Source organism: Triticum dicoccoides, chromosome 5A (genome assembly GCF_002162155.2).
Source record: "Triticum dicoccoides isolate Atlit2015 ecotype Zavitan chromosome 5A, WEW_v2.0, whole genome shotgun sequence".
Lineage (NCBI taxonomy): Eukaryota > Viridiplantae > Streptophyta > Magnoliopsida > Poales > Poaceae > Triticum > Triticum dicoccoides.
This window is the reverse complement of record NC_041388.1, coordinates 603,690,664-603,762,752: the sequence shown is the minus strand read 5'-3', so window position 1 is coordinate 603,762,752 and position 72,089 is coordinate 603,690,664.

Here is a 72,089-nt window from a genome sequence, read left to right as displayed (position 1 = left end):
CGCGCCCCCTATCTCGTGGACGACTCGGGGACCCCCCTGACTTGTTCCCGACGCCAAAAATTCCTATAAATACATAAACCTCCAGGAAATAACCTAGAGCGGTAGTTCCGCCGCCGCAAGCCTCCGTAGCCACCGAAAACCAAGCTAGACCCGTTCCGGCACCCTGCCGGAGGGGGATCCATCACGAGTGGCCATCTTAATCATCCCGGCGCTCTCCATGATGAGGAGGGAGTAGTTCACCCTTGGGGCTGAGGGTATGTACCAGTAGCTGTGTTTGATCTCTCTCTCTCGTGTTCTTGATTCGGCACGATCTTGATGTATCGCAAGCTTTGCTATTATAGTTGGATCTTATGATGTTTCTCCCCCTCTATCTCCTTGTGATGAATTGAGTTTTCCCTTCGAAGTTATCTTATCGGATTGAGTCTTTAAGGATTTGAGAACACTTTATGTATGTCTTGCATGTGCTTATCTGTGGTGACAATGGGATATTCACGTGATCCACTTGATGTATGTTTTGGTGATCAACTTGCGAGTTCCGTGACCTTGAGAACTTATGCATAGGGGTTGGCACACGTTTTCATCTTGACTCTCCGGTAGAAACTTTCGGGCACTCTTTGAAGTTCTTTGTGTTGGTTGAATAGATGAATTTGAGATTGTGTGATGCATATCGTATAATCATACCCACGGATACTTGAGGTGACATTGGAGTATCTAGGTGACATTAGGGTTTTGGTTGATTTGTGTCTTGAGGTGTTATTCTAGTACCAGCTCTAGGATAGATCGAATGGAAAGAATAGCTTCGTGTTATTTTACTATGGACTCTTGAATAGATCGATCAAAAAGGATAACTTTGAGGTGATCTCGTACCCTACAATAATCTCATCATTTGTTCTCTTCTATTAGTGACTTTGGAGTGACTCTTTGTTGCATGTTGAGGGATAGTTATATGATCCAATTATGTTATTATTTTTGAGAGAACTTGCACTAGTGAAAGTATGAACCCTAGGCCTTGTTTCAACGCATTGCAATACCATTTTCGCTCACTTTTATCATTAGTTACATTGCTGTTTTTATATTTTTTAGATTACAAAAACCTATATCTACCATCCATATTGCACTTGTATCACCATCTCTTCACTGAACTAGTGCACCTATACAATTTACCATTGTATTGGGTGTGTTGGGGACACAAGAGACTCTTTGTTATTTGGTTGCAGGGTTGTTTGAGACATGTCATCTTCATCCTACGCCTCCCACAGGTTGATAAACCTTAGGTCATCCACTTGAGGGAAATTTGATACTGTCCTACAAACCTCTGCACTTGGAGGCCCGACAACGTCTACAAGAAGAAGGTTGTGTAGTAGACATCAGTACGCCAGACCCCTCCCGATGAACAGGATCCCGTTTCCACCGTGGTCGGTCGAACACAAGGCTGTTTCCTCCGTTTTGCGGTACACCAGGCCTCGTTTCCATCGGTTGTTCCGTCCAAGCCGGTCGGCTCCCGATGAAAACGGCGATGCATTCTGTTCCGATCCATCCGGTTGCCTCCCCATGATCACGACGACGGCGCAACTTCTCCGTTCTGACCCAGCCATGTACACGAGCCCTGGCCATACGTGTGCACGAGTAGGCGTTCGAGACCCCGCCCGTATGTACATATGTGGCCATATTTTCTTTCTTGCACCCTGGCCGATGTACGTACGTGTACATGCTACATGCGCGCCTCAACTACGACATGGGTGTGCCTCTACTACAACACGTGAGTGCCTCTACATCGACCACTATGTGCGTACACGTTCGTGACCAAAATGACAATGCTGCGTATGCTTCGACCAGGTGGGTCCCAACCGTCAGGCACTTCCTTGCATGCGAAGATATAGCTGGTGGGTCCCAGCAGTCAGGGGGTGAATCATTTTTTTGCCCGTAATCTAGACGCACTTCCTTGCATGCGAAGATGTAGCTGGTGGGTCCCAGCAGTCAGGGGGAAACATTTTCGCAAAATATGATGGCCCGTTCGGTGTGTCCCTGCTGTCAGGTGGAGGAATAATTATTTTGTGCGTAATAAGGAGGCACTTCCTAGCTGCGGCCGTGGGCCCAGCTGTCAGCCTCTCCACGTACGGTACTCTTCCGATAGAAGTCGTTCCTTGACCATGTTGACCACACCGCGCCGAGAGCACCAGGGTGGTGGACGACGGCGAGGCCTAGGAAGGGGATGGCGCGGAGCCGGGGAAGACGCAGCAGTGGTTGCCCAGGCGGAGAGGAGTACGAGGGTTCACAGGTTCGACTGCGGTGTGAGGTTGCTGTCGCCACAGAGTAACAGGGGCTGTGGTGAGTAGAGGGATGGCCAGGCTAGCGGTGGGGGTAGTAGGGGCGGTGAGGCCTCCGCGGCATCACAGCCGGCCATGGGAGGCAGGAGCACGCCCGGCGCTGCTTTGGGCGGGTGGAGCAAGAAGACCAGAGGTTGAAGTAGCACTACAGCCATTTGATGGACATTGTACGGTCATATTGACTAAATTGACAAAGCCCTCCGTCCGCGTCAACTTACTAGGCCCACAAGTCAGCATCCCATTATGCTGGATCCCAGCTAGCAGGGGGTATTCATTTTTCTGTGCGTAATAAGGAGGCACTTCCTTGCGTGCGAAGATATAGCTGGTGGGTCCGAGCTGTCAGCGGCGGGAATGTTTTTTTCACGAAATACAGAGGTCCTTACGGTGGGTCCCAGATGTCAGGTGGAGGAATCATTTTTTTGCGCGTAATAAGGAGGCACTTCCTTATTGCGGATGTGGACCCAGCTGTCAGCCTCTTCACGTACAGTACTCTTTCGATGGAAGTCGTTCCTTGACCACATTGACCACGCCGCGCCGAGAGCACCAGGGCGGTGGACGACAGCGAGGCCTAGGAAGGGGACGACATGGAGCCGGGGAAGACGCTGCAGTGGTTGCCCAGGTGGAGAGGAGTACGAGGTTTCACTGGTTCAGTTGCGGTGTGAGGTTGTCATCGCCGCGGAATAACAGGGGGTGTGGGTGAGTAGAGGGATGACCGGGCCAGCGATGGGAGTAGTAGGGGCAGTGAGGCCTTCGTGGCATCATGGCCGGCCACGGGAGGCAGGAGCACGTGGCACGCCCGATGCTGCTTTGGGCGGCTGGAGCAAGAAGACCAGAGGTTGAAGTAGCACTACGGCCATTTGATGGACATCGTACGGTCACTGGAGCTAGAATCATTCATATTGACTAAGTTGACAAAGCCCTCCGTCCGCGTCAACTTAGTAGGCCCACAAATCAGCCTCCCATAATGCTGGGTCCCAGCTAGCAGGGGAGTATTCATTTTTCTGTGCGTAATAAGGAGGCACTTCCTTGCGTGCGAAGATATAGCTGGTGGGTCCGAGCTGTCAGCGGTGGGAACATTTTTTTTCTGCGAAATACAGAGATCCTTACGGTGGGTCCCAGATGTCAGGTGGAGGAATCATTATTTTGCACGTAATAAGGAGGCATTTCCTTGCGTGCGGCCATGGACCCAGCTGTCGGCTTCTCCACATATAGTCCACTTCAGATGCATGTCGGTCGTTGAACACGCCATGCCGAGAGAACCAGGGCGGTGGACGACGGCGAGGCCGAGGGAACGACATGGAGCCAGGGAAGACTCGGCAGTTGTTTCCCACGCGGAGGGGAGTACGAGGGTTTACTGGTTCGTCTGCCGTCGCTGGAGAATAACAGCAGGTGTGGGTGAGTAGAGGGATGGCTAGGCCAGCGATGGGAGTACGATGGGGCGGTGAGGCCTATGCGGCAGCACAGCCGACCGCGGGAGGAGGGAGCAGGTAGTTCCGCCGGCTCTTATTTGAGGGGCTAGAACAAGAAGAACAGAGATTGAAGAAGCACGACAGCCGTTGGATGGACATACAACAGTCACTGCTTGTGCGTCAACCTTTTTTTAGGAAAGCCTCAAATCTGTGGAAAACAGCATATAGCCCATCTGCCATTATTTCTAATAATTTACAGCCCATTTGCTAATTCTTAGGGGGTTTTTTGGAGCCCATATTCTTTTTCTTAGCATTACAGCCCATATTGTGGCCACAGTTAAAAAATTATATGAAATTTTGCATATTTTGGTGCGGTCCGAACTGTTTTTAATCCCGAAATTTCGAGTCACATTCAAACTGATTTTAGAAATAAATGTATATCAATATAAAATCCAACAAATTGTCCACGCATAAAAATCATTGCAATTTAAAATCTTTAAATGAAAAAAGATTGAAACTAATTGCTGGTTTGATGTGTTTTAAAAATGTACAAGCCATTTCTCATTGCTGATGGGCCATTTTCTCGGTCAGACGAATGAAGCTCTCCTCGTCTTGAATGATTTGCAGCCCAATAGGCCTGACAAAGCGACTTACTTGACAAATCACAAAAAAACTGGGCTAGCCATTTTCAGAAAGAAAGAAAAAAACTATTGGGTCGGTCTGTGGTAAACATAAAAGAAAAGGCTGTCTAGACAGGCCAGAGTGCCCCGCACAGCCCAGTTGACACCCTCTTCCGTCTCAAAAACAAATTAGATAAATGCCACTCCAATTATGGCGATTCATAAAAATGCCACTGTAATTTCCAAACTTTGAAAAATGCCACTGCAATTTTGGCAAACTTTGAAAAACGCCACTACAAACTTTGAAAAACGCCACTCCAGACTTCGAAAAATGCCAATGGAAATGGCATGAAATGGCATTTTTCAAAGTTTGGAAATTGCAGTGGAATTTCTCGGAATCACCAGATTTGGAGTGGCATTTATCAAATTAACCCAAGACAAAAATAACTGGGTGAGCTGTTGGGTCCCTGGTGTCAGCCGCTCGTTGTGAAATTCTCTCGTTTATTGACTACGTTGACAATGGCATGGGACCCAGATGTCAGAAATCCATTAGGGGGAGCCATTTTTATTGGCTTGAAATAAGGAGGCACTTGCTTGCGTACTGCCATAACCTTGGTGGGTCCATGCAGTCATCCTCTCTAGGTACAATCATCTCCTGATTATGTACGCATCAACCTGGTAGGCCCACAAGTCAGCCTCTAAACCCATGGCGGACAAATACAATCCATTTAAAAAAATAACAACGCATTCCATACGTTCAAACGGAAAGTTCAACATTCAGAGCAAAGTAACAGGTCTGGTCCAGATATAGAGTACTGAACTTCCATGTGGTCCCATTCCAACATGTCAGTGACACGACGGTGAGTCCTTTCGTACAATTTCCGAATGGACGTCTATGTAGGCCGGGGCGCCTCTTCGTGTACCGTGGCAACCGTCCATCGACTCTTCACCTTTCCTCTCGATTTGGAACTACTGTCGCACGCCCTTCCTCCCTCCTCCTTTTGCCATCACCCTTCCTTCTGCCATTGTTCGATCGTCTTCTCCATGGAGGGAACAGGCTGGAAACGACCCCGTTATTCTTGCGCCAATCTAAATGATGACGCGGTAGAGGAACTCATTGATCGGTGCGACATCATCACCTCGGCTAGCATGGCAGGTTCGTTCAAGACCATTCTTGACTCAACTAATAACATCATTACGGGGAACCCAAGGGTCCAGGAGCGATTTGATCTCCCCTATCTTCTTCACCGTGACCCTGCTCACTGGCGCGGGGACGACGGAAGCCTCACCTTGTGAAAGTTGATGCCGCTTGATAATGATACATGTGATGTTAAGATGCCATCGCTTGAGGGCAAGGCTTGGGCGGGCACAAATGAAGATTGGGTTGTTTATATTGGGTACAACTGCGGGTGGGAACTTGTGAATGTGTACACTCGTCACCGGGTTCCACTTCCAAAAATCTCAGACCGCCCAGAGGTTGAGCACACAGATGATCTACGTGAGTTCAAATACGATCATGGTAACTATCGTCTATGGAAGATAGCAATTTGTCAAGTTCCCAACCGCTCTTGGGATTACACGAACTATGAAGTTGTTGCTATCTTCGACAAGCTTGTTGCCTTCCTTACTTCCACGCCTCGATGGATATTGCTGAAAAATCAATTTCTGTACATGGGTGAGTACCGTGATGCAATTCAATACGAGGGTCTTGTGTTTGTTGTCACCACTCGTGGCCCTATTTTTGCATGGAATCATCATACTTTCGGTACGTTTGTCTTCCACCATAATTATAATTGTTTCATCCACATGCATGCGGGTTATATAGTTTCGCTTTACTAATTAATCAACCTTCTTGTGCTTCCAAGGTCCTATGAACATTCCACCACCTATACTTGAAAAATTTATAACCAAGGGGGAGATGACGATGCTGATGTTCACGAGCATGAGGACGAGTAGGACCCATATACTCAATGGCGCCTGGCAACTTATTCTGATGGATCACCTCTTCTTGTCTGTATACAGGGCACTATTGATGTTACTAAGGAAGCAGGTGTTGTCTCGCATGGTCGCACTCTCTAGACCTATTCCAACATCCGTTGCAGGGTATTTGGGATGGATACTAGTGTACTAGCGCCAACACCTGTCCCTGGTTCAGTATTAAAAGTCTTGGAGGAAACTTGTTCTTCCTTGGACAAAACTATCCAATCATGGTGAAAGGTGATCCAGTTGATGTTGACACAACGTTACTACCATTTATGAGAAGCAATTGTATCTATACCTTGGGCATTGCTATGCTTCCCTATCGTGGCTATCACAATATGGGTCATGAAATAGGCCGCTTCAGCCTGGATGATCAGTCCTGCGTTGGTCTCGAGATTGATAGTAGCTGCCCCTTCCTAGAGAAACTCTTCTGGTTCAAAGCAAGTGTTTCCAATGCCAAGGAGTGGTTGAGCTGAAGTTCATTTCATTGCTTGTTATTTGTTGTGCGATGAGAAGAACTTTAGTATTTACTAGAATGTATAGTCATTGTCGTTGTGGGTTCATGAGCTGTTGTATGTAATAAAATGATATGCCTAAGATAGACTTACTAAATTTATGAATGGCTTTCGAGTCGCTTCTCTGAGTGGGTGCTGCGACGAGGCAAAAATATATTTTCCGAAGACATAATTGTACGTGCATTGCAACAGGTTATCGGATGAGTCCAACCAACAATAGTACTACTACTATTTGTACTAGCTTCACATGCTTCACGCGTCGGGCGGGTGTTTTACTGTAGCAGTGAATCCCATCATCCTAGGTCCTCGGATGAGTCCAGTAGAAATTGCATTCTGATGTTTGGGTTCAAACTTTCAAAACTGTTGCACTATCTCTACGTCTACGTATACGTAATACAACAAGTTTTAAACTTGAGACCAGCCACCCACCCTCACAAAGAACACTGTTTAACCTAGCACAGACTCCAGGAAATTTGGCCACAGTGTGAGGTGGGCCATATGTAAATGTGAGGTGGAGTAGTGCACTAGGGTGGCATGGGCCAGAACAAGCATTCACGTCCAGGAGTACGGCACGCGCCACCAGCACGACTTCCATCTGACGCCATATTCCTTGGAGTCCGTGCTACAGCTATCTCTTCAACCTCGTCGTTTCTCTAACTGAGCCATCGCGTAGCGGGCGAGGTGGGGGTTTGCCGATAGTTGGTTTCCTCAACTGCGGTCCCACTTGTAAGGCCAACTCCAACTCACGACCCCAAACGGACCTTTGTGGCTTCGCTCGTGTGGAGGACAGAAGCGATCTCGCGCGGGCGTTAGGTCTGACAGGAGGGCATTGTCGTCAGTGTGTGACCTTTGTGGCAACCGTCCGCTCCCCACTAGCCTCTTTGTTGACATGTGGTCCCGTTCCCACATGTCAGTGAGATGACGGTGAGTCCTTTTGTACAATTTCCGAACGGACGTCTATGTAGGCCGGGGTGCCTCTTCGTGTACCGTGGCAACCGTCCACCGACTCTTCGCCTTTCCCTCTCAATTTGGAACTATTATCGCACGCTCTTCCTCCCTCCTCCATTTGCCTTAACCCTTCCTTCTGCCGTTGTTCGACCGTCTTCTCCATGGAGGGAACATACTGGAAACGACCACGTTATTCTTGCCCTGATCAGAATGATGACGTGGTGGAAGAACTCATTGATCGATGCGACGTCATCACCTCGGCTAGCATGGCAGGTTCGTTCAAGACCATTCTCGACTCAACTAATAACATCATTACAAGGAACCCAAGGGTCCAGGAGCGGTTTGATCTCCCCTATCTTCTTCACCGTGACCCTGCTCACTAGCGCGCGGACGATAGAGGCCTCGCCTTGTGCAAGTTGGTGCCGCTTGATAATGATACGTGTGATGTTAAGATGACATCGCTTGAGGGTAAGGCTTGGGCAGGCGCAAACGGAGATTGGGTTGTTTATATTGGGTACAACTGCGAGTGGGAACTTGTGAACGTGTACACTCGTCATCGGGTTCAACTTCCAAAAATCTCAGACTACCCAGAGGTTGAGCACACCGGTATTCTACGTACGTTCAACTACGATCATGGTGACTATCATCTACAGAAGATAGCAATTTGTCGAGTTCCCAACCGCTCTTGGGGTTACAGGAATGCTTGTGTTGTTGCTATCTTCAACAAGCTTGTTGCCGTCCTTCAAGGTCCAACTCGGTGGATATTTCTCAAAAATCAGTTTCTATACACGGATGAGTACTGTGATGCAATTCAATACGAGGGTCTTGTGTTTGCTGCCACCACTCGTGGCACTGTTTTTGCATGGAATCTTGATGCTTTCGGTACATTTGTCTTCCACCGTAATTATAATTGGTTCATCCACATGCATGTGGGTTAGCTAGTTTCCCTTTACTAATTAACCTTCTTGTGTTTCCAAGGTCCTGTGAACATTCCACCACTTATACTTGAAATTTTTTATAACCAAGGGGGAGATGACGATGCTGATATCACGAGCATGAGGACCCATATAGGAGTACTCAGTGGCGCCTGGCAACTTATTCCGATGGATCACCTCTTCTTGTCTGTATACACGGCACTGCTGATGTGACTAAGGAAGTAGGTGTTGTCTCACATGGTCGCACTCTCCGGACCTATTCCAACATCCGTTGCAGGGTATTCGGGATGGATACTAGTGTACTAGCGCCAACACCTTCTCCCTGGTTCCGTATTAAAAGTCTTGGAGGAAACTCGCTCTTCCTTGGACAAAACTATCCAATCATGGTGAAAGGCGATCCAGCTAATGTTGACACAACGTTACTACCATTTATGAGAAGCAATTGTATCTATAGCTCGGGCATTGCTATGCTTCCCTACCGTGGCTATCACAATATGGGTCATGAAATAGGCTGCTTCAGCCTAGATGATCAGTCATGCGTTGGTCTTGAGATTGACAGTAGCTGCCCCTTCCCAGAGAAACTCCTCTGGTTCAAAGCAAGTGTTTCCAACGCCAAGGAGTGGTTGAGCTGAAGTTCATTTCATTGCTTGTTATTTGTTGTGTGATGAAAACTTTAGTGTTTACTAGAATGTTTTCTTGGAACTAATCTATAATCCAACATGTATCCTCGTTGTCGTTGTGTGTTGATGACTTGTTGTATGTAATGAATGGTGCATTTGCATATGCATGTCACAATCTCAATTTATAAATGGTTTTCGACTCACTTCTTGGAGTGTTAGTGCCGTAGTAGTACAGCCAACATCCATAGTAGTATGAAGTTGCCATATCACATAGAGCCAACCAATAGTTAGTTCTAGTTAGATCAACTAGAGCTAGGTGTTGCACGGAGGCTGAGAAATATGGTGATAGCGTGACTACGTGATGTGGGCTTGTACGTAGTAGTATGATGTAGGAACAGGGCTTGCCGTGTTTCCTACTCCTCCGATCTAAATGTGGAGAAGATTTGGTCGAGTTCTTCCTCATTTTGCCGACACGTGGGACATCCAGCATCCAGGTCGTGTCATGTAAGAAAATGGAGTGGTAGTTGAAGCCACATGATGTGCATCTTTGGTTAAACTGTAAATAGAATCTTACTACTCTTGAGTAACTCCAAAAGCAGCCACCGAAGATCTTTATTGGATTTCTTTTTCATCACCAGCACATCAAGGTGAAAGATGTGCAAGTTCAGTGGTTCCTCCTGCGTTTTCACTAACATGTGGGACCGCATGTGAGCAAACAGACGATGGGCTCCGCGCGTCTGCTGGCTGGCTGAGAAGAGAGATAGAGGAGGGCTGAGCACGGACTCCAGGAAATTTGTTCTATGTAACCAGCACATTCATATAGGCTCGATATAGTGGGGTGGCATGGGCCATAACTAGCATTCACGTCTAGCAGTACGGCACACGCCAGCCACACGAGTCCCATCCGACACCAATTTTCTTGGAGTCCATGCTATAGCCATCTCTTCTCCCTCCTGTTTTCCTAGCCATCGCGCGGTGGGAGGGGTGGGGGTTTGCAGATAGTCGGTTTGCTCAACTGCAGTCCCACTTGTAAGTGAAAATGCAACACAGCAAGCATTACCCCTTGAGCAGCGTGCCAGTTCAACCATGTGGGGGTGCGACGTACATGAACACGGCAGGCTTTTCCTTTTGAACTTGTAACTTGTAAAATTTGGTTCTGCTCCATGGTGCGACTGATAGGTAGAAATAACGATTTTCCCTAGAGTAATGAGAAGTTTGGTTCTGGTGCGGTTCATGCATGGAGTATGTACGAAGATTATGAAGTTGATGCGGAAGGTAAGATAATTACTAGTGGTACCATATACTACTACATGGATTTGACGAAAAGATAAAGATACATATGGATCCATCAACGACATACTCACGCCCAAGTATGCCGGGTCACCAACCGACGTTTGAGGAGCAGCGGCGTTGGCGGCGAGCTCAACGTGCTTGAGGGAGTCCTGGATTAGGGGATCTCCGGACAGCCGGATTATATTCTTTGGCTGGACTGTTGGACTATGAAGATACAAGATTGAAGACTTCGTCTCGTGTCCGGGTGGGACTCTACTTGGCGTGGAAGGCAAGCTAGGCAATACGAATATGCATATCTCCTCCTTTGTAACCGACCTTGTGTAACCCTAGACCCTTCCGGTGTCTATATAAACCGAAGGGTTTTAGTCCGTAGGACAACAGACAATCATACCATAGGCTAGCTTCTAGGGTTTAACCTCTTCGATCTCGTGGTAGATCTACTCTTGTACTGCCCATATCATCAATATTAATCAAGCAGGACGTAGGGTTTTACCTCCATCAACAGGGCCCGAACCTGGGTAAAACATTGTGTCCCCTTCCTCCTGTTACCATCCGGCCTAGACGCACAGTTCAGGACCCCCTACCCGAGATCCGCCGGTTTTGACACCGACATTGGTGCTTTCATTGAGAGTTCCGTTGTGTCGTCGCCATCAGGAAGGATGCCTCATCCGTCTTTAAAGACGGCACTGTTGCTAAGGGAGCTTTGGTTGTCGGCCAAACTCTCCGGCTAGGTGGTTTTCTTATGACCGCCTATTCAGCCACTGCACTGACGATGACTTCTCGAGTCATCGAAAGCAATCTTCATGTCAACTCGGAACTCGCCGAGCAGTTAGATCCAATGGAGCTCTCTTCCCTAAACGAGCTCTTGGATCGCATCGCCGCCCTGGGAGTCGCTATAGACTATGATCAGATTGGGCCTAAACCCGATCTGAGAGAGATCAACTCTCCCCAGGTCACCCATCATGTTGCAGTGGTGGATGAACAATGCGGCAACCCTTCATCTATCTTAAGGACTAGCTATGTCTGGATTCCCGATCCCTCCAAGCCGGATACCCGCGGAGGGGAGGACGTCACTCAAGACCTGAACCTAGAGTCAGGCAGCGGGCTAGATTCATTGGAAAACATCCAAGAATCCAAACTTCCGAGTTCGGAAACTCCTTGGCCCCTGAGTCTCAGATTGGGTGAGGATTCGGATTCAATTCCACCCACCAACCCAAACATAAGCAATCTATCCCAAATTAGGCAAGAGCCCGAAGAAACAGTACACCATTACTGGGCCAGATTCCTCCTGGTCATGAACAGGATAAAGGACTGCCGCGAGGAAGACGCAATTTCATTCTTCTACAATAATTGCACGGACAAGGGAATCCTCAACGCCATAAGTCGCCATGAAATTACATGCTTTGCCAACTTGGCGTCCATAGTACGAAAGTACTGTGCGATGGAAAGCGCCTGGAAAACCGAAATAAAATTTTGGGATAATCCGGCCCTGAATACAAACCCAGTCCGAAATAAAAGGGTGCATTATCGCGAGACACCCGGGTTAAACACCAAAAAGTGAAAACCCTCTACAGGGCAGGGAACTGTACTGGAGGGATGGCTCAATGGACCCTGTAAAATTCACAGTGCAGAGGGCGCCACACCAACTCATAGCCTTAGAGCATGTTGGATACTCCGGCAGGTGGCCAAAAGTGGCGAAGATCTTCTAATCCCAGAAGCCACAGAGCACCAGCCCAGGGATACCAGTACGGTATTAACAGTCTTCGAGACTTTCGCATCAAATAATATGCGAAAATAAACACTCCGCAGCCTTGCCGAGGTCTACCACGCGACAACAATAAACCCATGGAGTGACACAACTATTACTTTTAATGCCAGTGAAGAACCTAAATTCCGAACAGCCTGAGCACCAGCCGCATTGGTCCTCAGTCCAATAGTGGACGGCTTTTGACTCACCAAGGTACTCATGGACAGTGGCAGCGGATTGAACCTCATTTATGAGGAAACCCTGCGAAAAATGGAAATAGAGTGGAACCGCATCGAGCGAAGCAGCACAACCTTTAGAGGAATAATCCCCAGCCAGGAAGCGCGCTGTACATGGAAAATCACACTAGATGTGGTGTTCGGCATGCCGGATAATTACAGGTCCGAAGAGGTCACATTCCAAGTGGCCCTGTTCAGTAGCGGATACCACGTCCTATTTGGGCGGGAGGCGTTTACAATCTTCCAAGCCATACCCCATTACGGGTACATGAAGCTCAAAATGCCCGGGCCCAACGGAATCATCACTCTTGCTAGTGATCCGGACATAGCACTCCGTGCCGAAAATAAGACAGCCGCACTGGCCCTCGAGGCACTATCCGAAGCCCTAGCGGCCGAGGAACTGACTGCGCTGCGCTCCATGGTGAACAGAGACGACGTGATACTCGATAAAAGATCCAAGTCCACCTCCTTTAAACCGGCGGACGAAATAGTCAAATTCCAAGTCCATCCAACGGACGGACCCTACAAAAATAGCTTCCATTGGGGCACAATTAAACCCTCATGTCGACGCCGCACTACGAGAGTTCCTACGCGAGAACTGGGACATTTTTGCCTGGCACCCTTCAGACATGCCAGGAATCCCACGCAGGCTGGCCGAGCACAGCCTAAATATCCTAAAAGGATTCAAGCCAGTCAAGCAGGCTCTTCGGCGTTTCTCCGAACCTAAGAGACAAGCCATGGGAGAGGAACTAGCCAAGCTATTGGAGGCCAGATTCATCAGTGACATAAAACATCCGGACTGGCTAGCAAACCTGGTGATGGTTCCAAAGAAGGACAAATCCTGGCGCTTGTGCGTCGATTTGAAGGACCTTAACAAGGCCTGCCCAAAGGATCCCTTCCCCCTCCCCCGCATCGATCAAATCATCAACACTACCGCAGGACACGATTCATTGTGTTTCCTCGATGCATACTCCGGCTACCATCAAATTAAAATGGCAGAGCCAGACCAAGCCGCAACGACATTCATCACACCGTACGGCCCATTCTGCTTCAACACAATGCCATTCGGGATCAAAAACGCCGGCACAACATATCAGCGCATGATTCAGACATGTCTGGCAAACCAGATCGGCAAAACAGTGGAGGCATACGTAGATGACGTGGTCATCAAAACCAAGCATGTAGAATCTCTAGTAGACGACTTGAGGCTCACATTCGATAACCTCCGAACATACGACATCAAGCTCAACCCGGAAAAATGCGTTTTCGGCGTACCAGCCGGAAAGCTCTTGGGCTTCATTGTATTCGGTAGAGGAATTGAAGCAAATCCAGCCAAGATCCGAGCTCTGTCACAACTGGACATCCCAAAGGACCTCAAACAAATAAAAAATGACCGGATGCGTGGCGGCTCTAAGGCGCTTTATCTCCCGCTTGGGAGAAAAGGCATTACCCCTTTATCGCCTCCTCCGGCGCACCGAACACTTCGAGTGGACGGATGCCGCCACGGCCGGACTCAACGAAATAAAAGCCATATTGGCAACAAACCCAGTCCTGGCCGCGCCAAACATTGGCAAACCAATGCTATTATACATTGTGGCAACTCATCAAGTTGTAAGCGCAGTGCTCGTCGTCGAACGAGAAACGGACGGACACAAATTCCCCCTTCAAAAGTAGGTTTACTATGTGTCCACTGTCCTTACTCCACGCAAGTCACGGTACCCGCATTATCAAAAGATAGCGTACGCGGTATTTATGGCATCCCGGAAGCTGCGACACTAATTTCAAGAGTGTTCAATAATGGTAGCCTCGGAAGTACCACTTAATAATATTATAAACAACCGTGACGCGACGGGCCGGATTGCCAAATGGGCCATTGAGCTCCTCCCGTTAGACATAACTTACAAGCCACGGCAAGCTATTAAGTCGCAAGTTTTGGCCGACTTCGTTGCCGAGTGGACGGAAGCCGAACTCCCTAAAGAGTACGGCACATATTCAAACTGGATTATGCACTTCGACGGCTCCAAAATGTTGGCTGGTCTGGGGCTGGCGTCGTTTTGACGTCCCCAACAGGAGATACAGTTCAATACGTACTACAGATAATGTATACGGACTCCAACAACGCAGTCGAATACGAGGCCCTTCTACATGGTCTCCGGATGGCAGTATCCATGGGCATTCAACGCCTAGAGGTGCGCGGGGATTCGAACCTCACGATATCCCAAATAAATGGAGACTTTGATGCGAAGGATCCGAAAATGGTAGCTTATCGCAATGCCGTCCTAAAAATGTCAGCTCGGTTCAAGGGGCTCGAATTTCACCATATAGCCTGGGAAAACAATCAGGCAGCAGACGTCCTGGCACGCATCGGCGCAAAACGCGATGCCGTCCCTCCCAACATCTGCTTGGAGAGGTTGTTCAAGCCGTCCGTAGTATGGGAAGGGGAACCAGGAAATAACAGCCCGGACCCAACCGCACTGCCCGACACCGAACATTCTGACATAATTGGAGGCTCTGCCAACGAAATAACATCTTCAGCCCACGTAATAATGGCAGTCACCGCCCCGTGGACAGAACCATTCCTAGCCTACCTAACTAAGCAGGAACTTCCTGCGGACCAAAATGAGGCACGCTGCATAGTGCGGCGATCCAAAGCCTATAAAGTGCATGAGGGAGAGCTTTATAAGAAAAGCACCACCGGAGTCCTTCAAAGGTGCATCTCCGAAGAGGAAGGGCGGAATCTTCTGGCTAAAATTCATGTCGGACTCGGCGGTCACCACGCGGCAGCCCGGGCCCTTGTAAGCAAGGCCTTCCGTACAGGCTTCTATTGGCCGACGGCCCGGGCAGACGCTCGAGACTTAGTCCAACGATGCGTTGGTTGCCAGCTTTTTGCTAACCAAAGCCATATGCCACCCACCGCCCTCAAAACTATCCCCATCACCTGGCCCTTTGCGGTCTGGGGGCTTGACATGGTTGGACCCCTTAAAGGAGGAACCCACAAGCAAAAATACTTAGTGGTCATGATGGATAAGTTCACCAAATTGATAGAAGCCAAGCCTGTTAAGACAGCCGAATTCGGACCGGTGATAGACTCCATATCCGGGGTCGTACACCATTACGGCGTCCCCCACAGCATCATCATTGATAATGGCACAAACTTTACGGCCGACGAGGTAAAACTCTGGTGCAAAAACATGGGCATCAAGCTTAATTATGCTTCAGTCTATCACCAACAAACTAATGGTCAGGTCGAGCGAGCAAATGGTCTTATCATGAGCGGCATCAAACCAAGATTAGTGCGGTCCCTCAAGGAATCTAACACGCATTGGGTAGAGGAGCTCGACTCCGTACTCTGGGGGCTGCGGACCACGCCGAATCGCACTACCGGATACACACCATTCTTTATGGTATACGGCGCAGAGGCGGTTCTGCCCTGCGACATTATTCATGACTCACCTTGAGTGAGCATGTACGAAGAAAGATAAGCCGAGCTCGACCGGCAGGACAGTTTGGACGCCTTGGAGGAGGAGCGTGACATGGCAAAAGCCCGTTCCGCATTCTATCAACAGCAGGCTCGACGATACCAAAGCAGAGAAGTACGGGCCAAAACTTACAATATTGGCGAGTTGGTTCTACGCCTGCCGGATAAGAAAAAGGACAAACTCAAGCCCAAATGGGAAGGTCCCTTCATCATTGACCAAGTCCTGACTGGTGGAGCGTACCGTCTGTGGGATGCATCGGATAATCGACTCGAGCCGAACCCATGGAACGCAGCCCGACTTCGAAGATTCTACGCCTAACGCCGGACTCTGTATTCGTCTCCTTCCTCTGTCCATTTTTTATACACTATCTGACTTATATTTTTCTCCTTATCCTTTTCTTTTCTCTCACAGCCTTTAGGCGCCCATTCATGCCTTGTTTGCACGCAACTGACGCGCTATCCGCGCTCATTACACCTGGGGGCTTCTTTAACAGAAGCTTATTCATACGGGCTTTATGCCCAACACATGTGTTATGCTTTCGCATGTACCCTTTATTCACCATTATATGCATTGATATGACTTAAGTTTTGGCCAAGCTGGGTTGCCTGGATCTTGTATTTATGCCCTAAGTTCCCGTTAATTCGGCTAGGGCATAAGGGGGGCACCTCTGCGATTGTTACTGCCGGGTCAGCCGGATGTGTACCTCAGACTGGGAAGCCGAAAGCTAGTGTTCTTAAGGGAATATTCGGTTGGTGAACTAAAGATGATTTTTCACTTATTTACTTATGCGCCCCCAGATGTTTTTTCTGCGTCTCTTCTCGCAGTCCGGACATGCACTTTAGGGCATGCCTCCCAGGGAAAGGAACCCCTAATGGAACTATTCTCCCTGGAAGATGTTTCTTACTAACCATGTAATATAACATAACTAGTTGGGCACTTGTCCGTTCAAGCACTAATGACCCCTATGCCTGGTCTCCACGCATGCCCCGGTTCTTACATAACCGAGAGGGTATTCGGATACACTCCGTACCGTCAGGTCCCGAGGTTCAAGCGAAAAGGTCCGCCACAACAAACGGTCTACAATCCGGCTAGAAGGCATTATACATGTCACTTTAAATTACATAGTCAATTTGACTGGTTGAATTCCTCTTCAATACCATCCAATAGGTTGTCTAGTCTACAGTCCTGTTGGGAATACTTTGCGGCCAATTCTACTTGGTCGTACACTAAGCTCACAGGGATCTCCTTCCCATCGGGCCCCACAGGTCCGACCTCGGCCATGTGGTTTGGGTCAGCCTTCGTGTACCGTGTCTTCACCATCGCCTAGGCTTCCCTGGCGCCCTGACGGCAGGCCGATATCTTCCATAATCGGAAGCGCCGCCGCGCTCCCTTCAGCTTCTATGCAAGCTCTCCAAGGTCTTCGGGCATGGAGACGGATGGCCACAAGGCCTGGGTGACGCCTTGCATCACCTGCCGAACTCGTTCGTGCAGTTGTGAGAGCTCGGGAAGAAGGTCACCCATAGAACCGGGCATTTCCTCTGTAGGAGGACCTGTTAGCATACCTACAGACATAACTCTGTCAGCCAACTTCCTTGCCGAACTCTTTTTCAAAGTTCGTTCAAGCACTTACTAAATATGCCGCGTCGAAGCCGCCGATTCTCCTTAACGGAGTCCGACAGTTGGGCACAAACATATTTTAGTTCCACGCCTAGCTTGGTGTTGGCATCTAGGAGATCGTTCTTCTCCTGCCTCACCCTCGTAAGCACGCTCTCACTGGCCTTCAGCTGGCGTAGGAGTTGTTGCTTATCCGGATTTACTCCAGCATCATCTGCAATTTTATCGTCAGATCTGCATATATGTTGCGCTCTATATGATACTTATCATTCGAAGGATATATTACCAGAGGGGGTCTCTTTGGGCTCCCCTGCTGCGGCCAGTGCGGCCTGAAGTCCGGCTTTGCACTCTTCCAGCTCCTGGGACAGTTGGGTATTCTTTTCTGTAAGAACCTGCATAACAAATGATCCCTAAATTAGTTATTCTAACTGTTTCAAGTCTCAGGGGCTACTGATATATATATATATATATATATATATATATATATATATATATATATATATATATATATATATATATAATCACCAAATTTTCTCACCCGTATGCCTTTTACATACTGCTCCGTGGCTCTGGCTAGACCATTTTGAGCGGCATGGAGGTACGCATCTCCCGAGTTGAAGGCATCCAATGCCTCTTGGGAGAAACAAGCATCACGAAGAACAGTCCGGCGACGCCTGTGGTTCATGGCACTTTCCACCTCGGAATTGGTGGCGGATAGTCTATCTGCATCCTCTATCGGAGGAGCGCCCGGCGCACGCCTCATATTCATTCCCGCCTCCGAATCCGGCCTTGGAGCCTGGCTGGTGGAGGCGCGATTAGTAGCCTCTCCGGGTATAGTCCGGCGAGAGCTCTTTTTCCTAAAAAGAAGCCATGGGCGTTAGTATGCCTCTGAGAATAATGTCTTGGAATAAAGACGGCGCGCCGTACCGCTGCGCCGGTGTCTCAATCCGGACTGCGTGTCTTTTCAGCCTACCTGGCCTCGCGGCCCCTTGTTGGCTAGTCGCCGCAAGCTCGGCCTTCCGCCTCGAGGACCTCCCCTGCAAAACACGGTTGTTATACGGTAATCAAAAACACGCAAGGACGGATCCCTTTTCAAAGTACTAGGACTTCGGTCTCAGTTACCTGTGAGGCTGGAACTAGCCCAGGGTAATCGGCCATAATGGCCACCAAGGCGTTGTCATTGCTCAATTGGTAAAATACCCCATCGATCAGCTCCACAGATATGTCCGGATCCTCTTGGGAGGCCGTGTCGAGAGACTGTTCCGGGTCCTCGGGTTGTGGAGGGGGTTGTTTATCTCCCTTACAGCCTGGCGCAGCTCCTGCGTTGAAATCGCTAGACTGAATACTTAACTATGGGAATATGAAACGGATGGGCGAGAAAAAGTCTCCGCTTACCCAGCTCAGAGGATTGTACATAGAAAATCCGCCCTGCGGGTTGACACAGAGGAATTCCTCCTCTTCTCCCTTGTACAAAGCGGATAAGATCTTTATTAGATCAGCAACCGATTCCTGCCCTTTACGGCCGTAGCGGGTGGCGTCATCCTCCCCATTGAAATCCCACATGGGGTGGCCTCTATACTGAAGCGGATGCACCCCTGCATAATACATGTGGCCATGACCTCGATCATGGTTAATCCGGATCGAGCTAACAAACTTATCCGGCTCATCAGGTAAAGAACGTCCCTGTCATCTTCATCCAGGGGGCTCCATGGACGCCAGCTCTGGGGCTTCTTCAAAGGAGCGTTGTCGAACTCAGGGAGGCTGATTCGAGTAGGGTCCGGGAGGGGGACGTCTTCTATATAAAACCATTCTGAAGGCCAGTCTTTGGACGTCTTCTTTGGGGTTCCAGACAGATACCCGGTCCCGGCAATACGCCACACTTCGGCTCCGCCCACTTGATATATTGACCCCTTCTGAGAACGGGGCACAAGGCAGAACAGCTTCTTCCACAGCGCGAAATGAGCCTCATAGCCCAAAAACAGCTTGCAAAGGGCTACGAATCCCGCGATATGCAATATGGAGGCAGGCGTAAGGTTGTGCAACTGGAGGCCATAGAACTCCAGGAGCCCCCCAGAGAAACGGATGAATTGGAAATCCGAGCCCTCTTACCAAATGAGGGACAAGGCATACCCGCTCTCCCTTGGAGGGATTGGGAAGGCTCTCCGCTTGCTCTCCGCCATTATAGGTGGCGAGCCTGGCTCGAACCGGGACCATGTATGCTGGGGGAAGAAATCCCTTGGTCTGAAGCATCACTAATTTGCTGTGCGGGACGGAACATCTCTCCCAATCTCCAGGCTTGGGGCTAGGGGAGCGAGAGGAGGAGCTGCGTCGACCGGCCATGATGGAATGGATCTCTGTCGGATGCGCTCCGATGAAGGCTCACCAAGGGAGGATGGTGTGATTTGGATCTGAATCCTCGTATTTTTTAATAGGCAGCTCATTCACACAGCTAGGGGGGTAAATGTAAAAACACCCTGGCTCTTCACATTCGCTCGACACGTGGAAAGTGGCCATTATTGGGCATGGAAGCCAAGGAGCGCAACATTCACAAGAGGCCGGACACTATTTCAACAGGTACACAGAATTTGGAGAAGAACCCGCCTTGCAATGTCGAAGACAATCTGCACGCCGGACTCATTGTCATTGAAGCCTGGTTCGGGGGCTACTGAGGGAGTCCTGGATTAGGGGGTCTCCGTACAGCCGGATTATATTCTTTGGCCAGACTGTTGGACTATGAAGATACAAGATTGAAGACTCCGTCTCGTGTCCGGGTGGGACTCTACTTGGCGTGGAAGGCAAGCTAGGCAATACGGATATGCATATCTCCTCCTTTGTAACCGACCTTGTGTAACCCTAGCCCCTTCCGGTGTCTATATAAACCGAAGGGTTTTAGTCCGTAGGGCAACAGACATTCATACCATAGGCTAGCTTCTAGGGTTTAGCCTCTCCAATCTCGTGGTAGATCTACTCTTGTACTGCCCATATCATCAATATTAATCAAGCAGGAAGTAGGGTTTTACCTCCATCAAGAGGGCCCGAACCTGGGTAAAACATTGTGTCCCTTGCCTCCTGTTACCATCCGGCCTAGACGCATAGTTCGGGACCCCCTACCCGAGATCCGCCGGTTTTGACACCGACAGTGCTCCTAAACAATGTCGTCCAAGGTTGCCCTGCGGGTCAAGAAGGCCAGCGACCTATCATCCTCCTCTAGGACGTAGTAGTCCTTGTGGACGATTTACGCATAGACGTGGGTGATTATGTCAATGGTGTCTTGCTGCGCCAGGCGCTGCACGGCGAGCGTGACCTCGAGGTGGATATTCTCCGGCGCGACGGCGGGCAGTCGGAGGGCCACCCGTGCGTCAAATAGGTTGTCACCATAGAGGCCGTTGAGGGTTGTGGGCATCGCAGAGCCTGGTCGCATGGGCTGGAGGCGTACGTCAAGGTCGTCTGCGAGCTTCTTGACGATGGTGAACTTGTCGAGGAAGCCGGCGAGGACCTTGTCGAACAAGAAGACGAAGTTATCGTCCAAGCGGCCTCAAGCACGACCTGGAGACGTTCCTCGGTCCCGGGCCACAGGCCGGCGTCGTGGACCATCTAGCACAGTCGGCTGATGCTCGCGCTCATCGCCTCCATGGGTCTAGCTTCTAGTTAACTGGTCTTGCGATTGGAGTGGTCACTCTTGCCCTTGGTTAGGGTGCGTAGGTGCGTAGTATTTTGTAGATTGGATTGGCGGGGAGAAGTGCAGACTGTGTTTCATTCACGTGTGTGTTGGCCATCTACTCATCTGCCCTCTACTGCACCTGCCTTTGGGTGTATGACAGGTGGGCCAGCCACCTATTGGGCTCACGAGTCATTCACCCAAACGCAGGTGCAGTAAGTCAATGAAGCTGCGTCCCCTCCATCCCAAAACACTTAGGCGTGGTACATTAACTCCCTCCTCCTTTCTTATTTCATGACATATCAACCAATGAGAGATGTGGGTCGTGCATGCTTTCAATGACTTGAGACTACTAAACATGACATGCAGTGGTTAGTTCATTGCATGTAATCCTATTAATTAACAAAAAGACATTAAGTTCTCTCGCTTTCCCCTTCGTCTTGGTCACGGTGCAAAACCTAGGAGCATGGTTAATACTTAATAGTATAGCCAGCTGCTGGCTATATGATGTTGCCATGTCATAGTAGAGCCATCACTTGTAGCCACTCATACAATAAGGTTAGCTATAAGGCTGGCTATAAGAGTACTACTTTTTCTTATCTTCTCTCTCTCTCTCTTTCTCAATATTTATTGTATATCGGCCTAGGAATCCGCATATAGCTAGGCTCTTGCATGAGAGCCCACTCCTCTTTTTCACTTGCTCTAAGATGACTTATACACCTAGACGGAGGGAGTAGTCTCAAGTCATTGGATGCATACGCACCCCACGTCTCGTATTGGGTGATTTCTTTTTTTGTGGAAAAAAACAGGGAACGAGGTGGGTAGTTAATGCACCGCGCCTAAATTTTTTGGGATTACTATTTGGTTTTCATAACGTGACCGATGCACTAGTACGGATGGAGTACAATAGTAGTCTTTGATAGCAATTTTTGTTGGTAGCTTACAAAGTTGAGCGCTCGGTGAGTACTATAGTAGTCTGATTGATGAGACTTCAGATTTGAGCCATCTACCGAAAGGAATAAAACAATACACCATGTATTTATTTATAGAGGGAGTAGTACATTTTTTGTGACATGCATTACTAGATATTGCTAGTCAAATACTAAATCCAAATGGACGTGGTAGTACTACTAAATCCAGACGGTGGTGCTAGTACTAGTAGTAGTAGTACTACCAATGTAGTAGCACTGTACTACCCGTTTGTCAAATTATTATGTGCTGCTCAGCACAGTGAAGTGACGAGACCCTGCGCCGGAGATGACACCTGAGTATAGGCGCCGTGTTCGGCATAACACATAAGTCAGCCTCAGCATCTGCAGTCACTATCATCATGGCTATAGAGCTAGCCTGCTTACAACTATCCGTGTTCGACATAATTTCTCATGCGTAGATGCCTGTGCATTGCACGGAACACCAAGATTGGGTGTGGACGGCGCCGGCAGCGGCCATCGCGCCAGATTTTTCCATGGCCTTCTAGATGTGGTGGGAGGAGATAAGGCTGATTGTGAGAGACAAGGAGTTGTTTGTAAATAGGGAACAAGTGCGGGTATCTTTTTGCAAAACTAGAGAAGTTTGGTTTGTATGCGTCAGATCTAGATCCGAAGGCTATTGGTGAAAGATGGCACGCACAACATCATTACCAACTCAGGACCTCTTTGATTCGCAGGATTTTGAAAACGCAAGAATAGGACACGGCAATATTACAAGTTTCAAACTGATATTACAAATGTTAGGAGTAATGCTGCACCTACGAAGAGGGAATCTAGGAAGTTTACGTAAGAAATTTCATTACTTTAGGTGGATGCAGCATTATCGTACAAACTAAAATCCACCGCCCTGACAAGTCACTAATGGGCAAATAAATTTTCGAGTCTCTGGCCATCTGATGTTCAAAAAAATCAGCTTCTGCAGAGACTTTGTCATTTAGGCTTAGACGCTTGTGGTGATCAGCACGCCATTCATTGTTGCGCCAGAGAACACCAAACCTCATTACCTTGAGCACACTTGCCTCCAGAACAAAGAACTTGGCCAATTTAATCTCATATGTGATGCCTCGGTAGTCGATCAAATCAATTTCTGTAAGATGGAGATCAAGGCATTCGATGAGATTGTTATAGTGCAGCACATTTTTCACTTTCGAGTCTTCTTATATGCAAAAGAAGAGAATATATTAGAGCAACTGGCTGTATAAGATTGTCGTGTGTCATCAAGAGGTACCAATATTATTCGCTCATATGATAGGGTTGGCTGGCTAGTGATATTTTTTCACTCTCTCTCTCTCTCCCTCTCTCTTTCTGTTTCCTCTCACTGGCCTAGGAGCATGTGAAGAGCTTGGGCATTTGCTGCCTTCCACTATGTGGCCAATGCCATATTTCTCAAAAGTATGCCACATAATACGCATCGATGTAACCGCTCTCGCAATGTGAGAGAGTTGGCACCGCTATGCCCAGAGACCCACATGTATAAACAAATCAATCAAACCAACTACACCGGCCTCTCACTCTCCCAAACAAGTGTTTTTATTGCCTCCGTCCTCTCTCTCTCTCCCACGCAAGTGTTTTTCATTGCGTGAGTTAATTTGGCACCGGAGCAAAGTAGGTGATCCAGATTGGGGCACCAGGTGAGCAATGGAGGGGCATCGATGCCAAATGCATCACAAGTGAATTTGGCACGTGTTTTGGCCTACATAGTGGAGGGCCGTTATAGCCCACTTTAGTACTACCTCGTATTTAATGTAAAATTTTGACCATAGATTTACCTAAGTAAATGTCGATGCATGTCACCGAAAATTATACCATTTGAAATTATGTTCAAATACGAATCCAACGATATAATTTTTAGTGACATGCATTAACACTTTGTCAGTTAAATCTATGGTCTAATTTTGATACTACAAATAGGAAGAGTAAACCAGGACGGAGGTAGTACATGCTCTTAGGGTAACCATAGAGTTACTAGTCTAAGTTACTTTCCACTATGACTAGCCTAGGCTACTATATTAGTACAACAAAAAACGATGCAGGTGATCACATGAGAAAAAATATTAAAAACATTTCTTTCGGTGCAGTGCGTAGATGCCGCTTTGAACACTACACTTGTCATCGTAATTTGGGAAAATTAAGAAAAAATTGAGCTACGTTGTGATTACTATTTACTAATAGGAAAGAAGTTTCAACTTGATGAGTAGCTTCTCCATGCACGGAAAGCATGTAAGGAATCCAGGAACTTGATCCAGATTGGGGCCGATAGATTTTATTGCCAAGATCTTCACTGTGCGCATAGACTAGGTCAAGCTTGTGGGAATCATTTTCTGGAAGACGATCGTAAATAAATCAAGAAGAAATTTTAAAATGTGAATTTCAAGAAGACAGAGAAGAAGATGAGTGTTGTACCTGAACGATTACGGATCCAATAAGGAGTTTGGAGAATTTGGCAGAGGAGTACACCAACGCTGTCAATTTCGACGCGTCAATGACCCTGATTTTTGTTGGACCTTCTAGATCAGATACAAGAATTCTCTCAAGGAAAGGCGCATTCTCAATGACCATAACATGGAACAACTGGAGTGATCTCTTCCTAATTGATGTCTTGTTGCGGGGCCAGCAAGACACATAAATCCATCGGAGATTCTTCGAGGCGATGTGGAGGCTAATGAACCCGTGGATCTGCTCAAGACGAAGGTACTCGAGCGCGGTACAACTGCGGAGCAGGTGCTCCATAGCCTGCTTCAAGATGCCAATGTCGAAGAGGTCGAGCTGCTTGAGTTGAGGGAGAAGAAGGGCGGGCGCGGCATTAATCCGGGGAAGATAGCAGGAGCTGAAGCTGGCGCGGCGCAGCGTTGGTGTGAGGCAGAGCGCGGACAACAGCAGAGAGCGACATCATCCAGCTTCAAAGGTGAGCTCCTCGAGCTCATCTAGGGAGGGGCATAAGAACCACTCGTCGGACTTGGCTTGGACCTTGCAGTTGGTACTGAACATGTGGATGTCAAGGCGTCTGGCTGGCCTAGGGTGCGATGAAAGGATCTTGGAGACTGCGGCCATGCGTTTGCAATCCCCGTCGCAGAGGCAGCTGTCGACGGTGAGGTTGAGGGGGACGCGGCGCCAGAGGGGGCGCCACCGTCGGGAGAGTAGGGCGGTCTGCACGGCAGATTTGATGGGGAGGAGGCCGATGATGACGAGCAGCATGTCGTTGGGGAGGCTGCTGATGAAGTCCAGGATTGCCGGATGCGGTTTTGGCTCGAGCCGCCTCCACTTGTTGGCTGCCTCGTCATCCATCTCAACCGGTGGTGACGCCGGTGTACACGTGTGCTGGTGTGTGTTGTGTTCAGGCCTGCTGGGTGTGCGCGAGTGCGTCCTTCTGCGCATGCCGCCGCGCAGTGGTGAATTGTGCCCGAGTGCGTCCTTCACGCGGAAGAAGTGTGTCCTCAATGCGCCCTCAATTTACTAGCGTGCGGGGTGCTACCCCGAGTGGTTTCAACTTTGTTTACTTCACCGCGTGTCAGATGGGCCTCTAGTTTACTTATTTTCACACACTACCACATGGGCTCGCACATGAAGATAGAGAACACAAGCTGACAAGGCAACATGTGGACTGGTTGACCGGTCAACTAAACAATATACGAAGCTATATGCTGACACAATGAGCGTATAATCCGTCGATATAGAGAGTTCGAGTGAGAGGGGAGGCCCATGAGAGATTGCAGAGAGAGAGCTACTCCCTCCGTTCGATGTAGTGCCAACATTTTTTTTAAAGTCAAACTTTTGAAACTTGGACCAAGTTTATAAAGAAATTACTTATATCTACAGTACCGAAGATAAATGATAGTATGAAGTAAGTACATGTTGTGATGAATCTAATGATCGTTCCAGATGTAAATGTTTTTCTCCACATATACCTGGTCAAACTTTTACGAGGTTTGACTTTTCAAAACATCCATATGCTTATGGACGTGAGAGACTCCCTAACTATAGAGAGAGAGAGAGAGTGAAATAGAAAGAGTGAGTGGAATAGAAAGAGGGAGTGGAAAAAGTGTGGTGTGCGTGTGTGAAAGAGACATGGACAACACACGATAAAAGTAGAGAAAAGGCATGTGTGTCTTATGTAAACATATCACACATGCATCTTCGACAAGGAAGTAAGGTGAGGAGATAGTGTGTGGTTGTGTGTGATACGTCTCCGTCGTATATGTAATTTTTGATTGTTCCATGCCAATATTCTACAACTTTCATATACTTTTGGCAACTTTTTATAGTATTTTTGGGACTAACATATTGATCCAGTGCCCAGTGCCAGTTCCTGTTTGTTGCATGTTTTTTGTTTCGCAGAATATCCATATTAAACAGAGTCCAAACGGGATAAAAACTGACGGAGATTTTTTTTAGAATGTATATGATTTTTGGGAAGAAAAATCCACGCGAGACAGTGCCCGAGGTGGCCACGAGGCAGGGGGCACGCCTGCCCCCCTGGGCGCTCCCTTGAGCCTCGTAGGACACCCGTAAGGTGGTTGATGCCCTTCTTTCACCGCAAGAAAGCTAATATCCGGATAGAGATCGTGTTAAAATTTCAGCCCAATCGAAGTTACGGATCTCCGGGAATATAAGAAGCGGTGAAAGGGAAGAATCTGAGAACGCAGAAACAGAGAGAGACAGAGAGACAGATCCAATCTCAGAGGGGCTCTCGCCCCTACCGTGCCATGGAGGCCACGGACCAGAGGGGAAACCCTTCTCCCATCTAGGGAGGAGGTCAAGGAAGAAGAAGAAGAAGGAGGGGGCTCTCTCCCCCTCGCTTCCGGTTGCACCGGAGTGCCACCGGGGGCCATCATCATCACCCGATCTACACCAACACCTCCGCCATCTTCACCAACATCTCCATCACCTTCCCCCCTCTATCTACAGTGGTCAATTGCTTAGGGGCAATTTCGCAACTCCTACCACCACTTTTCCACACTCGCTATATTTACTTTATTGTTTATTCATCTAAACAACACCTACTTTTGATTTACATACTCTTTATTATCTTGCAAACCTATCCAACAACACCTACACAGTACTTCTAGTTTCATACTTGTTCTAGGTAAAGCGAACGTCAAGTGTGCGTAGAGTTGTATCGGTGGTCGATAGAACTTGAGGGAATATTTGTTCTACATTTAGCTCCTCGTTGGATTCGACACTCTTACTTATCGAAAACTATTGCGATCCCTGTACTTGTGGGTTATCAGTGTGCAACCGGGAGAGAAAGACCCCTAGCACGTGGCCAAGAGGGGTCTGACAAACAAGGGAGAGAGGTCGACAGAGATGTACGGAAAAAATGCAGACATGGGGAGGAGAGAGTGTATGTTTGTCATAGAGAGATCCCCTGGAGATCGTGATGGGACTACATGGGTGGGAGATCGAGTGACAAGGTGTGTGCACGATAGAAGATACCCCGAGAGATATCGAGATAGACGTATGGATGGGAGGAGACAATACGTGTGTTCCAGATGGCTAGTGAGAGATAATCATACTTAGGGGGGAGGGGAGTGCGTGCGCCTTTGATGGAGTGAGGGATTATGGTACTTAAGGGGGTGTGTGTCACATAGAGATAGAACAAGGGCGGAGAGTGTTGGATGGGTCTATATGTAGCGCGAGCAAGACATGTGTATGTGTGAACCAGGGAGATATAAAGTTTGAGAGAGATAGAGGAGCCCCGATAATGCTGAGTGGTGTGTCAGATAGCTGAGAGGGGGAGAGAGATATTCCATCCGCTCAATAATGCAGTACATGTAAAAAATTTATAAATCGAATTTTGGAAACTTTGATTAAGTTTACGCAAATGTTATTTATATCTACAATACCAAAGATACATCATACGAAACTACATCTCATGATGAATCTAATGGTATATGTTTGCCATTCTAGATGTAAATGTTTTTCTCCACGTACATGGTCCAACTTTGTGATGTTTGACTTTTCAATAAATCTATATGCTATGGACCGAAGAGAGTGCCTAAGTTGAGAGAGATCAAGTGCATGTGAAGGAGAATGAGTGAGTGTGCAAAAAGAGTATGTGTGTGAAAGAGAAATGGACAACAAATGATAAATTAGAGAGAGAGAGAGAGTTTGTGTGTGTGTGTGTTTTCGTTTTTTATGCAAACATATCACGCATGCATCTCTGAGATAGAAAAGCGAGGTGAGGAGATACACGAAGATAGCTAGTGCGTGATTGTTTGCAAGGGAGAGAGACAGCCCTATAGCACATGTCCAATAGAGGTCTGGCCAACAAGGAACAAAGGTCGAGAGGGACACATGGAGAACATGGACGCATGGGAACGGAGAGAGGGTGTGTTTGTGACAGAGAGATCCCCTCGAGATCGTGAGGGGAGTATATGGGTGGGAGATCGAGGGAGGTGCGTGCATGATAGAAAGATGCCCCGAGAGAAATCGAGATAGACCATGCACATGTTTGTGATGGAGAGTAAGATTAGCTAGTCATACACATATAGGGGGGACCGCGTGTGCCTACATTTGAGTGAGAGACCATCATACTTGGCTAGGCGTGAGATTGTGTGTGTGTGTGCGTGTGCGATGGAGAGAGAACGAGGGAGAGAGATAGAGTTTTAGATGGGTCTATCGAGTGCGAGTGAGATATGCATGTGTATCTGTGACCCAGGTAGATGGAGAGCTTGAGAGAGAGAGAGAGAGAGAGAGAGAGAGGGAATAGCTCCGAGACGACAGAGTGGTGCATGAGGGAGTTGTGATCAACGAGCCAACGAATTTGTGTGTGTACGATGAGTGCACCCAGATATTTAGCTTGGACTAGAGAATCATACATAGTGTGCGAGAGAGACCTATAGATGGAGTATATATGCATGCGAACTTGAAAGACCCCCCCCCCACACACACACACACAAAGAGAGAGAGGGACGGAGAGAGAGGGATAGGGACCAAAAAGGTTTGTGTGTTGGATGTGTGTGACAGAATTGAAGATTGTCGGCGAGAGAGGGAGGGAGAGAGAGAGAGCAGGAGTCCGGAAGAGGGGGAGGTCGCGTTTTATGCATCAAAGACTAATATAAACCATGTTTCGATATATACTTGCATTCAAATATTTAAATTGGAGAACATGTTGTCTGCAATCCACACATGAACTGAGATATGCGTATATAAAACAAGTTCATTAATTTGACTTTCAACATGTTCATGGAGTATTATAATATTGTACAACATGCTACTCAATTGAGGTGTTCAATTTTGGATTTAGTTCACTATTTTGACCTGGTGAACGAGCTATTTCATTGAATCGAGATATTTCATTTTGGGTTTGATTCCCGTTTTCGAGTGGGTCAACTCTTTGTCATATAGTAAATCGCTAGCAACAAGCATGTAAAAACACATTACTCCCGAGCATCATCTCTCCATCAAAAAAAGAAGTGGCAAGCTAATATTTCAAAATTTGATTCGAATCGACTTGGTAAGGTAGACGTGGATGCTCGTTCTCCCAAAATTTGAACGAACCGTTAACCACCCTCTGCTCGGTGGAATTCGCCCGAGCAAATAAATGGGAGACGCGAAATTACCAGCCTATGTGGGACACACATCAATTGGCCCGTTGTACATCGAGGGTAGGTTCGTAACTTCATCCAAGCGCCTTCTCCTCGGCCGAAATGAAATGTGCCGAATAATTCATAAACCATGGTCGGCAAAACACCCTCTCATCGCCCGAAATAGCTCGCGCCCACTATTTCAAAACACGCTCTCTTCGCCCGAAATCGCTCGCGCCCACTATATTTGAAAGCGCGCCCTCCTCGCCCGAAATCGCTCGCGCCCACTATGTTTCAAAACACGCCCTCCTCACCCGAAATCGCTCGCGCCCACTATTTCGGAGAAGCAAAGTTACTCTACTATCCACGACCCTCAGTACACAGACCCAAGCTGAGAAGCCTAAAGGCAGGGGTAGAACTGTAACTCCCCCCACATTTCAGACATATGCGTCCGTAAGACATGGTTCCCCCTCCCAATTCCCCATTCATACCTCGTGGGCGCCAAATCACCTTCTCGCCGGAAGCTCCCTTCTCCTAAGCCGCGAAACCTCAGCCCCTCCTCCATGGCGCCCCCACCACACCAAATTCACAGCTGCCCTCCTCTCTAATCCCGGAGATGTTGCCCATTTGCCGTCATGCACTGGGCCGTGTGCCTCTTACTTCGTGCTGCCGGAGCTGCCTCGACGACGGCCGCGTGAACTGTACCGGAGCCGATTCACCCCCGTCGTTGTTCACGGCGCCAGAGCGGCTCCAACTTTGGACCTGTCCAGAGCCCCGGCACTGCTTCCCCGTAGTTGTCGACCATCTCGACATCTCTGCTTCCCTGCCACCGGTAGCCACCGCAACCACGCCGGCCTCACCGACTAGGCAGCTGGAGCTGCCTACTTCACTGGGCCACAAGATAGGTCGCACCCTCATCTCAAATCACTTTATTTAGGCGTCAGTTGTCTGAATTTTTATTCTGGGCCAATCGATTCCCAATGGTAAGTAGCACCCCTCGATCCGGCGGAGCTCCTAGGCTGTCGGTTGGCTCGTGTCTAACGTAAGGGTGTGGGGGCGCAAGTTCGCCGCGGAAGCAGCGCTTAGATGGCTATCTTAGAGTTGCGTGGGTTGAAGGTACTGCCGCCGCCGGATCTGGATGGCGGCGAGTCTTTGTGGATTGTCCCGGGGGCGGCGCAACCACGGCAGTGCGGTGGGGCAGGGAGCGGGGTTTTGGTCGGGACCACGGATGGTGGAGGCAGGCTGCACTGCCGATGGTCGCTGGCTCTTTGGGGAAGATTCCGAACAGTGTCAGTCGGGAGGCACAAGACGGCCATCAAGCCATCCGGCGTAGATCGGACAGTACCAAAATAAAATAGAATCGTGTGACCCCAATTTAGTCTTCAGTCAACAGACGTGTGACCACTCTCATACCTTGCTGTTGATCTCTTAGGGTATTGCTTCAGATCAGAGATATGTGTCATTCTTAACATTATGTGTTTCCTGCATCTTCAGCCACACCGTCTTTCGACTCACCGCAGCTGCTCCAGCAAGGGAAGCATACACCAGAAGGGACCTATAGTCCCCACTAATAACCCACAAGTATAGGGGATTGCAATAGTTTTCGAGGGTAGAGTATTCAACCCAAATTTATTGTCCGACACAAGGGGAGCCAAAGAATATTCTCAAGTATTAACAGTTGAGTTGTCAATTCAAACCGCACCTGAAAGACTTAATATCTGCAGCAAAGTATTTAGTAGCAAAGTAATATGGAAGTAATGGTAACGGTGGCAAAAGTAACAGTATTGGTTTTGTAGTGATTGTAATAGTGGCAACAGAAAAGTAACTAAGCAAAGATCAATACGTGAAAAGCTCATAGGCAATGGATCAGTGATGGATAATTATGTCGGATGTGATTCCTCATGCAACAGTTATAACATAGGGTGACACAGAACTAGCTCCAGTTCATCAATGTAATGTAGGCATTTATTCCGAATATAGTCATACGTGCTTATGGAAAAGAACTCGCATGACATCTTTGTCCTACCCTCCCGTGGCAGCGGGGTCCTAATGGAAACTAAGGGATATTAAGACCTCCTTTTAATAGAGTACCAGACCAAAGCATTTACACTTAGTGAATACATGAACTCCTCAAACTACGGTCATCACCGGTAAGTATCTCGATTATTGTCACTTCGGGGTTAACGGATCATAACACATAATAGGTGACTATACACTTGCAAGATAGGATCAAGAACTCACATATATTCATGAAAACATAATAGGTTCAGACTTGAAATCATGGCACTCGGGCCCTAGTGACAAGCATTAAGCATAGCAAAGTCATAGCAACATCAATCTCAAAACATAATGGATACTAGGGATCAAACCCTAACAAAACTAACTTGATTACATGATAAATCTCATCCAACCCATCACCGTCCAGCAAGCCTACGATGGAATTACTCATGCACGGCGGTGAGCATCATGAAATTGGTGATGGAGGAAGGTTGATGATGACGGTGGCGACGGATTCCCCTCTCCGGAGCCCCGAACGGACTCCAAATCAGCCCGCGTGAGAGAGATTAGGGCTTGGCGGCGGCTCCGTATCGTAAAACGTGATGAATCCTTCTCCCTGATTTTTTTTTCTCCCCGAACGTGAATATATAGAGTTGGAGTTGAGGTAGGTGGAGCTCCAGGGGGCCCACGAGGCAGGGGGCGCGCCCAGGAGGTAGGCGCGCACCCCACCCTCGTGGACAGGGTGTGGGCCCCCTAGCCTTGATTCTTTCACTAGTATTTTTTATATATTCCAATAATATTCTTCGTTGATTTTTAGGTCATTCCGAGAAATTTTATTTCTGCACAAAAATAACACCCTGGCTATTCTGCTGAAAACAGCATCAGTCCGGGTTAGTTCCATTCAAATCATGCAAGTTAGAGTCCAAAACAAGGGCAAACGTGTTTGGAAAAGTAGATACATTGGAGACGTATCAACTCCCCCAAGCTTAAACCTTTGCTTGTCCTCAAGCAATTCAGTTGATAAACCGAAAGTGATAAAGAAAAACTTTTACAAACTCTATTTGCTCTTGTTGTTGTTGTAAATATGTAAAGCCAGCATTCAAGTTTTCAGCAAAGATTATGAACTAACCATATTCACAATAACATTTAGGTCTCATGTTTACTCATATCAATGACATAATCAACTAGCGAGCAATAATAGTAAATCTTGGATGACAACACTTTCTCAAAACAATCACAATATGATATAACAAGATGGTATCTCGCTAGCCCTTTCTGAGACCGCAAAACATAAATGCAGAGCAGCTCTGAAGATCAAGGACTGACTGGAAATTGTAATTCATGGTAAAAGAGATCCAGTCACAGTCATACTCAATGTAAACTAACAGTAATACATGAAAATGACAGTGGTGCTCTCCAACTGGTGCTTTTTAATAAGAGGATGATGACTCAACATAAAAGTAAAGAGATAGGCCCTTCTCAGAGGGAAGTAGGGATTTGTAGAGGTGCCAGAGCTCGATTTTTGAAATAGAGATAAATAATATTTCGAGCGGTATACTTTCATTGTCAACATAACAACCGAGAGATCTCGATATCTTCCATGCTACACACATTATAGGCGGTTCCCAAGTAGAATGGTAAAGTTTATACTCCCCCTACCACCAACAAACATCAATCCATGGCTTGTCCGAAACAACGGGTGCCTCCAACTAACAACAATCCTGGAGGAGTTTTGTTTGCAATTATTTTCATTTTAATTGAGCATGGGACTGGGCATCCCGGTTACCAGCCATTTTCTCGTGAGTAAGGAGCAGAGTCCACTCCTCTTGAGAATAACCCGCCTAACATGGAAGATATAGGCAGCCCTAGTTGATACATGAGCTATTCGAGCATACAAAACAGAATTTCATTTGAAGGTTTAGAGTTTGGCACATACAAATTTACTTGGAACGGCAGGTAGATACCGCATATAGGAAGGTATGGTGGACTCATATGGAATAACTTTTGGGGTTTATGGAATTGGATGCACAAGCAGTATTCCTGCTCAGTACAAGTGAAGGCTAGAAAGAGACTAGGAAGCGGCCAGCTAGAGAGCGACAACAGTCATGAACATGCATTAAAATTAATCAACACTGAATGCAAGCATGAGTAGGATATAATTCGCCATGAACATAAATATCGTGCAAGCTATGTTGATTTTGTTTCAACTACATACGTGAACATGTGCCAAGTCAAGCCACTCGAATCGTTCAAAGGAGGATACCACCCTATCATACCACATCACAACCATTTTAATAGCATGTTGACATGCAAGGTAAACCATTATAAACTCCTAGCTACTTAAGCATGGTATGAGCAACTATAATCCCTAATTGTCATTGCAAACATGTTTCATTCATAATAGACTGAATCAGGAACAATGAACTCATCATATTTAGAAAAACAAGAGAGGTCGAGTTCATACCAGCTTCTCTCATCTCAATCAGTCCATCATATATCGTCATTATTGCCTTTCACTTGCACAACCGAATAGTGTGGATAAAAATAATAGTGCACATGCATTGGACTAAGCTGGAATCTGCACTAATTCAATTCAAGAGAGAAGACAAGGTAATATGGGCTCCTTGTTAGCCCAACAATAATGCATATGAGAGCCACTCAACATTTTCATCAAGGTCTTCTCCTGTCGACCCCCAAAGAAAAGAAAAGAAACAAAACTATTTACACGGGAAAGCTCCCAACAAGCAAATGAAGAACGAGAAATCTTTTGGGGTTTTCTTTTAATTATTACTACTACAAGCATGGAAAGTAAACTAGCTAAAAGCTACAACTAATTTTTTGGTTTTCATTAAGGGTTTTCAAACTCACAAGAAGAAAGCTTAAAAAGAAAATAAACTAGCATGGATAATACAATTGAAAAGTATGAGCACCGACAACTGGCATGAGTGTGTGAACATGAATGTAATGTCGGTGAGAGATACGTACTCCCCCAAGCTTAGGATTTTGGCCTAAGTTGGTCTATGCCCACAGATCGAAGCTGCCCTCTCCGGTGTACTGAGGAGTATCCTCTGGGTGCCACTGGTTGGCGATCTCCTCTGGATTCCGGTAATAAACAGACTGTCGATAAGGGTCAAGGGGTGGCTCTGGCTCACGCTCTCGAGCTGGTGTCATGCTCCAGTATGCATAAACGACCTCCGGCAAAATGAGGTACATGCCTGAAAATATGTTAAACAAAGAGGGAGTAGGCAAGGTAATAATCTCAAAGTAATTTTTACCAAATATCAATCTATATTTAAGCATCTTCTTCTTATCCTTAACTATAAAATCATGTGCTACCATACTCTTATAATCTAGAAAAATAGGAGGCAACAACTTTTCTTCTTTCTCATAATGCCTAATAGGTATGTTAAAGTGTGCAGCAAGGCGCAAAGCAAAGATGCCTCCAAAGATGGGACCCTTTGTACAGTTCAGATTTAACCGTTTAGCAACAATAGCGCCTAAACTGAAAGTAGCATCACGAAACAAGGCATGGCGCAAAATAACAATATCAGGGGCACTAAGGTTTCCACTGTTCCAATGACCAATCAAGCATCTACTAGCAAATATTGCAAAGTAACGTAGAACAGGAAAATGTATGCTAGTAATTCTTGCATCGTAAACTTTCCTCGTTTCCCCTACATCAATCATATCAATATACCCTTCCACATCATTACAATGTGGTTCCTCTATGCTGACCTCAAAGGGCAACTTGCAAACCGCACAAAAATCATAAAGTGACATCTCCTTAAACTCATCGTATAAATAAAAATCCATAGAAGGTGGCGACCTCCTAGCATGGAAATGAAAATTTTGCACAAAAATATTAGTGAGTAGGAGATATTGTTCGAGCTGGTCGTGGAGGAAGTCGGTGAGGCCTGCATTCTCAGCCAGATAATAAAAGTCTTCATAAATCCCGGCTGCTCTCAAGAACTCATCACAAGGCCATTCACACGGCCGAATCTCCGCAGTGCGAGGGAGATTATATTTGGGCTTCTTATTCTCTTCACTTTGCTTATCCTTCGAGCTTCGGCTCGAAGAGCCCCTCAAAAATCTCTTCATCATTTTCTAAAAATTTCTGAAAATTTTAGTAACTTAAAATAAAAGTGAACCAAACTCAACAAGATTGACAGCAACTACTCCCACAAGTGCCTAGAGGCCATATCATGCAATAGAACTACTTGGGACCAAATAAATTTGACATGCAAGCTCAAGAACAGGGTCACCTAATTGGACCATTGGAGGAGTCACATACCGAAGAACAATCCCCCAAAGCAGTTTTGTGAATGGAGCTTTGAGCTAGGAGATCGAAAGTGGTAGCAAGATGAGCTAGAACTCGGGTTTGAACTGGTGGATGGTTTTTTCTGGAGGAAGACGAAGTGTGTGGGTGCAAGAATAAGTGGAGGGGCCCACGTGGGGTCCATGAGGCAGGGGCACCTAGGGGGTAGGGCACGCCCTCCACCTTCGTGGGCACATGGTGAGGCCCCCTGGTGTGTTCTCAGTGCCAATAATTCTTAAATATTCCAGAAAAAATATATTAAATTTTCAGGGCATTTGGAGAACTTATTTTTTAGGGGTATTTTTTATTGCAAGGATAATTCAGAAAACAAAAAGAAAATACTAATTTTACTTTATTTAATCTAAATAACAGAAAGTAAAAAGAGGGTACAGAGAGTTATGCTTTCTAACTTCATCCATCTCATGCTCATCGAAAGGAATCCACTAACAAGGTTGATCAAGTCTTGTTAACAAACTCATTCCGAATCGCATGAAACCAGAGAAATTTCGAATAAAAATAGGTTACCTCAACGGGGATATGCATGTCCCCAACAATAAGAATGTCATATTTCTTCTTGACAGTAGGAAAAGGAAATTCAAAACCTCCAATAGTAATTGTTGGAATTTTTCCAATAGAATTGATAATGTGTACTTGAGGTTGTTTCCTCAGAAAGTGTACCATATGCTCATTACCATTAACATGAGAAGTGACATTGCCTTTGTTGCAATCAACAACAGCCCCTGAAGTATTCAAGAAGGGCCTACCAAGAATAATAGACATACTATCGTCCTCAGGAATATCAAGAATAACAAAGTCCGTTAAAATAGTAACGTTTGCAACCACAATGGGCACATCCTCAAAATACTGACAGGTATAGCGGTTGATTTATCAGCCATTTGCAAAGATATTTCAGTAGGTGTCAACTTATTCAAATCAAGTCTACGATATGAAGAGAGAGGCATAACACTAACACCGACTCCAAGATCAAATAAAGCAGTTTTAACATAGTTTCTTTTAATGGAGCATGGTATAGTTGGTACTCCTGGATCTCCAAATTTCTTTGGTATTCCACCTTTAAAAGTATAATTAGCAAGCATGGTGGAAATTTCAGCTTCCAGTATCTTTATTTTATTAGTAACAATATCCTTCATGTACTTAGCATAAGGTTCATTTTAAGCATATCAGTCAAACGCATACGCAAAAAGATTGGTCTAATCATTTCAGCAAAGCGCTCAAAATCCTCATCATCCTTTTTCTTGGATGGTTTAGGAGGAAAAGGCATGGGTTTTTGAACCCATGGTTCTCTTTCTTTACTGTGCTTCCTAGCAACAAAGTCTCTCTTATCATAACATTGATTTTTTGATTGTGGGTTATCAAGATCAACAGCAATTCAATCTCTACATCATTGTTATTACTAGGTTGAGCATCAACATGAACATGATTATTAACATTATCACTAGGTTCATGTTCATTACCAGATTGTGTTTCAGCATCGGAAATAGAAATATCATTGGGATTCTTAGGTGTGTCTACAACAGGTTCACTAGGAGCATGCAAAGTCCTATCATTTTTCTTTTTCTTCTTCTTAGAAGAACTAGGTGCATCAACATTAATTCTCTGAGAATCTTGCTCAATTCTCTTAGGTTGGCCCTCAGGATACAAAGGTTCATGAGTCATTTTACCCCCTCTAGTCACAACTCTAACAGCATTATCATTTTTCTTATTATTTAATTCACTGAGCAAATCATTATGAGCTTTAAGCACTTGTTCTACTTGAGTGGTAACCATAGAAGCATGTTTACTAATAAGTTTAAGTTCACCTTTAACTCTAGACATATAATCACTCAAGTGCTCAATCATATAAGAATTACGTTTCAATTGTCTACCAACATAAGCATTGAAGTTTTCTTGTTTAACAATAAAATTATCAAACTCATCTAAGCATTGGCTAGCAGACTTATAACAAGGAATATCACCTTCATCAAATCTATAGAGAGAATTTACCTTCACTACCTGTGTCGGCTTATCAAGACCATGTATTTCTTCAATAGGTGGTAAATTCTTAACATCTTCAGCTTTAATACCCTTTTCTTTCATAGATTTCTTTGCCTCTTGCATATCTTCAGGACTGAGAAATAGAATACCCCTTTTCTTCAGAGTTGGCTTAGGAGTTGGTTCAGGAAGTGTCCAATCATTTTCATTAGTCAACATATTGTTCAATAGCAATTCAGCTTGATCAACTGTTATTTCCCTGAAAACACAACCAGCACAACTATCCAGGTAGTCTCTGGAAGCATCGATTAGTCCATTATGAAAGATATCAATTATTTCATTTTTCTTGAGAGGATGATCAGGCAAAGCATTAAGTAATTGGAGAAGCCTCCCCCAAGCTTGTGGGAGACTCTCTTCTTCAATTTGCACAAAATTATATATTTCCCTTAAAACAGCTTGTTTCTTATGAGCGGGGAAATATTTAGCAGAGAAGTAATAAATCATATCCTGGGGACTATGCACACAACCAGGATCAAGAGAATCAAACCGTGTTTTAGCATCACCCTATAATGAGAACGGAAATAACTTAAGGATAAAGTAATAGCGAGTTTTCTCATCATTAGTGAACAGGGTGGCTATATCATTTAATTTAGTAAGATGTGGCACAACAGTTTTAGATTCATAGCCATAAAAAGGATCAGATTCAACCAAAGTAATTAACTCAGGATCGACAGAGAAATCATAATCCTTATCGGAAATACAGATAGGTGAAGTAGCAAAAGCAGGGTCATATTTCATTCTAGCATTCAAAGATTTTTCTTTAAGCTTAGCTAATAATTTCTTAAGATCATATCTATCATTGCAAGCTAAAAAGTCTCTAGCAGTTTCTTCATCCATAACATAACCCTCAGGCACAACAGGCAATTCATATCTAGGGGGAGAATCTTCATCATCACTTTCATCAATGTTATCAGTTTCAATAATTTCATTCTCTCTAACCCTAGCAAGTTGTTCATCAAGAAATTCACCTAATGGCACAGTAGTATCAAGCATGAAAGTAGTTTTATCATAAGTATCATGCAAAGCAGAAGTGGCATCATCAATAACTTGCGACATATCAGAATGAATAGCAGGAGTAGGTGTCGCAAGTTTACTCAAAATAGAAGGTGAATCAAGTGCAAAGCTAGATGGAAGTTCCTTACCTCCCCTCGTAGTTGAGGGAATTTTTAGGTTATTTTATATTTCAAGTTCTTCATTGTGATCAGCAGATATAAATCCCAAGTGACTCAAAGAATAGAGCTATGCTCCCCGGCAACGGCGCCAGAAAATAGTATTGATAACCCACAAGTATAGGGGAGAAAACAGTTTTCGAGGGTCGAGTATTCAACCCAAATTTATTGATTCGACACAATGGGAGCCAAAGAATATTCTCAATTATTAACAGTTGAGTTATCAATTCAGCGGCACCTAAAAGTATTAATATCTGCAGCAATGTATTTAGTAGCAAAGAAATATGGAAGTAACGGTAACGGTGGGAAAAGTAATAGTATTGGTTTTGTAGTGATTGAAACAGTGGCAACGGAAAAGTAACTAAGCAAAGATCAATATGTGAAAAGCTCGTAGGCAATGGATCAGTGATGGATAATTATGTCGGATGCGATTCCTCATGCAACAGTTATAACATAGGGTGACACAGAACTAGCTCCAGTTCATCAATGTAATGTAGGCATGTATTCCGAATATAGTCATACGTGCTTATGGAAAAGAACTTGCATGACATCTTTTGTCCTACCCTCCCCTGGCAGCGGGGTCCTATTGGAAACTAAGGGATATTAAGGCCTCCTTTTAATAGAGTACCAGACCAAAGCATTAACACTTAGTGAATACATGAACTCCTCAAACTACGGTCATCACCGGTAAGTATCCTGATTATTGTCACTTTGGGGTTAACGGATCATAACACATAATAGGTGACTATACACTTGTAAGATAGGATCAAGAACTCACATATATTCATGAAAACATAATAGGTTCAGATCTGAAATGATGGCACTCAGGCCCTAGTGACAAGCATTAAGCATAGCAAAGTCATAGCAACATCTATCTCAGAACATAATGGATACTAGGGATCAAACCCTAACAAAACTAACTCGATTACATGATAAATCTCATCCATCCCATCATCGTCCAGCAAGCCTATGATGGAATTACTCACGCATGGCGATGAGCATCATGAAATTGGTGATGGAGGAAGGTTGATGATGACAATGGCGACAGATTCCCCTCTCCGGAGCCCCGAACGGACTCCAGATCAACCCTCCCGAGAGAGGTTAGGGCTTGGCAGCAGCTCCGTATCGTAAAACGCGATGAATCCTTCTGCCTGATTTTTTCACCCCGAACGTGAATATATAGAGTTGGAGTTGAGGTCGGTGGAGCCCCAGGGGGCCCACGAGGCAGGGGGCGTGCCCAGGGGTAGGCGCGCCCCCACCCTCGTGGACAGGGTGTGGGCCCCCTAGCCTTGATTCTTTCACCAGTATTTTTTATATATTCCAAAAATATTCTCTGTTGATTTTTAGGTCATTTCGAGAACTTTTATTTCTACACAAAAATAACACAATGGCAATTCTGCTGAAAACAGCGTTAGTCCGGGTTAGTTCCACTCAAATCATGCAGGTTAGAGTCCAAAACAAGGGCAAAAGTGTTTGGAAAAGTAGATACGTTGGAGACGTATCACCCACTAAACAGTTCCCTGCATTGAATGCACGTGCCCGACATGGACAGCCACAACAACTGCAGGGCCATCGACAAGTCAGCACTTGATGCTCACTCCTATGGATGGCGGCCAGATAGGTTGTACCATCGTCTTACTTGTGTGCAATATTTATGGCTTTGTTATTCATCTAAGCATGTAAAATAGATTATCACATTTCACTGTATATTCATGCTGATCTCTTACGGGTCTTGTTCAGGAGTTAACGTTGTTCCATAGCTCAGCTAGGAGACTTGTTCTTTAGGTAACGTTGTTCCATAGTTATCATCCATCAGCCAATGCTATCCCACAGGCTGGTGATTATAGTATTATACCACTTCTAGTATAACCTATGTTGGTCCTTAATACATTTGTGTGCCATCTAGTTAATCTCGAGTACAAACGATACATATTATGTATCTTTCATCTGTGTTCTCCCTTTAGTTTTTGAGACATGTTACTGCTAGTTGATCCCAGTCCTACTATTTATGTTGTCTCCTACAGGCACTCATTACATAAATCTAACTACTAGTTGTCTTCCATGCATGTCAGATATAATTGCACACACTGATTTATCCACAAGAACCTCACGGAGTAATGTAACGGCCAACAAACTTGACATCAATGATACCCAATATGATGGAACATGTAAAGGAAGTTCTTCACAAGATTTGCAGAAAGATGATGAATCCTATTCACCCCATAAGGTCCTTTGTCGGTGTCAAAACCGGCGGATCTCGGATAGGGGGTCCCGAACTGTGCGTCTAGGCCGGATGGTAACAGGAGGCAAGGAACACGATGTTTTACCCAGGTTCGGGCCCTCTTGATGGAGGTAAAACCCTACGTCCTGCTTGATTAATATTGATGATATGGGTAGTACAAGAGTAGATCTACCACGAGATCAAGGAGGCTAAACCCTAGAAGCTAGCCTATGGTATGATTGTTGTATGATGAAGTTGGCCTACGGACTAAAACCCTCCGGTTTATATAGACACCGGAGAGGGTTAGGGTTACACAAACTCGGTTACAATGGTAGGAGATCTAAATATCCGCATCGCCAAGCTTGCCTTCCACGCCAAGGAAAGTCCCATCCGGACACGGGACGAAGTCTTCAATCTTGTATCTTCATAGTCCTGGAGTCCGGCTGAAGGTATAGTCCGGCTACCCGGACACCCCCTAATCTAGGACTCCCTTAGTAGCCCCCTAACCAGGCTTCAATGACGATGAGTCCGGCGCGCAGATTGTCTTCGGCATTGCAAGGTGGGTTCTTCTCCAAATTCTGTGTACTTGCTGAATAATGTCTGATTTTCGTAATGTAGCGCACCTTGGCTTCCACGCCCAATAATGGCCGTCTTCCACGTGTTAAACGAATGCGAAAAGTCGGGGTGTTTTTACATTCACACCCCTATCCGCATAAACGAGCCGCCTATTTAATGGGATGGGGATTCAGATCCAAACCACACCTTCTCTTCTCCGCGAGTAATCATCAGAGCGCCTCCAGCAAAGGTCCATTCCAACATGGCCAGCCGTCACAGCTCCTCCTCTCGCCCTTCCAGTCCTAAACCTGGAGACTGGGAGAGGTGCTCCATCCCGCACAGCGAGGTAGTATCGCTTCAGGCCAAAGGATTTCTACCTTAGGCCTATATGGTCCCGGTCCGAGCCGGACTCGCCACCTATAATGGCGGAGAGCAAGCGGAGAGCACCCCCAATCCCTCCAAAGGAGAGCGGGTGTGCCTCATCGCTTATCTAGTAAGAGGACTTGGATTTCCAATTCATCCATTTCTCCGTGGGCTTCTGGAGTTCTACGGCCTCTAGCTGCACAATCTCACGCCCGCCTCTATACATATCGCGGGCTTCGTCGCCCTTTGCGAGCTATTCTTGGGTGTTGAGGCTCATTTCGCGTTGTGGAAGAGGTTATTCTGCCTGGTGCCCCGCTCTCAAGAGGGGTCTATATATCAAGTGGGCGGAGCCGAAGTGTGGCGTATCGCCGGGACCGGATATCTATCCGGAACCCCAAAGAAGGCGTCCGAGGACTGGCCTTCGGAATGGTTTTATATAGATGATGTCCCGCTGCCGGATCCTATCTGGGCCGGTCTCCCCGAATTCAACAGTGCTCCCTTAAAGAAATGCCTAAGCTGGCGTCCGCGGAGCTCTCAGAGAGAAGGCGACAGGGACGTCCTTCACCTGATGGGTCGGATAAGACTATTGGCTCATTCCGGACTAACCATGATTGAGGTCATGGCCGCATGCATTATGCGGGGGGTGCAGCCGCTTCAATATAGACGCCACCCCATGTGGGATTTTAACGGGGAGGATGACGCCACCCGTTACGGTCGTAAGGGGCCAGCCTCAGCTGCCGCTCTAGTAAAGATCTTATCCTCTTTGTACAAGGGGGAAGAGGAGGAATTCCTCCGTGTCAACCCGTAGGGCGGATTTTCTATGTACAACCCTCCGAGTTGGGTAAGTGGACAATTGTGCTTGCGCATCCGTTTTATATTCCCATGATTAAATACGTGGTCTTCCGATTTCAACGCAGGAACTGCGTCAGGAAGTAAAGGATATAAACAGCCGTCCCCCATAGCCCGAGGATCCAGAACGGTCCCTCGATCCGGACTCCGAAGAGGATCCGGGCATATCGGTGGAGCTGATTGACGGGTTGTTTTATCAGCTAAGCAAGGACAATGCCTTGGCGGCCATTGCGACTGATTACCCAGGGTTAATCCTGGCCTCCCAGGTAACAGAGAGCGGAGTCTCATCCCATTGAGAAGGAATCCATTCCCACGCATTTTAGTTTTTCTGACAACGACCGTGTTTTGCAGGGGAGGTTTCCGAGGCGGGAGGCCGAACCTGCGGCGGCTAGCCAACGAGGGGCCGCAGGGCCCCGTGGGGTAAAAAGGAATGTAGTCCGGACTGAGACACCGGCGCAAAGGTATAGCGCACCCCCTTTTTCCCTGGTGTTATTCATTCAGGGCATATTAATGTTCATGTTGTCTTCAGGATGAAGAGACCTCGCCGGACTACATCCGGAGAGGTTGCCAATCGCGCCTCCACCAGCCAGGCTCCAACGCCTGGCCCGGAAGCGAAAGCGAACACAAGGCGCGCACCGGACGCTCCTCCGACAGAGGATGCGGACAGGCTGTCTGCCACCAATTCCGAGGTGGAAAGTGCCATGAACCACAGGCGTCGCCGGACAGTTCTTCACGACGCTTGTTTCTCCCAAGAGGCATTAGATGTCTTTAATTCGGGAGATGCATATCTCTGTGCCGCTCAAAATGGTTTAGCCAGAGCCACGGAGCAATATGTAAAAGACATACGGGGAAGAAAATTTTGGTAAATATATATATACCAGTAGCCCCCGAGACTTGAAACAGTTAGGGTAACTATTTAAGGATCATTTGTTATGCAGGTTCTTACAGAGAAGAATACTGTACTGTCCCAGGAGCTGGAAGAGTGCAAAACCCAACTGGAGGCCGCACTAGCCACGGCAGGGGAGCCCAAAGAGACCCCTCTGGTAAGATACACTTCGAAAGATTAGTATCTTGCGAAGTGCGGCGTGGGTGTAAATCTGACAAATCATATTATAGATGGCGCCGGACTTGATCCGGAGAGGCAACAACTCTTGCGCCGGCTAAAGGCTGGTGAGAGTATGTTGACAAGGGTGAGGCGGGAGAAGAATGATCTTCAGGATGCCAACACCAAGCTGGACGTTGAACTTAAAGATGTTCGTGGCCAGCTGTCGGACTCTACTAAGGAGAATCAGCGGCTTCGACGCGGCATATTTAGTAAGTGCTTAAGCGAATCTTTGAAAGAGAAGAGTTCGGCGAGGAAGTCGACTAATAGAATAATGTCTGTAGGTATGCTAACGGGTCGTCCCGCAGAGGAGATGCCCGGTTCTACAGGTGACCTTCTTCCCGAGCTCTCGCAACTGCACGAGTGAGTTCGGCAGGCGATGTGAGGCGTTGCCCAAGCCTTATGGCCTTCCCACTCCATGCCCAAGGGCCTTGGAGAGCTTTCGGAGAAGCTTAAGGAGCTCGGCGGCGCTTCCGGTTGTGGAAGATATCGGCCTGCCGACAAGGCGCTAGGGAGGCCTGGGCCATGGTGAAGACGCGGTACATGAAGTCTGACCCAAACCACATGGCCGAGGTCGGACCTATGGGGCCTGACGGGAAGGAGATCCCTGTAAGCTCAGTGTATGGCCAAGTAGAATTGGCCGCCAAGTATTCCCAGCAGGACTGTAAGTTAGACAGCCTGTTAGATGGTATTGAAGAGGAATACAATCAGTCAGAGTGACTATGTAATTTTTAGTTGACATGTGTAATGCCTTCTAGCCGGATTGTAGATAGTTTGTCGTTGCCGACCTTTTTGCTTCAACCTCAGGACCTGACGGTCCGCAGTGTGTCTGAATACCCTACCGGTTATGTAAGAACCGGGGTATGCATGGAGACCAGGCGTAGGGGTCATTAGTGCTTTATCAGACAAGTGCCCAACTAGTTATGTTATATTACATGGTTAGTAAGAAACATCTTCCAAAGAGAATAGTTCCGTTAGGGGTTCCTTTCTCTGAGAGGCATGCCCTAAAGTGCATGTCCGGACTGCAAACGCAGGAAAATCATCTGGGGGCATATATATAAATAAGTAAAAAGGTCATCTTTTAGTTCACCGACCGAATATTCCCTTAAGAATGCTAGCTTTCGGCTTCACCCAGTCTGAGGTACACATGCTGATCCGGCAGTAACAATCGCAGAGGTGCTCCCTTTACCACCTAGCCAAACAATCAGGAATGTAGGGGTAAGCACAGGAGCCAGGCAACCCATCTTGGCCAAAACTTAAGTCATATCGATGCATATAATGGTGAAGAAAAGGTACATGCGGAAGTTTGACACATGTGGTGGGCATGAAGCCCGTATAAGTAAGCTTCTATTAAAGAAGCCCCCGGGTTTAAGGAGCACGAGTAGCACGTCACTTGAGGAGCCTTTAAGGGCTATAAAAGAAAAAGGGGGGAGGAGAGAAATGTAAGACAGAAAATGTAAAAAATGAACAGAGGAAGGAGACAAACACAGAGTCCGGCACTAGGCATAGAATCTTCAGAGACGGGCTGCGTTCCATGGGTTCGGCTCGAGTCGGTTATCCGACGCATCTCGTAGGCGGTATGCTCCACCAGTCAGGACTTGGTCGATTATGAAGGGACCTTCCCACTTGGGCTTCAGCTTGTCCTTTTTCTTGTCTGGCAGGCGTAGAACTAATTCGCCAACGTTGTAGTTTTTGGCCCGCACTTCTCTGCTCTGATATCTTCGAGCCTGCTGTTGATAGAATGCGGAACGGGCTTTTGCCACGTCGCGCTCCTCCTCTGAGGCATCCAGAATGTCCTGCCGATCGAGCTCGGCTTCCCTTTCTTCGTACATACGCACTCGAGGTGAGTCATGAATTATGTCGTAGGGCAAGACTGCCTCTGCACCGTACACCATAAAAAATGGTGTGTATCCGGTGGCGCGATTCGGCGTGGTCCGCAGCCCCCAGAGTACGGAGTCGAGCTCCTCTACCCAGTGCGTGTTAGATTCCTTGAGGGACCGCACTAATCTGGGTTTGATGCCGCTCATGATGAGACCATTTGCACGTTCGACCTGACCGTTAGTTTGTGGGTGACAGACGGAAGCATAATCGAGCTTGATGCCCATGTTTTTGCACCAGAGTTTTACCTCATCGGCCGTAAAGTTCATGTCGTTATCGGTGATGATGCTGTGGGGGATGCCATAATGGTGTACGACCCCGGATATAAAGTCTATCACAGGTCCGGATTCGGCCGTCTTAACAGGCTTGGCTTCTATTCATTTGGTGAACTTATCCACCATGACCAGTAAGTATTTTTTCTTGTGGGTTCCGCCTTTAAGGGGTCCCACCATGTCAAGCCCCCAAACCGCAAAAGGCCAAGTGATGGGGATAGTTTGGAGGGCGGTGGGTGGCATATGGCTTTGGTTTGCAAAAAGCTGGCAACTGGCGCATCATTGGACCAAGTCCTGAGCGTCCGCCCGGGCCGTCGGCCAATAAAAGCATGTACAGAAAGCCTTGCTTACAAGGGACCGGGCTGCGGCGTGATGGCCACCGAGTCCGGCATGAATTTCAGCCAGCAGGTTCCGCCCTTCCTCTTCGGAGATGCACCTTTGAAGGACTCCGGTAGTGCTTTTCTTATAAAGTTCTCCCTCATGGACTTTATAGGCTTTAGATCGCCGCACTATACAACGTGCCTTGTTTTGGTCCTCTGGGAGTTCCTGCCTAGTAAGGTAGGCTAGGAATGGCTCTGTCCACGGGGCGATAACAGCCATTAGTACATGGGCTGAGGTTGTGATTTCATTGGCAGAGCCTCCGATCATGTCAGATTGTTTGGCATCGGACAGTGCGGTTGGGTCCGGACTAATATTGCCATGTTCCCCTTCCCATACTACGGATGGCTTGAACAGCCTTTCCAGGAAGATGTTGGGGGGATCGCATCGCGTTTTGCGCCGATGCATGACAGGACGTCTGCCGCCTGATTGTTTTCTCGGGCTATATGGTGAAATTCGAGCCCCTCAAACCAAGCTGACATTTTGAGGACGGCGTTGCGGTAAGCTGCCATTTTTGGATCCTTGGCATCGAAGTCTCCATTTATTTGGGATATCGCGAGGTTCGAATCCCCGCGCACCTCTAGGCGTTGAATGCCCATGGATACTGCCATCCGGAGACCATGTAAAAGGGCATCGTATTCGGCTGCATTGTTGGAATCCATGTACATAATCTGGAGTACATATTGAACTGTGTCTCCTGTGGGGGACGTCAAAGTGACGCCGGCCCCAAGTCCGGCCAACATTTTGGAACCGTCTAAGTGCATGATCCAATTTGAATATGTGTCGTACTCTTTAGGGAGTTCGGCCTCCGTCCATTCTGCGACGAAGTCGGCCAAAACTTGCGACTTGATAGCTCACCGTGGCCTATAAGTTATGTCAAACGGGAGGAGCTCGATGGCCCATTTTGCAATCCGGCCCGTTGCGTCACGGTTCTTTATAATATCGTTGAGTGGTACTTCCGATGCTACTATGATTGAACACTCTTGAAAGTAGTGTCGTAGCTTCCGGGATGCCATGAATACCACATATGCGATCTTTTGATAATGTGGGTACCGTGATTTGCATGGGGTGAGGACAGTGGACACATAGTAAACCGGCTTTTGAAGGGGGAATTTGTGTCCATCCGTTTCCCGTTCGACGACGAGTACTGCGCTGACAACTTGATGGGTTGCTGCAATGTACAATAGCATTGGTTCGCCGATGTTTGGCGTGGCCAGGACGGGGTTTGTTGCCAATATGGCTTTTATTTCCTCGAGTCCGGCCGTGGCGGCATCCGTCCACTCGAAGTGTTCGGTGCGCCGAAGGAGGCGATAGAGGGGTAGCGCCTTTTCTCCCAACCGGGAGATAAAGCGGCTTAGAGCCGCCATGCATCTGGTTAATTTTTGTATTTGTTTGAGGTCCTTTGGGATATCCAATTGTGACAAAGCTCGGATCTTGGCTGGATTTGCTTCGATTCCTCTACCGGATACAATGAAGCCCAAGAGCTTTCCGGGTGGAACGCCGAAAACGCATTTTTCCGGATTTAGCTTGATGTCTTATGCTCGGAGGTTGTCAAATGTAAGCCTCAAGTCGTCTACTAGAGATTCTACATGTTTTGTTTTTACGACCACATCATCCACGTATGCCTCTACTATTTTGCCGACCTGGTTTGCCAGACATGTCTGAATCATGCGCTGATATGTTGCGCCGGCGTTTTTGAGCCCGAAAGGCATTGTGTTGAAGCAGAATGGGTCGTATGGGATGATGAATGCTGTTGCGACTTGGTCTGACTCGGCCATCTTGATTTGATGGTAACCGGAGTATGCGTCGAGGAAGCACAACGAATCGTGTCCTGCAGTGGCGTCGATAATTTGATCAATGCGGGGGAGGGGGAAGGGATCCTTTGGGCAAGCCTTGTTAAGGTCTTTGAAGTCGACGCACAGGCGCCTGGATTTGTCCTTCTTTGGTACCATCACCATGTTTGCTAGCTAGTCCGGATGTTTTATATATCTGATGAATCCGGCCTCCAATAGTTTGGCTAGCTCCTCTCCCATTGCCTGTCTCTTGGGCTCAGAGAAACGCCGAAGGGCTTGTTTGACAGGTTTGAATCCTTTTAGGATATTTAAGCTGTGTTCGGCCAGCCTGCGTGGGATTCCTGGCATGTCTGAAGGGTGCCAGGCAAAAATGTCCCAGTTCTCCCATAGGAATTCTCGCAGTGCGGCATCTACATCGGGGTTTAATCGTTGCCCGATGGAAGCTGTTTTATTGGGGTCCGTTGGATGGACCTGGAATTTGACTATTTCATCCGCTGGTTTAAAAGAGGTGGACTTGGATCTTCTGTCGAGTATCACATCATCCTTGTTTACCGTGGAGCGCAGCATAGTCAGTTCCTCAGCCGCTAGGGCTTCGGACAGTGCCTCAAGGGCCAATGCGGCTGTCTTGTTTTCGGCGCGGAGTGCTATGTCCGGATCACTAGCGAGAGTGATGATTCCGTTCGGCCCGGGCATCTTGAGCTTCATGTACCCGTAATGGGGTATTGCTTGGAAGATTGTAAATGCTTCCCACCCCAGCAGAGCGTGGTATCCGCTACTGAACGGGGCCACTTGGAATGTGACCTCTTCGGACCTATAATTATCCGGTGTGCCGAACACCACATCTAGTGTGATTTTTCCTGCAAAGCGTGCTTCCCGACTGGGGATTATTCCTCTAAAGGTTGTGCTGCTTCGCTCAATGCGGTTCCAGTCTATTTCCATTTTTTGAAGGGTTTCCTCATAAATGAGGTTCAATCCGCTGCCTCCGTCCATGAGTACCTTGGTGAGGCGAAAGTCGTCCACTATAGGACTGAGTACCAATGCAGCTGGTGCTCGAGCTGTTCGGAATTTAGGTTCATCACTGGCATTAAAAGTAATAGCCGTGTCACTCCATGGGTTTATTGTTGCTACTTGATAGACTTCGGCGAGGCTGCGGAGTGTTCTTTTTCGCATATTATTTCATGAGAAAGTCTCGAAGACTGTTAAGACTGTAGAGGAGTCCCTGAGGTGGCTTTCTGCGGCCTCCGGAATTAAGAGATCTTCGCCCCTTTTGGCCACCTGCCGGAGTATCCAACATGCTTTGAGGCTATGAGTTGGTGTGGCGTCCTCTGTACTATGAATTTTACAGGGTCCATTAAGCCATCCCTCTAGTACGGTTCCATACCCTGTAGAGGGTTTTGGTTTTTTGGTTTTTAACCCGGGTGTCTGATGATGATGCACCCTTTTATTTCGGACGAGGTTTCTATTCAGGGCTGGATTGTCCCAAAATTTAGTTTCGGTTTTCCGGGCGCTTTCCATCGCACAGTACTTTTGTACTATGGACGCCAAGTCAGCGAAGCGTGTAAGATCACGACGACCTGTGGCGTTGAGGATTCCCTTGTCCGTGCAATTATTGCAGAAGATTGAGATTGCATCTTCCTCGCGGCAGTCCTTTATCCTGTTCATAACCAGGAGGAACCTTGCCCAGTAATAATGTACTGTTTCTTCGGGCTTTTGCCTGATTTGGGATAGATCGCTTATGTTCGGGTGGGTGGGTGGAATTAAGTCCGGAACTTCACCCAATCTAAGACTCAGAGGCCAAGGAGTTTCCGAACTCTGAAGTTTGGATTCTTGGATGTTGTCCAGTGAATCTAGCATGTTGCCTGATTCTAAGTTCAGGTCTTGAGTTACATCCTCCCCTCCGCGGGTATCCGGCTTGGAGGGATCGGGAATCCGGACGTAGCTAGTCCTTAAGATAGATGAAGAGTCGCCGCACTGTGCCTCTACCACGGCAACGTGATGGGTGACTTGGGGAGAATTAATTTCTCTTAGATCGGGTTTAAGCCCAATCTGGTCATAATCCGTAGTGACCCCCAAGGCAGCAATGCGATCCAAGAGCTCGTTTACGGAAGAGAGCTCCATTGGATCTAACTGCTCGACGAGTTCCGAGCTGACGTGAAGATTGCTTTTGATGACCCGAGAGGTCACCGTCGGTGCAACGGCCGAACAGGCGGTCATGAGAAAACCGCCTAGTCGGAGAGTTTGGCCGACAGCCAAGGCTCCCTTAGTAACGGTGCCATCTTTAAAGACGGGAAGAGGCATCCTTCTTGATTGCGACAGCACAGAGGAACTCTCAATGAAAGCACCAATGTCGATGTCAAAACCGGCGGATCCCGGGTAGGGGGTCCCGAACTGTGCGTCTAGGCCGGATGGTAACAGGAGGCAAGGAACACGATGTTTTACCCAGGTTCGGGCCCTCTTGATGGAGGTAAAACCCTACGTCCTGCTTGATTAATATTGATGATATGGGTAGTACAAGAGTAGATCTACCATGAGATCAAGGAGGCTAAACCCTAGAAGCTAGCCTATGGTATGATTGTTGTATGATGAAGTTGGCCTACGGACTAAAACCCTCCGGTTTATATAGACACCGGAGAGGGTTAGGGTTACACAAAGTCGGTTACAATGGTAGGAGATCTAAATATCCGCATCGCCAAGCTTGCCTTCCACGCCAAGGAAAGTCCCATCCGGACACGGGACGAAGTCTTCAATCCTGTATCTTCATAGTCCTGGAGTCCGGCTGAAGGTATAGTCCGGCTACCCGGACACCTCCTAATTCAAGACTCCCTCATCCTTGCTCTAACTTGGCCCTTGATATGGGTACAGCATGCATATAATGTCCTCGATTGCATCTACTCTATTGCAATGCCTTGTGCTTAGCCTGCTGATCATGCATGTAAATATGGCATGCCTTCTGTTTTTCAGTACCTATTCCATTCATAATAACATGTTTTCAAATTCAAGTACTATCATTCTACTCTATCGCAATGCCATCTGCTTAGTTTGGACATCATGCTTCTCAATATCTTATGCATTGTTATTCATCAGTATGTACTTCATCTGTCTACCATACCATTTTTTACATTGAAGTGACGTTCTAGTGGTCTCTTGCAATGCCATCTTAGTTTCCCAATCATACACACATATGTTTCCTTAGTGTTTTTCTGTATGTATTCCGCTAGGATATAGTTTTATATTCAAGTAGTGTTTTTTTACACTGTTGTTCTGTCGTATCCCTAGCTCTTACATCATACTCCCTCCATCCGGATTACATGTCGCAGAAATGGATAAAACTGGATGTATCTATAACTAAAATACGCCTAGACCCATCCATTTATTTCCGGTTGGAGGGAATACAAGTCAATATGGCGTGCCTTTCTATTCTTCAGTACCTATTCCGTCTCTGTTGTAGCATGTTTTATAATTGAAGCACCGTTCTTCTATATAAGGCATGCAAGGGGAAGACGTCTATGTTAGAATCTGAAGGGTTACAAACTAGGTCTTTGCAAAAGATCCAAACGCCAGGAGATAATAAACCAACTCTAGTTTTCATAGATACTGCTCCGGCATAGAGAAACCCAACTACCACTGATAATAAGCAGATTCCAGTGGCCAAAGAACTAGTCCGCTCCAGTCCAGCAAAAATATGTCAACTTCATTATAAAAAGTGTGTGCGTATCCTTGCATCATGAAATTTTATAGCATTCTGATCCTATTTTGTACATGTTTCTTACACATCTCTCTTTTAGAAAATAAGGTTAAACGATAGAAGACTTCCTCCATTGGGATCGTATTCGAGGAAAATATCTTGCGGGAATTCTCTGTGCTCCAATGCTGATGTAAGTACCTGTTGTATATCACTATATTTTTACATCAGCATGTATTTTGTTAATCTGCGTGAATCCAACCTTTATCTGATCTAAAATTAGTCGTAGCAAAATGTTAAAGGCGCCAATGTTGATTTTTGTAAGGAAAACTGCCTGGTAGTTTTGCATACTGAGCTGCATGAGTGTACTATCTCATATCATGCACAATATTGAATTGTAGTGCTGCTCTGGTTGCCCATTCATTCATTTTGTCAATGTTGCTTTCGTATTACCTTACTTGGCTGATGATAGCTGTGCCATATTGTGTTAATTTGGTGTAGACTAGTTGCCCAAACGTTCGTTGTGTCAATGTTGCTTTCCTATTATCTGACCTGGCCAATGATAGCAATGCTAGTGTGTTAATTTCGTGCAGGTTGCTGAAGATAAGAAGACAAACTCTGAAAACAGCAAGGCAACCCCATTGTTTCTTTCCAATAAATCTAGGCCAAGTAATATGGCAATAACTCATGATTAATCTGTTTGGTTCCCCTCCTAATTTATGTTATGATGCAGTGGTCGAGACACTCTCCACTATCAATAATACAAGCCTGCCAAAATCGTCATCTGAATCTGTTCAGTTTCCTCTGTCTCGAATGCAATGGAAAAAATGTATGTTTGTGAACCAATTAATGGTTGAAGCAATGATGGAAATGGTGGAGGAATCAAAGGTCCACATTCGTGCGCAACAACAACTGATAAATGTTTTCAGAGACAGTGTAGCAAAGTAGCAAGAACTTGCCCACATGCTTATCGGCGTCATCCGCACTGAGTTGCAGATTGTGACCTTGTAGATCGTTAGGTTCTGTTCATTTATTTGCATTGGCATCAATCTTTGATTGCCCAGTGGATGTAATTTCTTGTAATATATGCTGGATGTGCAACGTTTTTCCCTGTATGTCGTACCTTTGCTTGATCGGTTTTGGTCCTGTGCATAATTGCTTGTCGTAATGGGCTCAAATTATCTAATTGGGCCTAAAGACATGTATGAACTTTAGTGGGCCCATTAAGTTAATGGGTCGTTACCAGGCCAAAAGTTAATGGTCGGCCCTCTTACCTCCCTGGTCGTTAACAGGCTGAAATCGAAGCGGGCAACAAGTGGGCCCATTTGATTTCACGGGCCATTAACAGGCCATTACTAAGGTCGGGCTACATATGGCCCAACTATACTGTGGAACTTTAGCAGGCCGAAAGAGACAGCGGGCTCGTACTGGACCATGAAGAGCATGGGCCGCTAAGAGGCCGAAAGTCGGGTCGTACAGTAAATGGCTCAACTGTGTTGTGGGCCTTTAGCAGGTCGAAAGAGAAACCGGGCTGGTATTGGACCATGAAGAGCATGGGCCGTTAATAGGCCAAAACTCAGGTCCGACTACAAATGGCCCAACTCATTTATGGGCCGTCAACAGGATGAAAGACACGCCAGGCCGGGAATTGGCCCAACACTTAAATGGGTAGCTAAAAAGCCGAAACTAAGGTCCGACTACAAATGGCCCAACTCATTTATGGGCCGTCAACAGGCTGAAAGACACACCGGGCCGGAAATTGGCCCAACACTTAAATGGGTCACTAAAAGGATGAAAGATGTACATCCTGAAAATTGGCCCATCCCTTAACGGGCTGAAAGATGTACACTTAACGGGCCGAATTGGCACATATCGTATGGGCCGTGGGCTTAAATGGAGCTGACACAAGTAGGCCTTATATGGCCCGTCCTACTAATTTTTACCGGGGCGTCCTTTTTCACCGGAATGGGCCACTGTTGGGTCGTGCCATGTGTCGACCTATCATAGGCGTCTCCTGTCCAATGAGTGGATGACATCTGTCCCAGCGGTGAGCCAACACGTGTTTCCTCCAGTGAGAATTTTACACGTGGAAAATCCCCATTGGTCCAGGCTGTTAACGGGTTATCGGATCCGAAACTGGGCCCGATAGCTTAACAGCGACCCGTTACGGTGGATGCCACGTGTCGGTCACCCTTGATGAACGCACTTTCATGACGCGCCATTTATCGTCATGGAAGTGGACACTTACGTGATGATAATTTTGGTAATGTCATGGAACACTTCTACGACAGCACAGGTATGACTATCTTGATTCTGTCATAAATTTTGCATGGATGTACATGCATGACAGAAAACGTGACCTACTGTGACAAACACGTATCATCACGGAAGTGTATTTTTTTGTAGTGACTCAACCTCTCCGGCCTGCCAACTCGTTAATCTCACGGCCTAGCTCGATGAACTGAGGAAGAAAGGGGGCAAGGCAGTTTACCCAGGTTCGGGTCACCTTGCGGTGTAATACCCTACTCCTACTTTGTGGTGGATTAGCCTCGAGGTGGGCTGAGGATGAACTAGTACAGAGGAAGAACAACCTCTGGAGGTGCGTACTTGTGCTTCTATGAGCTGATGAGGATGGACTCGACCCTCCCCCTATGGTGGTGGCTAGGCTATACTTATAGTGGCCTTGGTCCTCTTCCCAAAATGAAGGCGGGGAGGGATCCCACAACGGCCAAATTCGAAGAGAGACAACTAGTACATCTTATCCTGACGAAAGGTGGTCTGCGCTTGCAAAGCTTCTGGTCATGACGTCGTAGTGGGCTCGGCGATGACCTCCGTCCTGCCGTCCTGGCGGTCTTGGTCTTGTAGCACAGAAATGGAAACCTTTGGTTTATTCCTCGGGACTCCGCGCCTACGCTTGCCTCTTTAGCACCAAAGAGGAAACCTACCGCACTGCGCCCGCTGGCGCCCGCCTGGCCTTGGTCATCATGGCTTGCGTCATCTGACCCTCACGAGGTGAGGGCTCGCATGGAAATCTCCGCTCCTCCAGAGCCAACCTAAAGAGGCCACTCCTTCTGGAGATCTTGGCGTCGTCTGCCTCGCGAGGGTTCTTGTGCCGCTGGTGCTGAAGATGGGCCATACCAGGCCGGAGATGGAGCCACGCTGTGGGCCGCAGGCAAGCAACTCTAGGTACCTCGATTCCCAGGACGCCGACAGCAGCCCCGGGCCCAAGGCGGGCTCGGAATTGGCTTTGAGGCGAAGCCAAAGGGGCAAGGGCGAAGCGCAGCGGGCCCCAACCACCTGCGGACCCGGTCGACGTGTGGCGCTTGAAGGGAGGCCTCCGCTTCCCCATACTGCCTCGGCAACTATTCGACTTGACGAGTCCCTGCTGCATGCAAAAAGATCATTATTACTCAGGATCGTGAAGGCCGAAGGTTGGCCTCTCTCTGGCTATAAATGGGGGAAGGGGCAGAGCCCCTCTCATATCCATCTTCTCGGCGCTTGCTCCCTCCGCCTTCTTCCTTTCTCGCCATCTCGTCGCATCATCCATGGCGCCGACAAGGAGGTTTTCATCGGAGGAGAAAGGGAAGGCCCCCAAGGAAGGGCCAGGCTCGCCGCCGCCCAAGAGAGGCCGTGTGCGGCTCCGGAAGCACGTGGCGACTCTTGCAGCGGCACCTCAGGGGCGCCGGTGTGCTTCTTCGATGGCCGGCGCTGCTTCTGGCAGCCGTGGCAGGGCTTCTTCCCGCGGAAGGGGCTACCACGGATGGGGCGACCTCGGCAATGGGGAAGGGCATACCGCGATCGTCCGTCTGCCGCGGTCACGCTACCACTCAGCCGATGCGCCCCCGGAGTTTGTTGTGTGGACGGAGAGGCCAGCGGGCATCTGGCTCCAGCTTCCACGTTCCTTTGTGAGCGCGCTACTGGCTGGAGGGCCTGGTGGCCTCTGGCTACAGGCCTATGGCTGTTGCGGCAAGGTCTCGTGGGTGGATGTCGAGGTCATCGCTGCTGGCGTGTTCCTGAACCGCGGGTGGCAACCGTTTGCCCCCACGCGTGCTCTGCATGGGAGGTGCGTGCTTCACTTTAGGTACGACAGCATCGCGACCATCTACGTCAGGGTCTTAGGGGAAGGCGGCCGGCGCCTGGGGAGCTGCCCGGAGAGCGATAGCGACGACGACGACGACGGCGTCGCTGTCGGTGAGCTTGGCCTTGGCGACGGCCGTGCCGGCTCCTCCTCGGGGCAGAGCACGAGCGATGGCGACAATGACGAGCCACCGTGCCGCCGGACTCGGACCAGGGAGGGCGACGAGTTGCATCGCTGGGCATCCCGATGAAGCAGGTGGAAGACTCCAACTAAGCTCGGGTGTCGCCGGGGCCGAGCCTCAGGAGCTGCCGTGGTCGCGCGATTGCTTTTGTTTCCTCTTTTCTCCTATATCAAAAAAACGTAGTGGGCCTTGCTGGGGCGTGTAATGAACCATGGCGCTCGCGTCGTTATGCCATGCTTGTAATCTTGATACTATACCCCGATATTCGTGTTATTTGCGTTGCTACTGAGCGTGGTTAGGACGACTTAGCTGGATGTGCTTGCAGTAGGCTCCTGTCCCGCGAAGGCGTGCTCCTTGCTTCGAAGATATCTTCCGAGGCTTCCTTCTTGAAGGTATGGGAGCCTTTGAGCCTTAGGAGACATCTCACGGCTGTGGGGTCAGAAGACCTCCCGACGTGCCTCATCTCACCTCATGCGAGCCCTCGAACGTAGGTTGGCCATGGCGAGTATGTCATGTCACGATGCCTGGAGGCATGGACTTGAAAGCACGTGCATGCCTGCGAGCTCATCCGAGGGCGCCTCGCGAGGATAAGGGCGTCGAAGGCTGAGGTAGCAGGGCTTCGGCAAGGTGTGGTGAGCCCAGGCGCACACACACCGTACCCAGCCCCCGCGCACGAGGCGCACGAGGAAGAGCGACGGGCAACTACCGCTCCTCCTGACACAAGGTTGGAAAGGCGAATCTGAAATGAAAAGAGAGAAAATTTCCAAACCTGACGAACGAAAGACACAAAAGCTCCAAATTTCATCCTAGAAGTTGCAAACTAGCTACAGAAAGCAAGCAAAAGAACAGCCGCGTCTGGCACCTAGCCTAGTCTTCTTGTCTTCCCACCAGTGCGGGGCATGGGGCCTCCACTAGGACATGGGTGGGAGCCCCCATGAGGCCCAGGGACGGCACTCGATCAAGAGATTCTGAGGCATGTATAGCCCCAACTCATTATTACGTGAGAGTGTCAGGAGCGGAGACCTTCACAGGCGCGGGGCCTTACTTCATGGGTAGAACTTCCGGAGGTGCTGGATGTTCCAGGCGTTCTGGATGGGGATCCCGTCCTGCATCTCCAGGCGTACGGCGCCAGGCCTGGAAATACGGGTGATCCTGAACGGGCCCTCCCACATGGGCGAGAACTTATGCAGCCCTTCCCTAGAGAGCACCCGCCTCAGGACGAGATCACCCACCTCAAGCATCCTGGAGCGGACGCTGCGGCAGTGATACCGCCGCAGCGCCTGCTGGTACCTTGCTGCTCGGAGTGAGGCTTGGCGGCGGTGTTCCTCCCCCAGCACAAGGTCCATCCCCCACGAGGCGTCCTGGCGTGCCTCGTCAAACGCCAAGACCCATGTGGAATGATGCCTGACCTCGTGAGGGAGAACCGCTTCAGCTCCGTAGACGAGGAAGAATGGAGTCTCGCCCGTCGGCTTGGTCGCGGTGGTGCGAATGGACCACAGCACGGACTGAAGCTTGTCGAGCCAGCCCCTGTCGCAGGCCTCGAGCTTCTTCTTGAAGGTCCTTGCCTTGAGGCCTCTCAAGACCTCTGCGTTGGCACGCTCAGCCTGGCCATTGCTCCAAGGGTGTGCCACCGAGGCGTAGCATATCTGCATTCCAAGGTTAGCACAATATGTTTTGAAAAAGTTACTGGTGAACTGTGAGCCATTGTCGGTGATGATGCGATTAGGGACCGCGAAACGGCTCACGAGGCCCTTAATGAACTTGACGGACAAGCCGGCCAGGATGACGCGGACTGCCTCTACCTCGGCCCACTTGATGAACTTGTCGATGGCGACATAGAGGTAGTGGTAGCCCCCGGGTGCTCGGGGGAACGAGCCCAGGATGTCCAGCCCCCAGACCGCGAATGGCCATGAGAGCGAGATGCTCTGGAGGCCCTGAGCAGGATGGTGGATCTGCTTGGCATGGAACTGATAGGCTTCAAATGATCTTACCAGCTCGGTGGCATCGATGAGCGCTGTAGGCCAGTAGAATCCACTGCGCAACACCTTGCCCACGAGGGTGCGCGATGAAGAGTGATGCCCGCAGTCCCCGCCGTGTATGTCAGCCAACAGTTCTCATCCCTGCTCCCTGGAGATGCATCGTAGAGAAACATCGTTTGACCGTTTTCAGTAGAGCTCACCATCCTGAATGCAGTATGCAGTGGCCTGGCGGGCGACACGCTCTATGTCTTCCTCCTTCTCCGGCAAGGTGCCTTGGAGTAGGTACACCTTGAAATCCTTGGTCCAGCACCCCTCCTAAGGCTCAAGCACGAGGAGCAAGCAGTCCCCCGAGGTCAGACCACAAACTGGGGCGCCCGAGGAGGGTGCTGGAGGAAGATCCTCTGGAGGCGATGCTGGTCCTGCAGCGGGGGAGTTGCCGATAGCTTGAAAAGCCGCTCCTCAAAGACGCCAGGCTCTTGAGGTAGACACCGAGAGACCCTCTTGGCGATGTCGTCTACTTCCTTGTTCATGTCGCGTGGCATGTGCTGCAATTCCAGGCCCAAGAACTGTTTCTCGATTTTACGTACCTCCTCGAGGTATGCCTCCATATGCTCGTCCTTTGGTTTGTTGCTTTGTTGGAGAAGTTGACGAGTAGCTGGGAGTCGCCCCTGATAGTGAGGCGCCTTACCCCCAAAGCTGTTGCAGCCTTGAGGCCGGTGATTAGGCCTTCGTACTTTGTGATGTTGTTGGAGACCTTCTCGCCTTGCTAGAAGAAGAGCTGCATGGCGTGGTAGAGCTTGTCCTGGGTGGGCGAGATGAGCACGGCTCCAGCCCCCGCGCCCTGACGCGCGAATGCACCGTTGAAGTACATGACCCAACCATCAGGTGCTTTATTTTTGGGCGAGAGGGAATGGTCCTCGCCCACTTCTCGGTCGGGGACGTCAGTCCATTCCGCCACGAAGTCGGCGAGGGCCGCACCCTTGATGATCTTGGTGGTGCTGAATTCCAACTAGAACGTTGTAGTTCAATGTTCCATTCGGCAACCCTCCCAGCGGCGTTAGGGCTCCGGTTGTTCCAGGGGGTAAGCTGAGACAACCTTGATGGGGTGGCCTTGGAAGTAGTGGCGTAGCTTTCAGGAGGCGATGAGGAGCGCGAGCAACAGCTTCTGCGGCATGGGGTAGCGCGTCCGTGCATTGGGCAGCACCGTGTTGACGAAGTATATTGGGTGTTCGGCAAGGGTGGAGGCACTGGCGGGGTCCCGCTCCTCCCAAGGCTAGGGTCCTTGGGAGCCTTGTCATCTGTTGGGGCTACCATGGCCTTGGGGCGCCATCCTCAGGAGCCCCATCGGCCGGTGGGGCGGCCGAGGCCTCAGGGGTGTCGCCCTGAGGCCGCGGTGCCCCGACCGGTGCGAGGTGCTGCTTCGCGAGCCCTTGGTCGGGCGCTCCTCGCGGACCGCCACCAGTGTTACGCTGGCAGAATGAGGCGTGGCGGCCAGGTAGAGCACCAAAGGTTCAAGGGGGCGCGGCGCTACCATCACTGAAGAGCTTGTGAGGTACTTCTTGAGGTCTTGGAAGGCCGCGTCAGCCTCCGGAGTCCACTGGGGCCCTTCTTTTTCATCAGCTTGATGAAGGGGAGGGCGCGCTCCCCTAGCTTGGAGATGAAGCGCTCGAGCAAGGTTACGCGGCCCGCCAGCTTCTGCATCTCCTTGAGGGTTTGCAGCGGACTCATCCTTTCTATGGCCTTGACTTTCTCTGGCTTGGCCTCGATCCCTTTGTGCGACACTAGGAAGCCCAGCAGCTTCCTTGACGGGACACCGAATACACACTTATCTGGATTGAGCCACATGTTTACCTAGTGCAGGCTGGTGAAAGTCTCCTCTAGATCCTTGATAAGCGTTCCCGCCTCCCGAGATTTCACCACTATGTCATCGATGTATGCCTCGGCGTTCCACCCAAGCTGCTGGCCCAAGGCGATGTGCATTAGCCACTGGAAGGTCGCACCGGCATTGCGCAGGCCGAACGGCATGCACGTGTAGCAGTACACTGCACACGGAGTCAGAAAAGCCGTCGTCTCAATGTCCTGCACCCCCATCTTGATTTGGTGATAGCCCGCAGAGGCGTCCAGGAAGCATAATAACTCACACTCCGCGGTGGAGTCGACGATTTGGTCAATGCGCGGGAGAGGGAAGGGGTCTTGAGGACAGGCCTTGTTGAGGTTGGTGAAGTCAACACACATGCGCTCCTTCCCACCGTTCTTGGGGACGATGACCGGGTTTGCGAGCCAATCCGGGTGCCGCACTTCTCAAATGACGTCGGCCTCCTGCAGCTTGCGGGTCTCCTGGACGATGAATAACTGCTTCTCCGAGGCTTACCTCCGCGCCTTATTCTTCACATGGCGTGCATTGGGGCACACCATCAGGTGGTGCTCGATTACCCCCCGCGGGACCCCGACCAGGTCCGCCGCTTCCCACGCAAACATGTCCTTGTTCGCGTGGGGGAAGCTGACCAGCGCCTCTTCTTGGTCCGAAGGGAGGTCGGCGCCTATGGTGAAGGTAGAGCCCGATCCCTCGTCTTCATCAACCGGTACCTGCTTTGTTTCGGCCCGATCTTGATAGAACAACTGCTTCTTATTTGCTAGTGCAACCCCTGGGCCCTCCAGGGCCCCTCCTTGGTCGTCATGGCTTGCGTCAGCTGACCCTCACGAGGTGAGGGCTCGCATGGAAATCTCCGCTCCTCCGGAGCCAGCCTAAAGAGGCCACTCCTTCTGGAGGTCTTGGCTACTCATATAGGCGGACAGGGTCCTCTTCCCCCGAAATGTTTAGGCGAGAAGGGAATCCCACAACGACCATTTGAGCGGGAACACAAGGACGCTCCTATCCTGACAAAAGGTGGTCTTCGCCTGCAAAGAGGGCAGGCGGTGACGCGGTGGTGGGCTCGGCGATGACATCCTTCCTGCCGTCCTTGCGGTCTTCGATCTTGTTGCACCAAAGGGGAAACCTTTGTCTCGCCCCTCGGGAACCTGCGCCTGTGCGGTCTCCTTTGCACCGATATGGAAACTGCGCCCGCTGGCGCCCGCTGGCATGGTTCGTCATGGCTTGCATCATTGCCTCCTCCTGAGGCAGCCCTTGCCTTGAGATCTCCGCCCTCCCGAAGCAGCCTAGCCGAGGCCACTCTAGGGAGAGGTCTTGGTCGCCCCTCCGGAGCAGCCTAGGTGAGGCCGCTCCTTGAGGGGGTCTTGGTCGTTCAACTCGCGAGGGCTGGCCCCCTCGCGAGGGTCTTGAGCAGATGGTCGATCAGCTGGGCCCTACCGGGCCATACCAGGAACGTGACATGGGCCGCAGACAGGCAAGTCTGGGTACCCTGGTTCCCAGTACGCCGACAGTAGCCCCCGTGCCCAAGGCGCGTGCGGAGTTGGCTTCTGGGCGAAGCCTAGGTGAGGACGAAGCGTCGCGGGCCCCAAAGACTGCGGGCCAGGCTGGCGCGTGACGGTTGGATGGGATGTGTCGACTCCACTCCCCACGCAGCCTTGGTAACCGTGTGACTTGACTACTCCTTGGCGCGGGCGACATAACCGGCGTGCCTGCGCACGAGTGGCTGGCGATTTGCCTTCTCAGTCTATAAATGGGGGACAAAACGCCACCCCCGCTTGTTTGACTGTTCGAGGCCAAAACCCCAGTTCCTCTTCCTCCGGCAAGGGTTTTTCGATGGCACCGATTCGCAGGTTTTCCACTGCAGAGAAGGGGAAGGACCCGGTGGTGGAGCCCGAGAAGCTCCCGCCGAAGAAGAGGTGCCGCGATTCACCGAGGGCGCCTCAGAGGCCGACGGATGCTCGCACGTGGTGTATGCGAGCGCCACCAGGGCTTCCACCTCGTACGGCCGTCCCAGCGACAGTCATGCGCGGTGCAGGCGACAGCAACAGGGGCGGCGCAGGTGACCGCCCGGCGGGGCGAGTGGCGCCACGCCTCTAGCCGCTGCCCCATGCTGAGGATGACGTCCGTGAGTTCGTCGTGTGGGCGGGAGCTCCCCCGCACACTTGGATCCTCCTCCCCCCGTGTCTGAGGGAGGTGCTTCCGACCCGCGGATGAGTGACGGTGCAGCTTCGGCATGATGGATGCCATCTCCCCCATTCGTACGCCGACGTGGAGGTGACTTCCTCCGGCCAGGTCTACATGACTTGGGGCTGGGGCATGGTGCGCCACGCATGCGCCCCTGCCGGGAGGCACGTTCTTCACTTCAGGCTGGATGGGCTAGCTTCACTGACCTTCAAAGTCTTCGGGGAGGATGGCCGGCGACGAGCGTGCAGCGAAGAGGAGCGGCTTGCCGACGACCATTTCCGGTGCTGCCTAGGCACCGAGGCCTGGGGAGGAGTGTTCGCCGTTGGCTCCGCCCCCGACTCCCCTAGTAGCAGCTCCGCTTCTCCTGCGACAGCCTCGAGCTCTGACAAGAGCTACGAGCCGCCGAGTCGCCGCCCTCACCGCCGGAGGGATGCGGCGCCCTCCGACTGTCGTCGCCGCTGAAGGAGCTCGGGCGTCACTCCTCCGGGGGCGGTTTTATTTTGCTTGGTCCCTGCGAGGCAACCATGAACGGCCCCCCGAGGGTGTGTAAATGTTTGCGATCCTTTGTTTGTTGTCGAACAAGCGTCATAAACCCGGGTTCCTCATGAGATCTTTTGTTAAAGCAAGACCTTCCTTCTCTTCCGTCCCTGCGGTAGCTTAGTTCCCCACGCCTGCGAGACCCAGTTTCTAGGCAGGCTTCGGTCGTCGCTGGTATGCCAGGTCGTGATGCCGTGGTCAAGGCTAGGAGGTGAGCGGCCCAGAATCCGGTAAGAGCCCCCGAGCCCTCAGCCGAGCGGGCGATCATGGTGGCGCCCCCTCGTCAGAAGGTGAGGTCTGGTCCTGAGGCCTTGGAGGCAGCATTCGCTGCGCTGAACCAGCTCCGCTTATCTTTCGGGATGGTGATGACCATGCAGTGGACGCCCACTTGGGCCTGCTCTCGGGGTGGCTGCAAGCGGAGGAGTCCGTGCAGGCCACCTGGAGTCAGGCTTCGGCGGCCGTCGCCGAGGGTCGGGAGGAGGCTGCCTCGGCTGCACGGGCGCGGGAGACCGCGGAAGCCCAGGCAGCATCCTCCGAGAAGCGTCGTCAGGAGGCGGAGGGCGAGCTTAAGACCCTTCGTGAGGAGAGCGCGAAGCATGCCCTGGAGCTTGAGAGGTTGGAGAAGGAGCTCCAGGGCGAGAAGGCCGAGACATCGCGGTTGCAGGAGGAGCAACTCGCCGATCACGCGAGCCTGGAGAAGCTGAAGACAGAGGCCAAGGAAGCCAAGGCGTCCCAAGCCAAGCGCGAGGACGATCTGAAGGCCAGGGAGGACGCCCTTGCAGCCTCGGAGAAGACGGCGATGGTGGGCCATGAGGCCCTCGCCGCCTTCGAGCTCGAGGCCCGCAGGCTGCTGCGGATCACCTACGGGGAGGGGTTCGAAGAGCCGCTGGCCACCCCGGAGGATGGCGCCACCGGTCTCCTAGCTGCACTCATAAAGGCCCTGGGCGACATGGCATCTGCAATCGGTCAGTTAGCTGACACTGAGGGCCAGTCGCTTCTTACCTCTGCCTTGGCGCAGGTGTGCGGCCATTTCTTCCTTTGTGACCCCAGCTTCGACCTGGCCAGGCTATCCCAGCCGCTGGCTATGAGCCTGGGGGCACGGCTGCTGAGTGTGTGGCAGAGAAGGTCAAAGAGCTGGTGGAGGCGTTCCTTCCGGCTGCTGTTGATGCGTCTGAAGAGGCGGAAGCTGATGCCGGTGCGTCCGGCGATGCCTAACCTGTTCCTGCTGAGGAGAATGCGAGTGCCTCGAGGGAGCGTGATACTTATTTGAATTTGATGAACTTGAGCTTTATGGTAATAGCTAGGCTTTGAATTCTGTGATTTCCGTGCTTCCTTCCATTCATGTTTGCTTAAGTGCTCTGCGTCGGCAGGGCCCAGCCCCGCGCATACCTCGATCGCCATTGAGCCCTCCGGGTCATCAGGGCAGGCTCAAGGAATGAGGGGCTACGTGACTAGTGAGGCCCCTGGGTCGTGATGCCCAAGGGTCCCCCTTAACGCTCAAGCGACCCGTTTGTGTTCTGTGTCGGCAGGGCCCAGCCCCGCGCATACCTCGACCGTCATTGAGCACCGGGCCCAAGGAGTGAGGGGCTACGTGACTAGTGAGGCCCCTGGGTCGCGATGCCCAGGGGTCCCCCTTGACGTACGAACGGCTCTCATGAGGGAGAACGAGCAACATACCTTTCTCACGAGCCTTCTCCTAGGATGGGGGTGCGAGAAAGCCAGGTGTCTGGGCACCTGGTAGGGTGGAGTCTGCCAGGCGTGACCTGAGCATAGCCCCCGTGCCTAGCCCCCCTCGCGATACCCTTCCAAGGAGAAGTTGTGAGCATCGTGAGCTGAAAAGCTCCCTGAGGTTGGTGCGACCACTGGGGGCCGCCCTCAGTTGTTTATAACTAGCGCGGAGCATAGAGCTACCACACTTGCGCGGAGTGTGGGCATAACCGCTCCTCGGTCGTATCGGCCAGCGCGGAGCTTGGTGCTTCCACTGGTTCGTGGGCACAACCGCTCCTCGGTCTTGCCAGCGCGGAGCTAAGCACTTCCACTGGATCGTGGGAGGGGAGCCTCCCACCGGGAGAGACTCCCGGGCATGTACAGCCCGTCCGGACACGTGGCTTGCACGGCGGGACAACCAGGGTGTATATGGGCCCTCCTCAGGCCGAGCTGAATGACTCCGAGGAAGTTCTCGCGAGCTTACGCATCACTCACGAGACCCTACCCTGAGGCGGGTTGCGCCTGAGGCGGGTTGCGCCTAAGTATTCTTCTGCAAAACGTGAAAAGAGATGGGTTGTCTAGACCTGTGCCGAATGCATCTCCAGAGGGCATTGCATGAGAAGGCCACAGCACCAACGACCCCATGAGGTGATGTTAGCGGGACCGACCCGTAAGATAGAGCTCGGCCGCTGGATTTATCGACGCTGCAGGGACGGACCCGAGCACAGACACCGTGCCCAGTCTTCTCATGCTATAGTCGAAAAGATAAACAACCGGCGCGCGGTTCCCACGGGAGCGAGGCACCTACCACGGGCCCCTAATTACCCACCAATGATTAGCCCATGCGAGAACAAGGCACCAAGGACCACGGGAGGTGACGTCATGGGAATGGCTCGCGAGACAGAGCTCATCCCTTGGGTTTAGCGACGCTGCAGGGACGGACCCGAGCACAGACGCCGTGCCAGTCCTTAATCATTGGGCGGTCGCGGAGGGCTCACAAGGGCTCATGACCTTAGTGGCGGTGAGGGTGCCAACCATATAGATGATGCAAAAGGAAGCAACCAGTTCTGATTCTGCGCAAAAAGAGACAGTTGTGGGGGATAAGCCCCCAGCAACTCGAGGATGATGCAGCCCGAGGAGCGCCCTCGACGGAATACCTGAGACATCACCTGGTACTTGCCACTGAGGAGGAGTTGGGGTAGCTAGAGACGCGAGCCATGCAGGTTGCTCCTGAGGAGAGCCGAGCTCCCAAGGCCCAGGGGCTCTAGAGGCCCTCAGCGGTCGCGGGGGTCCTGGTCCTGCTCCGTCAGGACCGCTTGCCGCTGAGCCTCCTGGGCCCCCACGGCCTGTTGTACGAAGTGCTGGTACGTGGCGGCCGCGTTGCAGAGGCCAGAGGGGAAGGCCCTCCTCCAGCCGACCGCCATCGGCTGGAAGAGGCCCTGGGTGGCAGCCCTGTTGAGGCTCGGGATGTCGATGCAGAGGCGAAACTGGTTGCTTGGGTCTTGAGTAGGTGGGTATGGTTCCTTGGTAGCTTGGTCGATAGGGTCCCAAGCCCCCAGAGTTATGAGGCTCACGCTGGGCTCATGACGACGCGCGGCGGGGCGCGCCCGCGAGTGGTGCCCGGGCACCTCCCTCATGACCAGGTCGAGGGTCACCCTAAGGGGAGCCCCCGGGCCTGTCCTGAGAGGGGCACCGGGCGCGCCTCCCTATGCAAGGGCGGAGGGCGCCTCGTCTGCAGGCGCAGAGCTTGAAGTGGTGCCATCGGGATCCCCCGAGGCCTGAGAGTCGGGCAATTGCTTCTTCTTCTTAGTGGCGGTCATCACGGCGAAGACGGCTCCGTCTCCGTCTGGTAGGCGCGCTCCAGAGAACGCACTGCCTCCTTCTCGTCGCAGGCGATCGTGATGACTCCACCGCTTCCAGGCATCTTGAGGATGTTGTAGCCATGATGGCTCGCCGCCATAAACTTGGAGAGGGCCGGGTACCCTAGGATGGCGTTGTACGGGAGGTTGATGTTGGCGACGTCGAAGTCGATGAGCTCGGTGTGGTAGTTGTCGCGGTCGCCGAAGGTGACGGGGAGGCGGACCTGCCCCATCGGGAGGGTGGAGCCATCTGTGACTCCTTAAAATGGCTTGGTCGGGTGCAGCTGATCGTAGGGTACTTGAAGAGTCTCGAAGATCTGGACGGAGAGGACGTTGAGCCCTGCCCCACCGTCGATGAGGGTCTTGGTCACGCGGACGTTACTGATGGTCGGGGTGCAGAGCATCGGGAGAGTGCCCGGCGCGGTGGTGCACCTGAGCTGATCCTTGGGGTCGAAGGCGATGATCTGCTTGGCCCACCTGAGATTGCGCGCGGCGTCGGGCCTAGGGAGCGCCGCGTTCACCTCACGAACGAACTGCTTGAAGATGCGGTGAGAAGCCGGAGCGTGGGCTCCTCCCAGGATGCACGCGACCCCGCGTGGCTCCTGGAAGCCCCCCGCTTTGTCTCCCTGGCGGCCGTCGTCGTTCCTTCTTGGCGGTGGCGGCAGCGGAGGCAGGCCCGCGTTGCCCTGAGGGCGACCCTCACGAGGCTGGTCGCGCCAGGGGGCGTCACGAGGCTGCTCCTGCCAACGGTCTTCACGAGGCTGATCACGCCATCCTTGGCGCGAGTTCCTGTCGTCCCAGCGTCCTCGGCCACGGCCTCCTCCACGGCCGTAGCCACGGTTGTCGCGCTCAGGGCGATGCCCGACACGCCCGCCGCGCATCGCCCTGAGCTCTTGGCAGTCGTTGGTGTTATGGCTATGGACATCATGGAAGATGCAGTACGAACGGTTATCTCTTGGAGGGTCGTTGTAGTCGCAGCCGCGCTTCACTTTTGGTTCCACGGCCAGCACGGCTGGTCCCTTGCGCTTTGCTTCCTTGGCCTTGCTCTTCTTGTCGTCGGCCTCTGCCTCAGGCAGTTCCATGAGGGAGAGACGGCCTTCCTCTGCCCTGGCGCACTTCGCCGCGGGATTGAACATCTCGAGGGCCGTGCACAGGTCCTCGTGGATGGCAAGCTCCTCCTTCATCCTGACGTCATGGACACCGTCGGAGAACGCCGAGATGATGGCCTCGTCGGAGACCCTGGGGATCTTGAGGTGCACGGTGTTGAAGCGTTGCATGTACTTCTGCAGGGTCTCCCCAGGCTGCTGCCTCACGCGGCGCAGGTCTGCGACCGCTGGAGCGCGGTCGCGAGTACCTTGGAAGTTGGTGATGAAGCGCTCGTGAAGCTCCTCCCAGGAGGAGATGGATCCTGGAGGAAGGTTCAGGAGCCAGGAGCGCGCACCGTCCTTGAGGGCCATGGGGAACCAATTCGCCCTGACCTGCTCGGTGTCGTTCGCCGCCTCGATGCTGAGCTCGTAGAGCTAGAGGAACTCCGCCGGGTCGGCGGTGTCGTCGTAACGCGGAGACAGATCCGACCTGAACTTGTCGGGCCAGACGAGGCACCGTAGCTCAGGAGCTAGGGCGCGACATCCAGCCACGCTCATGATTGCTGGCGCCTCCTGCACCTGCGGTGCTGGATCTTGGGGTGCGGGCGCCACCACCTCCTGTGGGGCGCGGTTCTGGTGCTGCTGAGCGGGGAGCACGCGCGCTTCTGCCTGGGGGCGCGGGACCACCTGGCAGCTCTCCTCGCCGCGCGCGGGGGCCCTGCGGGGCTGTTCGCACCATGGGGCCTCACGCCTGAGCCCCTGGCCGGCGCCGCACGGTGGAGGTGGGGGCGGAGCGCCATGGTCCTCGTTCCCCGCCGTGGGCGACGGAGGGCGAGAGGAATGGGTCGGTGCGGGTGCCTCTCCGGCGGCGTTGACGAGCTCGGTGATGCGGTGGAGCCACTTGTCGTAGAGGTCATCCGCCGGACGGTAGCGTAGGAGCTCCCGCACCATCAGTAGCGCAGGCTGCTGGTAGACCGGCCCGCGGCGGACCAGCGAGGACGACGCCGTGGCCGGCGAAGGTGACGGGTCACCGTGCGGCCCTCGCGCCGCACGGACAACGACAGCGATGAGTCCTGCTGCTCGTGAACGGCTGGGTCCGTGGCCGCGTTGGCGACCGGCGAGTTGGGGCGGAGTGGTGCACTGTTACCCGCGGGCGCTGTCTAAGCGACGTTGGCGGCGCGGCGGGCGGCGCGTGCTCGGTGAGTGTCCACCATGGCGGTGAAACAAGGTCGACGGAGAAGAGCGGAGCGAGGTCGTCGGAGAAGCGAGATTTCGACACGCCCCCTACCTGGCGCGCCAAATGTCGGATTTCGGGCTCCGCAAAACCCTTAAGATTCTAACACAGGGGCGTGACAAAGATCTCTCCCACTACATGTCTACCTAGCGCCTCACTCTTCTCCTGGTGGGGGGAACGGAATGCAAGCAAGCAAACAAGTAGAGCACACAAGAGTTTACCCAGGTTCAGGCCACCTTGCGGTGTAAAACCCTGCGTCCTACTTTAGTGGATTGGCCTCGTGAGGGCTCGAGTATGAACAAGTACAGTGGTTTCCTGAGCTCAGGAGGCGAGCTCAAGAAGGGTGAGGAGGCGGATGTTCTTGCTCCTTTGCTAGTCTAAGTCCCAATGGGTCGATCACTCTCTATGATGGAACCCTAGCTACTTATATAGGCGGCCAGGGTCCTCTTCCCCCGAAATGTTTAGGCGGGAAGGGAATCCCACAATGGCCATTTGAGCGGGAACACAAGGACGCTCCTATCCTAACAAAAGGTGGTCTTCGCCTGCAAAGGGGGCAGGCGGTGACGCGGTGGTGGGCTCGGCGATGACATCCTTCCTGCCGTCCTTGCGGTCTTCGGTCTTGTTGCACCAAAGGGGAAACCTTTGTCTCGCCCCTCGGGAACCTGCGCCTGTGCGGTCTCCTTTGCACCGATATGGAAACTGCGCCCGCTGGCGCGCGCTGGCGCCCGCTGGCATGGTTCGTCATGGCTTACGTCACTGCCTCCTCCTGAGGCAGCCCTTGCCTTGAGATCTCCGCCCTCCCGAAGCAGCCTAGCCGAGGCCACTCTACGGAGAGGTCTTGGTCACCCCTCCGGAGCAGCCTAGGTGAGGCCGCTCCCTGAGGGGGTCTTGGTCGTTCTCCTCGCGAGGGTCTTGAGCAGACGGTCGATCAGCTGGGCCCTACCGGGCCGTACCAGGAACGCGACGTGGGCCGCAGACAGGCAAGTCTGGGTACCCTGGTTCCCAGTACGCCGACATACATTGCGTTTAATGTCGGCCCGCTCATGAACAGGCATGTGGCCAGAGTAGGTTTCTCGGCTTCCACGCGGGTTAATGGAGGCGTATGAATGCGGCGATGAGAAGTGTTCAGCCGGGTGTGCAGTGGACGGGGCCCTTGGCCAGCGCGCCGCTTCAATGGCGGAGGCAATGAGAGGTACGCCCTGAGCCGCCTTCAATGCGGAGCGGAGCGCTCTACATGACATGAATGTGGGCAGCTGACATTGGGCGGGATGCGTGCACGGAAGGGTGGAGGGGATTTTGGCAGGTCAGGGCGGTCAGAAGCGGGCTTAGGATCGGTCCGGACTTCCGCAAACCTTCCCCACTTTTGTCTTTGATTTGCGGGAGAAATCGCGTTCGAACCGCCCTGCGGACCTACATACATCGACATTGCATGGCTTCTACGGTCTGGACGGTTGTGGAAGGTTTGAGGTTCGTGTTGGAAATGCCCTTAGAGCACTGACCCAAACGGACAGCAATTTTGTCCGCTTTTGTTCGTTTGGGTCAGCCAGGCGGACACGGACGTCTGCTTCCGCGTTTGGGACGGCACATGCACGCAACGCTAGCCCGGCCCATTTGGACAGCGCGAGAAAAAAAGAATGCATGCATATTTAAAATAAAAATAACATTAGTTAAATATTAAAGCTGGCCATGAAGGTCGGCAAGAGTCCACACGTCCACATTTGCATTTAAGAAAATTAAAAACAAACTAAACTATGAGGTGGAGCGCTGCCCTAAGGCGTCGTCGTCCTCGGGGTCCGTGAGGTCGATGAGCGTCGGTGCTGGGCTGGCCCAGGGGAACGTCGTGTTCCAGTGGGCGTTCATGTCGACCGTAGGCTGTGCCACCGCGGCCTGGCACGCCTCCTCCTCGGCCTCGCGCTCCTCCTCCTCGGCCTCACGCTCGAGCATCTCAAGGTACTCACCGTGGCGGCGCTGCTCGGCCAGCCGTCGCTGGCGCCAATGTTTGAGGTACGTCGCCTTCTGCGTCGGTGTCGCCCCAACCAAGACCGGTGGCGCGCTGACCCACTCGCTCCCTACACCCGTCCAGGAGTACCGCTCGATGGGGGACAGCTCCGGCTCGGCTTTGACAGGGGACGACAGGGTCACTGGCGGCAGGACGCAGTCGCCCACGTGCAGAGAGGGCCATGGCGTACGCCGCCTCCTCTTCCTCGGTCGCCGCCGCCCTGTGCCGCTCGTCCTCCTCGCTCTCCCGGTAGACCGTCGCAAGGGCCGCCTGGTCCTCCTCGCGGACGACAAGCGGGGGCGGTGGCACGGTGTGGTCGACTTCGCGAACGCCACGTCGCCTCGCCTCCTCGTACTCGAAGGCGAACCAACGAGCCCAGTTGGGCGAGTCGGTTGCGTAGGCGGGGTCGCGCACTGCTCCGACGTCAGGAGCGCCCGCCGGCGTTGCACCTCCTCCGCGTGCTCCCTAACCAACCGCGACGCCACCGGCACTGGGATCCTCTCCGGATCCAGGTGCCAGTTGTGCAGCGGGGTGACGTTGGGGTACGGGAGAGGCTCGCGGTGCTGCCAATGCCACTCCACCTGGTGCACTGGCACGTTGACGCGCTGCCTCGGCCAACGAGCTGGCGCCAGCGGAGGCGGGAGGAACTCCGAAGGAAAAGGAATGGCGGGGGACTTGCCCTTGGCCTGGCTGCTGCCGGCGCCGGAGAAGAGCCCCATCTGGCACGGCTGGGGTGGCTAGGGTTTTCCGGCGACGAAGGAGTGAGTGTGGCTAGATGGGGACGGGGGCTGGTTGGAAGCGGATGAGGACGGCCCTGCCGCACGGTCGGCTTAAAGAAGGACAACCGCTGTCG